The following is a 72,089-nucleotide window of genomic DNA, read 5'->3' on the forward strand; positions in this document are numbered from 1 at the left end:
AGTCCCCCGCTGTGTCCCGGGCGCTCGCTCCGCTCCCCCGCTGACTGTAGCGGCGCCGGGGGGGGGGGGTAGGAAAAAGCGCGGGAAAGCGAGAGACCCGGGGAGAGGAGGAGGTGCGCGCGGGTCCCGATGAGCGCCGCGGTGTGTGTGTGTGTGTCCGCCTCAGGCCAATGAGAGGTGTGCGGGGGCGGGCGGACCAAGGGAGCAATCTCATTGGCCTGGCCCAAGGTCCAATGAGATTGCCGCTAGGAACACGGGGAGGGACACAGGGAGACACATACCGACACGGACACATAGGACACTTTCAGAAATATATAGTAGATATGAATCGCATCATTTGAGCTTTTAAACTTCTCATACTTTGTGGGATATATTTGTTATCTGTTTAAATGATTTGTTTCATTATATTGTTTTCTCTAATGCTCACATCCGATGGTTACAGGATGTAGCGAGGCACCGGTGAGAGAGCAGTGAGGCAGCTGCACACAGTGTTTCCTTGAGCATCTTGTAAGGGTATTTATTGTGGGTTTACACTAGTACTTTTGCGAACTTGATGGAGGTCCAAAGCATTGATGTTATTCTAATAAATATATTCAATTTATTAAGTGTCCTGTGAGTGCCTGTTATCCACCGTGACTATATAGATATAGACACAAAAATCTGCGCACACACAAACAGGTATTCCTGCAAAAATAAAGTGCTTTAATGTAGAGTAAAGATCAACATTTCGGTCCACAGGACTGAAACATTGTGTGCCCAGATGTTTTTCCTGTATGCAGAGTTCAGCCGTGTACTTTGAGAACCAAGGCCAGTGTGTACACACACACATACACACACACAAGAGAATATGACAGTACTGCTGGATCCGAAAAATATCACATCTTGTAAGCGGCTTCATGTGCGCGCAGCGTCTGGATACGTTACAATATCCCGTCTGTCACAATGGGGGAATGTCTCTGTTCTTAGGTGTGTCCCAGTGATATGGATTTGGCGGGGGTCAATCTGCTTTTTGGGCAAAATTCCAGACCTCTACAGGGGCTGACTGCACAGAGACACATTGTGCAAGCAGATACGCATCTGTCACGTCTCTGCATCAGTTCCTCTCACTAGGACACTTATGTCCTCCGTGCGGGAAATACAAGGTCTGGTGGAGAAACTCACGCACAGCAGAGACATCTCCGACATCTGAGAAAGAGAGGTAAAGAGACAGCTGTGAAACAGACCGTTCTATTTAATGTGGGCCAGACTCCATGACACCGCTCACGACCTGGAGCTGTGCTGCACAAGACACTGATGTGCGACCGACACGTGGAGTCACACGCCCATGACTTCAGGCGGTAACCAAAAATAGCTAATAAAGAAAGAGCAGCTTCCGCTCAGTTTGTGTGTGTGTGTGCGTGTGCACGCACGGACGCACGGACGCACACACACACACACACAGTCCTTGTTTTACAACGAATAGCTTATCCAACGCTATGCAATGCATACCTATGTTCATTTTTACAACGCCAAAATGGCTTATCCAACGCTCTTGCGACGCTTTGCAAAGTTGTTTATGTGTATATAATATGTATATATATATTATACTATATAATATATTATATTATATATATAATACAGTATATACACTATATAATATGTGTGTGCTGCATATCTTATTGCCCGCGTAAAATAATTTTGTGTATTTTAGCATTAAAAATGCCTTCAGAAACGGAACCTTTAATTTAAATAGCGTTCCTATGGGAAAACGTGTTTCGCTTTACAACGTTTCGCTATCCAACGTCATTTTGAGTAACGCATCGTGTCGGATAACCGAGGACTGTATGTATGTATGTATGTATGTATGTATGTATGTATGCATATATTTTATTTATATATTTCACTGGAAAGAGATGGTTTCCCATCTCCACCAATACATCATATATTTTATTGGTCACAAAAGAAATACTGTTTAAAACCTAATCCAAAATAGCGCTACTTAACAAATATATGCATTTATTTCTTTGTAAAACTTGTTGCTGCTGCTGGAACCTGTTATGGTAGCTAACCCGCTGGAGGTGATATTAGTTCTAACCTAACTTACTCATAAACATAAGAAAATAGTTCCTTATTGCCATGTATGAAATAGTGCTTGTGTATTTACAAAAAAACTGTGGTTGAAAATCCCTAATGGGTGTGCTTACAGTGTGAGTAAAAAGCAGATAACCACTATAGCAAGGGATAACTGAGAAAACTGCAGAGTTAATTAAATAATGCAGGATCTGCAGTATGTGAAAAAAGTGTAGTTAGCAATGATGGAACAATTACTGTGTGTAGGAGGTTTGATAATTACCTCTATATCAAATGTTATGAGATATCTCCTGTGGGGATTACTGGCCTAAAGAAGGGGAGGGGAATACAATATATGTGTTTGTATTTCTAGCAAACTGCAAATGCCGATATATGATAGCGAAGTTGAGGCACATACACTCACAAAGCTAATGCCTCTTTAAATATATTGGATTTGAAGTGTATCCATCCTGAAGCCTATTAGTGACGATTAAGTTGCCATGTATTTTGTTGCAACTATAGTTTCAAGTGAGGCAGGTGTAACGGCGGGGAGCCACGTGTAACGGCGGGGAGCCACGTGAGCAGTTTCTCAATAGCATTTAGTAGATGTTTGAACCGCCCGTAGCATTCTGAATTTATAGTTTATACAAATTAATTATCACCTTGGTGTAATTACACACCTCTAATGGAGATATGATGTGAGTATACGTTGATACAGGTGCACCGACGAGTATTCTAAAACTTGCCTTGGAAAATCTGGGGCTATCACCAACAAGACCCAGGTACATGCTGGGTACATGCTGCAACATTTCAGTGACATTTCTGCAGACAGAATAATGGCCCATTGGATTAACACAGCAGGGGTCCCTGGCAGTCGCATTCAGTTTGAATGGGACTGCCAGGGACCCTCGCTGTTAATCCGATGGGCCATTAGTCTCTGCAGAAATGTCACTGAAATGTTGCAGCATGTACCCAGCATGTACCTGGGTCTTGTTGGTGATTGCCCCAGATTTGTTTTAGAATACTCGTCAGCGTTACAGTAGTATCTGTCTTGTAAGGACAGATCATAATTAGCGACTAGATTGTAGCTAAAAGTTCATACCTCAGGTATAATGAAAGTGGTTGTATACTGAGCTTTTAAGTGATCCAGTATATCCGCCGCTAGTCAGTGCGACGGGATCGCCATGGCTGTTTGGGAACGCCATGGCTGTTTAGACACAGCCTGGTCTCACCACAGCGCACCTAATTGTGCGATTTAGCTCCGAAGTATTAGCCGAATTATGCAAACACCCCAACTAAGAGCTAGTGGATGCTTGTTTAAGCCCACATCTTTGTTAGCAATCCTAATGTAATAAGCAGGAAGAGCAGCAGTATCATAATTATTATAAAAATAGCTGGTTGAGTGAGGTACCTACTCATCCACTCCCAGGTCACCTACTCCCCCCCATTCCCAAGCCACAAACTCACTCACACGCCATTGCAGGGCCCTCAACCATGCCCAGGCCACCTACTCACCCAGTACCAGGCCAGATACTCACCCACTCCCAGGCTACTTACCCACAGCAAGCTGGCTGAGCAGAGCGGGGAGCTCCTCATCCCCCTCCAGGACACGTAGCAGGTTGGAGGACTCCATTCTCTCCAGCGTCACCGCCCAGTACACGTATATCTTCTGGTTGAAGCCCACGTACACCAGGCAAGGGCTGTTCTGACTTCCCCTACAGGCGTAGAGCCCTGCAAGGCACAGCAAGGGGACAGTAGGACAGGTCATTGACGTGGAGTGACCCTTCCCCGGAAAAACACACCGATATATTGTGACACAGTTACTTGGAGAGTCACGATAAGAGTGACAGAGTGCCACTGACCGGCACAGAAGGCGCTGACGTTCTCGTCGACCTGGAAGCGCAGCACCGTTTGGTTGTGATCGATGATGTAAGTTTGTCCGTCCCAGGCGCAGGCAACAACTTCCTCCCGTCCATTACCCTGCAGGGGAGGAGCCATGAGATGGAGCCACGCCCCCTCTAAATTATGGAAGGCGCCATTAGGCTAGAGCCACACCCTCCATGTATACTAATTATTATGAGGAGACATGAGACAAGGAGCCACACCCTCTCTATATTTAGTATGTGTGGGAGGAGCCATACAATGGAGCTACACCCCTTCCTATATCTGTTATGTGGGGAACTATACATTGGGTACGAGAGGAGCCAATTGGGGGACACTCCCCCAGTGGGGTGGGGTTATGAGGTTAGATGATCACATGGTGACACACTAATGTGCATTTATAGAGCCCTTGTCAATATTCCAAGGTCTTTTTTCTCACCGTCACGTCCAGCTTCTCGAGAGCAAACAGCTGATGATCGACCTGAACTGACCACAGAAGCCGGTCTGAGCCCTGCATGAGCTTCAGGGTACCTGGGATAGAGAGAGACAGAAAGTCAGAGAGAGACAGAGAGAGAAACAGAGACTGCACGCACAAACACAGGCAGCAACGCAAGCATGCACACCAACGCAAGCACACAAGCCCACACACACCGACATGACTGCCAGATTCCTTGATTCCTTATGTAAAACAGCCAAATCCCCAATAAAAGGCTGACACTGCTTATTATATATATATATATATATATATATATATATATATATATATATATATATATATATAAACACCACCAGCACTTATTAAACATAACCTTGCCAGCTCACAACATATAAACCAACATATAACCAGAAGTGCCAGCCAATGACCCTAAAGCCAAGTGGGCAAGTAAACCGTGACCAACCAAAGGTTAGCACACCCCACGTCGCAATGCTGAAGGCTTTGCTGCTACCTTCCCATGCCCCATTTAGGGACAAAACATAAGTTTATCTCCCATCACCCCATGCCTACGCTGGCAAGGACACAGCCGCTACCAGTGATGCCATTTTAAATCTACAATGGGCTCCGCACCTCACACAACAGCACTCTCTTGATACCTCCCTACAGCCCAACATTAGAGAGATCCAAGTTAACCTAATTCAAATATACCCCATCACTCTGTAACAGATTCCTGTTGTCACCTTCCAACTTCCTGTGTCGTATTACCAGCTCAGACAGAGGGGCTTCCAGCCACCCTCCATGCAGCCCAGAGCCTCCTCCCTAACCCCATTCCCCTCGGTTTTGTTACTGTGTGTGCCCTGTGATTCATTCATTTTGCAGAGTGATTTCTGGGAGCCGTTGGCCCCTCTGAGCTGCGGAGGTCCCATTACCCCAGAGACCACCAAGTTATAGAGTTTAGACTAGAATGGTTACTGTGGCGGAACTAGCATTGTGTAACTTGTTGTGTGATTTCTGGGAGCCCTGGGACACCGACTTCACAGAGGTCCCTTTGTACCAGAAACCACCATGGTATAAGAGTACATTTGTGATTCTCAGTACGAGTCTGTAATCCCTGGGATTGGGTGGTAGGTACTGCAGGAATAAGAGTGTAACTCTTGAGGTGGGTTCCCCCTAGTGGTCCTTTGTGGGGACGCTACCATCCTAGCAAAGTAAGGCTAAGAATAGCAGTGTGTGTTTTGGGGTACCTTTTTGCCCAAGCCCAAGCAAAAATCCCCAGCGCTCAGAAGGACTGAGGCACTTCCCCGGCGACCCGCTGCTTTGGGTACCGGCGGTCTGGCGCACCGGCGTGATCAGACCTTTCTGTGACGGCCGTCCATCACACCAGCCCACCAACCTTCCTCAAAGAAACCACCAAATTCACCTTTCTACGGCATTTCTCGATCACCATCAAACTCTTAGGATCCCTCCAAAAACCCTCTGCACTATTTCCGACCACACCAATTGGATATCTGAAAATAAAAGCCAAGATCCTGGATAGATCACACCCAAATGCGCTATCGTTTTCAATTGCCCCAAATAATTTCCGCCTGCATGAATTATCAAAACAAAAATGCCCTTTAACTACTCTCCTGATCTCCATAACATCTGGCAGCAAGCGTCTATTCTAAACTAAACCACTTATCCCCCTCACCTAGATTGTCCTCATCCCGAGATTCCTAGCATACGCTCCCTTTTCCACTTACTTTACTGCCCAAAATATGTAAGAATGTCCAACAATCCAAACTGCCGAAACCAGAGCAACTCAGTGAGTAAAGATACCGAGTCTGTAAACAATGACACCGAGTTTGAGACAGGGGAGCCTGGTTCAATTCCCTGTGTCCTTGTGACCTTGGGCAAGTTACTTTATCTCCCTGTGCCTCAGCCACTGAAAAACAGATTGTAACCTCCTCTGGGCAGGGAATGTGTCTAACAATCCTGTGTGCTGCGTACCGTGCGCTGTACTGTAACTGTGACACGCTTTGAGTCCCATTGGGAGAAATGTGCTACATAAAATAAAATTATTTATTCTTGTTAAAAAAAAATAATAAATCAAATACATACCACATACTCATTGCAACAGATTAGGGTGGATATAGATCTGTAACCCTCCTTGCCCAGCTCCTAAGGAGTTTATATCAGTTGACTATATACCGGTACATGGCTCTGCTCAGTCTCTCGTAGCTTGTCAGTGTGCTGGATCCGCGCAGGCTGTCCGGAGATATACTGATGGAATAATGAAGGGCGCCAGGAACTTTTATAGCACAAACAAGAGCTTTATCGTTGAAAATGCTCTCCACATCAAGACAGTCTTTAATATACACACGTAAACTGGTGAACAACCGTCTTTGTACTCTCTAATTCTTCACTAGGTAATCCTTGGCCTCATCCTAGGGAGGTGCTAGTTTCTGTTACTATAATCTTAAGTGGCCATCTTCTGCGTAGCATCAGTAACGGTTTATATGAATTGGGCCGTATCTGAGGTTACCCTTACTATGCTGAACTATGGGATCCCAGTGAGAGGTACTTCCTGCCCCTCAGGCACTGTGTCAGAGACTGTGTGTGGAGTCTCTTCACCAAGAACACTCGCCACAAATCGCCAAACCTTGCAACCAGTTCCCGAACGTTTTGGACAACTGTTTCTATCCGAACCTTCCACTCTAACTTCACCTCTTATATCTAACCTAACATTTCCCCCATCCATAGGCAACGTCAAAATCTCTACAAAATCCCCTCTCCAGATCATTTCTTTCACCTCGCTAGTCAATTGCATTTCTAACAGACTGACACTGCATAAATATGGATCCCTGTGAGCGGACACCGATATCCTTGGCTCAGGAGCCTCCGTCACTACTACCGGGTCCTTCCTAACCCCCCGTACCTTAACTCTCTGTTCACACTCACAGTCTCTACAGCAGGACTCCAGCTCTCCCAGAAAAGCCTTTATTACCCCCACTTAATTCACCCATATTCATGTGTCTCTGTCCTGCAGCTCCCTACTGGGGAGATGCCGGGCGGCAAATAGAGGTCCAACCAGCGCCGGTCAGGGTACCCCCATAGAACAGTGAGAGAGAGGCAGCAGCTGGGGAGCAGCAACCTGGGAGAGCCACATGTAGGTGCAGGAAGAACCGCGTGCAGCTCGGTAGCCGCAGGTTGCCGACCTCTGCCCCATATACATCATACTCACAATCCAGGGCATCGACTCTTCTGTAAGGCGTCACCACCCTCCTGCTGCGTTGTCCTGCAGTTCCAGACATCCCTGGCTCTGCCTTTAACCTTCTGACTGCACTTCATCATCATGAGCATCCACTCCTCTAGTGCACCTCCATGCTTTTTTGTGGGTCCCAGCCACCATAGGCCACTCGCGCACCCACTTTCCCTCTCTACACTGCCACTCCTGTGGACTGCACGCCTCCTCGGCTGCAGCCTACTTCCGGTCTGGTCCCACACCCCTCACCTGCTCTCACACTGGCCTCCAATGTTGGAGCCAGCCCGTGCCAGGCTTGCTGCTCATCTTCGTTACAACGGCCGGCCCATGTGGCTGCGGACCACTTTGGATGCAGCCCGTCCCAGGCCTTCCACTCCCTGTAGGCCTAACCATCTGGCAGTGCTTCATTTCCAGAAGGCACGCTCGATGCTCTTCATCACTTTGCACTCCTCTGCTGCTCCCCTCAGGTACACCGCCGACGCCGCTCATTCTCTGCTCACTGTCGTCCGTGCAGATGCCCAGGAGCCGACCCGTGGAGGGCCTGTGGCTCTTCTCACTGAGTGATCTGGACAGGCCTCTTCTCCAACCCGTCTGCTGGCAGCCTCCGACGGGTCAGGATAGTGTCCACTCTAGGGCTTGTCCTAAACAGGTACCTCGAACTACAGGGCCTTTTAGGCCCTAATCCAGCATCCTCCTCCACAGCTCCCTGCTCCCGAACCTCTCCAGAATCCCCTTCCTCCTCCCTAACTTGCCCCCCAAGTGAAACCCCACCATCCCTGAAAGCACGCACCGACACCCGAAAGCACAAACACGTGGTGACAAGTACGCACACACCAACACATGTAGACAGTCATACACACACACGCCAACCGTACCCCTTAATCACCTATATCTCCAGAAACACTCAGATCTGCAGTGATACATGAATAAGGCACAAAATGTCATGATTACAGCTGTGTCTGTACTTACCGTCCAGCGTGCAGAGTGCAAACAGGCCGGCCTCACTGCTCCCACCGCCAGGCCCTGCAGAGAGGAGACAAGAGCAGACTGCTCAGAGGTGCGATACTCTGCAGATGTGCCAGGTTAGGGGTGTGATGATCTGCAGCATTTCTAATAAAAAAATGTGATACCCTGCAGGTCTCAGGTAAGAAATGGGATGTTCTGCAATCACAGAGGATGGAGGTGCAATGCTCTGAATGTGTCAGAATTCTGCCGGTCTCTGATTGCAGGAGCAATGCTCTGCCGGCCTCTGATTACAGCAGTATTTTCCAACAGGGGTTCCCATTTTAAAAGTGTATCAAATACAGAAGAATTTGCAACACATCTGATCTCAGACGCGCTATTAGAGAGGTTCGGGGTTCTTTACAATGCATGTGATCACAGACGCTATTAGAGGGGTTTGGGGTTCCTTACAATGCATCTGATCTCAGGCGCGCTATTAGAGAGGGTTGGGGTTCCTTACAATGCATCTGATCTCAGACGCGCTATTAGAGAGGGTTGGGGTTCCTTACAATGTATCTGATCTCAGGCGCGCTATTAGAGAGGGTTGGGGTTCCTTACAATGTATCTGATCTCAGAAGCGCTATTAGAGAGGGTCGGGGTTCCTTACAATGTATCTGATCTCAGACGCGCTATTAGAGAGGGTTGGGGTTCCTTACAATGTATCTGATCTCAGAAGCGCTATTAGAGAGGGTCGGAACTCCGCAGAATTTCACAATATTATTATTATATTGTGACAGGTCAGGGGTCATGTCTGGGAGTCCCCAGAGATGAGCAACAGATTCTCACAGAGCTGAATATATATATAATATTCCTGTCTCACGGGGACCAGCACAGTCACGTTCCAGCTCCCGTGTGTCACAGTCAGACTCCAGCTCCAGTATCCACGTGTGGGAGGGGGGAGGGAAATCTCCATGTTTGGTAGTTACTGCCAATCACCTCTAGGACCCTCCATCACACTCACCCTGCCCGATGCTGCCAATGAGGTGAGTAGAAACATTCTTATTGTGAATCCGACCAGACGTTTGGTGAAGGATCACATCCCGAGCAGGGAGGTCCCTGCGAAGCGAGAGAGAGGAAGAAACATCACAATTCAGATCTGTTAATCATTCTGTTACACAAGTTACATCGCCCAGCACATCACTTACTTCTCAATGTTTGCTGTATACGGCAGGTACGCGACGCCATCATGTGTGACACCATTATACTGCAATCGCGTGTGCAACGCCGTTATACCACATTTGTGATACCGTTATACTGCACTCGTGTGTGCGACACCATTACACCACACTCACGAATGCGTAAACAACGCCGTTACATCGCACACGCGTGTACGCAGGAACTATTTTTTAGATGGGGGTGCTGTACATGCAAATCGGTGTGAAGGAAGAGCATGCTGGCTCTGAGGGGTCCCGGGTAAAGCTTAAGCAAGAGAAGCAGCGGCCCTCTCCTGGACTTCCAGCAATAGAGGTTTATTCACATACCGACTTTTCGGTCCCAGCTTGTGGACCTGTCTCAAGAAAGCTGGGACCGAAACGTCTGTCTGTGAATAAACAACTATTATTGGAAGTCCGTGAGTGCCGCTTCTTTTCTTAGCAAATCAGTGACATACATAACAATGTCAAAATGTCTAAACACACGGGGGCTGCAGCACCCCCTGCACCTTTAGTTCCTGCAAAACAGCATCACCCACATGCGCAGTATAAGGCTACACTTATAGTGCCGGCGACGTCAAGCTGCGGTCGCTGGAAAAATCAAATTGAGATGACTTCCAGCGACCGCCACCAAGCCGTCACTTACTATAAGCGCACGCGACGGCGGCAATGCATTTGTTTTTGACGCAACGTCACTATGCTGCGCTTATACTGCCGGCAACGCGACCGATGACGTCACCCGTCGCCATTGCGATAGTTGTAATTTAAGTTTAGGCGACGTCGCTGGCTACAAGGCCAGTGATGTCAGAAAGGGGGAGGGCAGAGGGACGGAGAAGCTCTCTGATTGGCCACGAGGGGAGACCGTCGATGCAAAAATAAAATAACAGTGACTACCAGATTTTTGGTAGCGCTTTCGTTTGGTCGCGCCGTCGCGGGCACTATAAGACACGACAATGGCGACAATGCATTTGTTTTGACGCGACTTTGCGTCGCTGGCACTATAAGCACAGCCTTATAGTGATGTGCACGTGCAGTATAACAGCGTCGCCCAAATGCGAACGCTCAGAATAACCGCTTCATACGCGCAGTATAAGAGCGTCGCACACATGAAATATAACAGCGTCGTACAGAGACGCATGTGCAGTATAAGAGCGTCACACACATGAAATATAACAGCGTCGCACAGAGACGCATGTGCAGTATAAGAGCGTCGCACACACACGTGCAATAGCGTGTACAGGCTCAGCAAGACTGCAAATCACAAATGTATCAGCACCGCCTGGTGTCTGTCTGTGGAACTGCAGACTGAGCAATGCGAGTAGCACTGCTGAGAGGCAGAGAGGTGAGGTGGCATCACATCACCGAGAGGAGTTATACGGGACCCCTCCCCTGTTCCCCTCCAGAATGATTTACCTCTCCACAGGCCCACTAGCATCAACCTATAATGTTCTTTTTGGTAACCAGGCGGTTCATGCTCCTCCTCTCCATCCCTGGTCCCTGTAGCGTCTCGCCTCTCTCTCATCTGGACTCTGTAGCTCCCCCCGTTGCCTCTGTACCCCCCCCCACCTCACCTATCGGCAGCTCCTGCTCCCTCGGGCCCTGGGACGGGCTCCTCACCCCACGTGCAGCGTAGTACTGCGTATCCGCAGCCTGGCTGCGATACCATCAGCTCAGGGGAGCCGTCCGGACCGGGATTTACTGAGAGACTGTCCACCTGCGTGAAAGGGGCGAGCAGGCACATGACTGGTCAGTGGAGGGTAGGGGGGGGTGTCACACAGTAAGAAATGATGAGTATGATGTAGTGATAAGTAAAATACAGCCTTTTCCTTGGGTTCGTTGTGTGATGAGTTTGGGAGGGGGATGGGGGGTCTGGTTTGGCATGTCATGATCGCAGGGGTCCTCACTATGCAGAAACGTGGCATATCAAAGAAGATGGAGACCCATCACAGCCTTCAAAGAAAATACACCCTCCCACCCTACCTACACAAAGCAGAGACAAGACCTAGTGCCAGGTACAGAATAAGCGCCCATGGCCTGGAAATAGAAACAGGCAGACACAGACAGAACTGGAAGCCCCGGGAGAGGAGACGGTGCCAGCGATGTGAGCTAGGAGAGATGTGGAATCCCCGGGAGAGGAGACAGTGCCAGCGATGTGAGCTAGGAGGGGTGTGTGAGAGACACAGGCAGAACTGGAAACCCCGGGAGATGAGACTATGCCAGCGATGTGAGCTAGGAGAGGTGTGTGAGAGACACAGGCAGACACAGACAGAACTGGAAGCCCCGGGAGATGAGACTGTGCCAGCGATGTGAGCTAGGAGAGGTAGAAGATGAAACACACTTCCTGCTGCGTTGCACACAATAATCTGATGTGAGGAGTGCCCACCTGGAGAAACTCCCAGCTCTTACCCTGAACTTTAATATACATGTAGCCATGCCATCTGTGGCTACTATTGATGAACAAGAGACCACAAAGTCCCCACTAGTGCTCAAAAACCACTAACAGCATATACATTCATATAGTATCAGATGCTGTTTAAACCAGAGCAAGATAGTCATAAATTGCATGTGAGTACATAGGTGGCAGTGCAGATCTTGATGGTGATATCAATCCAATAGTAAATCTCAATTCATATGCTCAGCACACATTGATAATCAGTTTCAGTCCTGTTGGCAATATTAGCTCAATGATACAGTCCAAGAGATCAATTAATAAAGCAATGATGACAGTAGAAACATACTCACTGAGTGTGACCATCAGTATAGGCTCCAGGGCGCGTGCCTCTCCTGCAGCAGTGTAAGACACAAGAGGTTCCTAGCTGATCCAGCTGGATCAACTAGGAACCTCTTGGATCTGTGGCTACTAGTTTGCTTCCCTCCTGGCAGTAAGTCCTGGTAGAATCAGGCTGCCAGATATCGGGTTTTCCCTCTCCTTGGTGCTGCACTTGAGTGACAGCGGAAGGTGGTGACATCAGGCCTGGGCATGACTAATCATGAGACAGACCTGGTGCCCTCCTCCTGGTCATACTTAAGGGCAAGTACTGCACAAATTTAGCAGTGCCTTTCCCCACTTGAGGAAGGCAGGTCACACATTTGAGAGGCCGAGTATTGGGCCTTTTTCAGTCCTCTTCCCTCCGGGGGGAGAGTGAGTATAGACCATACCGCTGCCTCTGCTAGGTAGGCAGGGAAGAGCTAGGACGGCTGCGGGTGCCTTCGGCCTGTAGTGATGGTCCAGGGACCATCATTCAGTGGTAGCTGAGAAGTACTGCACCGGACAGAAGCCTGCTTGTTACTGTACTGTCCAAAAAGTAGTTTGTGTGGCGCACAGCAACGAAGAACAGGTCTTGTGGCAATAAAAAATATTTATTAAAGCTGCATTAAAAAAAAAAAAAAAAAAAACGGTGGAGGGTGCAACACTCCTACGCGTTTCGTTCTTCAACGCACTTTATCAAGGAGTTACCCGACACTACAAACTATTTAAACAGTAGCTGATGCCGATATTCGCGCCAAAACCGGTGACGTCATGTCCCACAATGCCTCGCACCCGGGGATGATCAATCGCGCAATGCACACGTGAGCAGAGAACAAGCCGTGCAGTGAACGCAGCCTGTCAGAACGTTCGGCGGCAGTCGGGCACCTACCAACAGGAGACCGACGCCACCGACATCATGCAGCCCGAGCCCCCGCGCATACTCCCCCCCACATACACACTGCGCATGCTAAAGAGATATGTGGGGTATGAACCCCAGAAGCCTGTTCCTGTGTCCCCACTACCATCGGCGGACGACTCAGCCCTCCTGTTACCAGCAGGTATCATACACCACACGATCCGTAATGGCCACAACTCCCACCGGGTGGGGGAAACACCGTTACATAGAAGAGAACCAAAAAATAGCGATCCTCCAAGGAGAAGACATCTACTTATAGCCCACATCCGTGTGTGTAACTGTTACCCATGTACTATGTAACAATTATACCCCCCCCCCCCCCTGTTATTTATGCTTTGGCAATACTGAAATGTTTTTTGTATCATACCAATAAAGCTTATTTGATTTGAATTACAATAGCCCAGCATCTCTGCCTGTGGGACCCTGGGAGTCCGTGGAGCTCTCCTGGGGCTCACTGGGAAGTATTGGGAACGGCGGATATATTGCTGATTTACTCTTCAAGATCCAAAACATTTGATTTCTTGCAACAGCAAAAGAAAGTATTCACCCAATAACTCGGGAATGTTATTAACGGATAAATTACAGAGAGTTGGTAGAATATTTAACGACACGTTCGTTATGGTGGGTAAAAAAGTGACAAAAAAAAACTCCACAGCACAGTATACATAGGGTTGCCAGGTGTCCCGTATTGAACCGGACTGGCATGTATTTGGACACTCTGTCCAGTAAAAATGAGGTAATTCTGGACATGTGTGTGTCCGGTATTATCTCTCTGGACATAGTGACCTGACCAGCTTCGGGAGCCCAGGATTTCCCTGGGCAGGGATGCTGTTAGGCATTTGGGCAGCTTCCTCCAACCTAATTTACTGCTGCTGGGTAATGCAGCCAATCAGGAGGAAGTGTCAGGAGCCTGGGGGTGGGGCTAAGGAGAGGAGGAAACAACATGGAGCGGAGAGAGGTGAAAGGGGTGTGTCTTGAGCGCGTCGCACCTTTCACCATTGTGTCCAGTATTTTTGGAGAAGCCGCCTGGCAACCCTAAGTATACAGCAAATAAAAATATCACTTGTGTTCACATTCAAGTCCCAGACACGACCTGCTTTAGAATATTTACAGAATATGAAGACCTCACAGGGCGGGTGTATTTTCCATGGGCCCAGGTCCCACAGAGTAACATTACATTCTGAGGTGGGTCCACAGTTCTGAAAAGGCCGAAATTCCCTGAACTATAGAAGCATCAGTGTACAATAGAAGTGGACATTCTGCCACGGCAGGTATTACATCGGATCAATCCACGTGTGACCGAGGACAGTCAACAGGGTATGAGGATAACAAGCAATATTAGCGAGTGTGCACAAGTACATAACTGTGTATGTCAGTCTCTCTGCCAAGGGTGCCACGGCCACAGGTAAAATCTCCACTGGCTGCTCAGAAGCCACCGCTTGTGTTGCCTGGAGGCTGTGATCCGCCTCCCTCCTCTGTGACTCTCAGCCTGGCGCAGAGGAGAAGCGTCTGCATCCCCAGACAGCGTGGAACGCGCACGCTGAGCAGCTGACGTGTGTGGTGTGTGGAAAGGTGGGAGGGGAGGAGTGAGGGCTTTCTGTGGGAGGGGGGGAAGGTTAGTACTTTGTGTGAGAGAAGGTATGTGGTGCAGGTAAGAGAAGGGGAACAATGTGGGGTTTATGAGGAGGAGAGAGGGTAAGTGTGCTGTGCTGTGCATGATGGGTGGGAGTGACGAGTGTGTATGAAGAAGGTGGGTGAGTGTGGAGGGTGTGCGCTTGTGAAAAAAAGGGAGTGTGTTGCGTGTAAGCGAGGAGAAGATGGGTGGGGGAGCGAGGTCTGAAGATCAAGGGTGCCCTGAGATTTTAAAGACCCTTCAGGGGCACCCCTCCTCCAAAAGAACCACTGCTGTATGCATTTATATATGTATATATGTTCATACACTCTCAGGTCGGTTTAAGTCCCTTTGATCTTTACCTGTCCCTCCAGCAGCCATTTCTTCAGTGGCACCAGCTGCCCACATGTCAGATCAGCATCCGGGGGGCACTCCCAGCGAAACGCCCGCACCACGCGGTCTGTGTACCCCAGAACCAACTCACAGCGGCCGTCCCCATCTGCGAGAGAGTGTTACCCCCAATGCCGGTCAGCGTAAAACCCTCACCTCAGGATCAGTTCCTCCTCCCAGGATAAGCCACTCCCCATTTCCAAGATAAGCCCCTCCTCCAACAAGAAGCCTCTCCCTTCAGCATAAACCTTGCCCCCCAATAATAGCCCCTTTATTGAGTATAACCTCCCACACTCTCAATATAAGCCCCTCCCCTAGAAGGACAAGATCTTTCTTTTCAATAGTTAGAAGCCCCCCCCTCCATATAGGCCCCTCCCATTAAGTAAATCCTCTCCCACCGATGTCGCTGATCAGTACAAGCTTGGTATTGGCTGGGAGATGTTGCGTGTAGGTGGCTCCTGGCTCCTCCCCCTGCGCAGGGTCCCAATGAGCGTCAGGTTTGGAACTCAGATCAAAGAGATGAAACCAGCCCTCAGCACTGACAGCAACCACGAAATTCTGTAAGGGAGAGGGGGATGGGTCTGGGGCACAGGGGGATGGGTCTGGGGCACAGGGGGATGGGTCTGGGGCACAGAGCAATAGTCAGAGGGGTTCACTAGTAAAACTGTGCTCCCTGTGGGTGCCCACATCACGAACAGGTCACCTACCTTCCCTTTATTGCACACATCTCCCACACCAACGCAGGTCAGCTGGGTAGATTAAAAAATGAAAAAAACACGGAGTCAGTACATACACCCCACACCTAGAGCAGGGTTGGGCCATACACACCCCAGACCGGGTTCAGGCCATACTCACACCCCACACCCAGAGCAGGCCATGCAGACACCCCACACCCAGAGGGGTTCAGGACATACAGACACCCCACACCCAGAGCAGAGTTAGGACATACAGACATTCACAGAGGGGTCTGGTCATACAGACACCCCACACCCAGAAAGTGGTCTGACAATACAGACACCCCACACCCAGAGCAGAGTTAGGACATACAGACACCCAGAGTGGGGGTAGGACATGCAGAGAGCCCACACCCAGAGCAGAGTGAGGCCATGCAGACAGCCCAGAGCAGAGGGAGGCCATGCAGAGAGCCCACACCCAGAGCAGAGTGAGGCCATGCAGACAGCCCAGAGCAGAGCGAGGCCATGCAGACAGCCCACGCCCAGAGCAGAGCGAGGCCATGCAGACAGCCCACGCCCAGAGCAGAGCGAGGCCATGCAGACAGCCCACGCCCAGAGCAGAGCGCGGCCATGCAGACAGCCCACGCCCAGAGCAGAGCGCGGCCATGCAGACAGCCCACGCCCAGAGCAGAGCGAGGCCATGCAGACAGCCCACGCCCAGAGCAGAGCGAGGCCATGCAGACAGCCCAGAGCAGAGCGAGGCCATGCAGACAGCCCACGCCCAGAGCAGAGCGAGGCCATGCAGACAGCCCACGCCCAGAGCAGAGCGAGGCCATGCAGACAGCCCACGCCCAGAGCAGAGCGAGGCCATGCAGACAGCCCACGCCCAGAGCAGAGCGAGGCCATGCAGACAGCCCACGCCCAGAGCAGAGCGAGGCCATGCAGACAGCCCACGCCCAGAGCAGAGCGAGGCCATGCAGACAGCCCACGCCCAGAGCAGAGCGAGGCCATGCAGACAGCCCACGCCCAGAGCAGAGCGAGGCCATGCAGACAGCCCACGCCCAGAGCAGAGCGAGGCTATGCAGACAGCCCACGCCCAGAGCAGAGTGAGGCCATGCAGACAGCCCAGAGCAGAGTGAGGCCATGCAGAAAGCCCAGAGCAGAGTGAGGCCATGCAGACAGCCCAGAGCAGAGTGAGGCCATGCAGACAGCCCAGAGCAGAGCGAGGCCATGCAGACAGTCCACGCCCAGAGCAGAGGGAGGCCATGCAGACAGCCCACGCTCAGAGCAGAGCGAGGCCATGCGGACAGCCCACGCCCAGAGCAGAGCGAGGCCATGCAGACAGCCCACGCCCAGAGCAGAGTGAGGCCATGCAGACAGCCCACGCCCAGAGCAGAGCAGAGCAGAGCGAGGCCATGCAGACAGCCCACGCCCAGAGCAGAGCGAGGCCATGCAGACAGCCCACGCCCAGAGCAGAGCAGAGCAGAGCGAGGCCATGCAGACAGCCCACGCCCAGAGCAGAGCGAGGCCATGCAGACAGCCCACGCCCAGAGCAGAGTGAGGCAATGCAGACAGCCCACGCATAGAGCAGAGTGAGGCCATGCAGACAGCCCACGCCCAGAGCAAAGTGAGGCCATGCAGACAGCCCACGCCCAGAGCAGAGTGAGGCCATGCAGACAGCCCACGCCCAGAGCAGAGTGAGGCCATGCAGACAGCCCACGCCCAGAACGGGGTTAGGTTAGGACATAGACACGCCACACCCAGAGTAGTCAGGCCATACAGACACCGCACACCCACAGCAGTCATGCCAAACACCCCACACCAGGGTCAGCCAATACAGACACCCCACCACTCAGGACGGGGTAAGACCAGGGCAGAACAGAACACACACAGACAGAAAGTGCAAGGTAAAGGAAAATGCCCTATGCTCCAATGTTCCAATGCTCTACGTTCCAATGCTCTACGTGTGGTGACACAACGTTGTGTGTTTATGTGGCTCTGCGTGTGGTGACGCAGTATCAAAGTGACTGTGTGCCCCTTCCTCCTGCGAGAGTGTGGGAGACCCCGTACTCACCATGCCGGAGCAGCAGCGGGTCAGCCAGGGCTTGCTCTGATCGTTCTTATAGATGTGCAGCTTCCCACTCGTGTCCCCCAGAACCAGCTCATTCAGCTGCGGGCAGAAGAGAAGGCCCAGACTCTCAGACACTGTATCCCTTGGCACAGCTCTCCAACTGGCAGATTCTGCAACCTTAGGCTGCGCCTATATTGCCCGCGACGTGTGACATCACCCGTCGCCGCTAGCGAAAGTTTTGCGGCGGCGCGGGTGACCAGGGCATTGATTGGTTCAGGGGCTGTCACATGAGGCGACACCCCCTTAAAAATCAAATATTCCCGGCTTCCGCAAATCGCTTTGCCACGTCGCTTTGTCGCCGTCGCGCTTACTATAAGCGCACACGGCAGCAACAATGCATTTCTTTTCGGGCGACGTGGCGTCGCCGGCACTATAAGCGCGCTCGTAGGCCGAGTTTATAGTGGCAGCGACGGCACGCGCGGCGCAAACAACAAACCTCTTCTCATAAAGGCCACCCATAGAGAACAAGGAATTTTGTCTTTGCCGCGCGACGGCCGGGTCACGTGCTCGGTTCAGCCAATGAGGGCGAATCGCTCACTTGACGTCACTGCCACGCTTTGGACCGCAGTGTAGGTTTCGCCCGAGCGGAAGGTGCGCGTGACCATTATAAACACGGCCTTACTGTCTGACGCTGCACTCTTGACATTGTACCAAGACTGTCTGACGCTGTTTCCCCCCACTGTCTGGTGCTGCACCCCAATATATAATTAGGCATAATATGAACCCCCAGTCACCGCCCCGGGTTACCGAGTCATTGTCAGCATCCCCCAGACACAGTGCGGGGGGGAAGAGGGAGCCGCTGAACTCTAGAACTGCACGCTGCACGTAACTGAGGGAGCGCATGGTGACTGCGCAGGAGGAGGAGCTACAGACTGCCTGTGCACAGGGGGTGGGGATACAGACTGACTATACTCAAGGGGAGGGGATACAGACTGACTGTGCACAGGGGGAAGGGATAGACTGACTATACACAGGGGGTGGGGATACAGACTGACTATACTCAAGGGGAGGGGATACAGACTGACTATACTCAAGGGGAGGGGATACAGACTGACTGGGGTGCAGGGGTTGGGATACAGACTGACTGTGCACAGGGGGAGGGGATAGACTGACTGTGCACAGGGGGTGGGGATACAGACTGACTATACTCAAGGGGAGGGGATACAGACTGACTGGGGTGCAGGGGTTGGGATACAGACTGACTGTGCACAGGGGGAGGGGATAGACTGACTGTGCACAGGGGGTGGGGATACAGACTGACTATACTCAAGGGGAGGGGATACAGACTGACTGGGGTGCAGGGGTTGGGATACAGACTGACTGTGCACAGGGGGTGGGGATACAGACTGACTATACTCAAGGGGAGGGGATACAGACTGACTGGGGTGCAGGGGTTGGGATACAGACTGACTGTGCACAGAGGGAGGGGATAGACTGACTGTGCACAGGGGGTGGGGATACAGACTGACTATACTCAAGGGGAGGGGATACAGACTGACTGGGTGCAGGGACTGACTGACGGCGCTGGAGGAGGGGCTACAGACTGACTTGGCGCTGGAGGAGGGGCTACAGACTGACTTGGCGCTGGAGGAGGGGCTACAGACAGACTGTGCACAGCCTCTCTGCACACAGCTCCTAGCTCCAGCAAAAACGTCAGGCTCACGTCCGTGACGTCATATTAAAGCGTCATATGGGCGTTGCCTCGAGATGGGCGCTTGTGAGAAAGCAGTAGAATCACGTGACCATGTCTGGTGGTGGCCATGTTGTGGTTGGCGTCCGGGGACAGGAGGGCGGAACGGAGATCGGAGCACGTGACTGAAATATATAAATGATATAAGATGGGTTGAGCCTGTATATGTTAGACCCAGTCCCTCTCATATAGTCTATATATAGGAGTCACATATACATAAGGGGTGCCACCTGTGTATATTAGGGTCAGATATATTCGGCAAACGCCTCAGATCCTTTCCCCAAAGAGTTGATAATCCAATTCTTTTGTTTTTGAATCATTCATTTTATTTGTTTAAATATAAATACTTACAGAACCCACAATTATTCCTCTGTCCTTGTAATACGGTTATCCTGGTCAAATAAACATGGATTTATTACAACAGGTGCAGCTGTGCAGGTTATTAAACAGGCAGTTGAATAAATTGGTGTCTTTTTCAGCCTAACCCTAATATGCCAGCCTAACCCTTACCTTAATATACCAATTTCCCAACCCTAACATACAACCCTAATATGTCAGCCTAACCCTAATATACCTGCCTAACCCTTACACTAAACCTGTCAGACTAACTAGGGTTGCCAGGAGGCTTCTTCAAAAATACCGGACACAATAGTGAAAGGTGCGACCAGCTCAAGACACACACACACACACACACACACACACACACACATATGCTTGAGACATACACACCTCTCTCTGCTCCATGCTGTTTCCTCCTCTCCTTGGCCCCATCCCCAGGTTCCTGACATCTCCTGATTGGCTGCAATACCCAGCAGCCAATCAGGATGGAGGAAGCTGCCAGGATGGAGGAACAACCTTCCTCTGTCCCTGCTCAGGGAAATCCCACGACCCCCCAAGCCGGTCAGATCACTATGTCCAGAGAGGTAATATCGGTATACACATAGATGTCCAGTATTACCTCTCATTTTTTACTGGACAGTGTCCAAATACAGGACATTCCGGTTCAATACTGGACACCTGGCAACACTAACACTAACCCTAATGTTACCCCCTTCCTAAAGGGTTACTAGCACTAGTCTATGCTGGGCCCCACCCTAGTTGCGATGGGGATCCATACGTCACGTAGGGGTATTTAAGGAGGAGGGACTATTCTGGAAGGTTAGGTTCCCCGGAGGTCTCGGGGAGTGTAGATAAGTAATGTTAGTAAAATAATAGCATAGACCAAGCCACCCACCCCCGTTTATTATGTTGTAGATATGGACAGTACCCCTTAAGTAAAGAGCCCCTAAAGACGTAATTGAGTCCTATACAGTTTAGTAAAAGGAATATGGCACGCCATAAAGTGCCTCAGGAAAGAGGAAGCGGGTGGTTGCTGAAAAGCTCTAACCGTGGATCAGCGTTAACGTTCCCCATCAGTCTGTGTGTAAGTGGCAGTTCCCAAAAACAGAGCAATGTACTGGTTTAAGCAACAGGAGACCCATCAGAATTTCCCGTAGGGGCCCCGAATAGTAAGATTGCTACTTAAAGGGTTCCAGAGAGACAAGGGGGACCGGGTCCTACAACTATCTAAGCAACTAAGGTAGTGGGTGAGGGATATTATCCCAATAATCAGGGCTCAGCAGTCCTGGGAGTATATATGCGTACTCAGAGTAATGATAGTATGTAACCAAGGTACTAGAGCATGTAGAAGTGCTATAGGAGACTCAATGTAATGATATAAATATAGGAGTGTACTAGTTACGCTGGACGGCTAACACAGATCTCTATATAAACCATAAAGGTCCTGTATAAACCCCCAGCAAACGAAGAGTACATACCATATCAAACAATAATGTGAGGAACTCCCTTGAAGCACAGCTCTGTCCTTGATGAGTGGGTGCGTCACGCCAAAGGGAGACTGATTATAGTGAAATTAAATAAGCCTTTTATTGCGCCTTTTCCTTAACATCAGGAAACCATCCAAACAAGAGGTAAACAAAGCTTCTATTCACTTGGAAGTATTTCTAGTGAAATACTATGCAGTTCACAACTCCCTTAGATAAGCATGTCTCCCAGCCCCAACCACATAGCATGAAATGAACAGATATAAAAAGTCTTGTAAATAAAAGTCTTATCTGTTCCTTGTGGTTTGGAGGGTAAATCTTCTCTGTCCCTGGTTGCTACCTTTTCTTCAGGGTTTGTCAGCATTCAGGTTTAGAAGTTTCCCCTGTGTCTTGAAAGCAGCTCTGCTGTTTCTTCTGGCAGGGCTCAAGACAAGTGTCTCAAAGTTCAGCTCAGGTGTGAGCTAAGGAGTCTCACTTCCTATCTCAAAAGACAGGCTTTTCTAAGCAATCTAATCAGGCAGGTGGTGTTTGTTAATTGACTACCAGCAGTTAACCACCACACTGCTGGATTAGAGGCACATTACCTGAACAGGGATAACTCCCCTCTTACAGTCCCAAATACCATTGTTACAGTCTTGTCAGTGTTTAAAAACAGTTTGGGAAATCCAATTTTCAAGTCTCAAAAAGTCAGGTTGAAGTACGTGTTCAAGGTCGGAGAGGCTAGGGCTGTGTGCATATAAGATTGTGTCATCTGCATACATGTATATTGAAGCTCCCTTACAAGCTGTGGGAAGATCATTGATGAACACTGAGAAGAGTAGGGGCCCCAGAACAGAGCCTTGCGGGACACCGCAGGTGATATCCAGGGGGTTGGAGTTAGTTCCTGAGATAGACACATGTTGGGATCTACCTAATAGGTAGGAATGAACCCAATTTAAAGCATGCTTCCCTATTCCAAAGCACTGGAGTTTGTTTAGCAAGATAACATGATCAACAGTATCAAAAGGCTTTGTAAAATCTAGGGATATTGCACCAGTAAGTTGTCCCAGTTCCATTCCACACTGGATCTCATTGCAAACTTTTAGCGGGGTAGTTACCATGGAGTGTTTGAGGTGAAAGCCAGATTGGAAATGGCCAGGGAAATTTGTCTTGTTATAGTAATCGCTTAATTGGTAGTGAACACATTTTTCCATGACTTTGGATAGTATTTGGAGAAGAGAGATTGGCCTGTAGTTTTAGACAGTATTTTTGTCCCCACTTTTGAAGATTGGGATAACTCTGGCAGTGTTCCAGGTCTTATGGATATTTCCTGCAGACAGAATAGACTTGATTAGGGAAGCAAAGCGGTTTGGCAATGGCTGGGGAACCAAGTCGTAGGATTGCTGTAGGTCAGGTCCACATTGGCTGCTTAGTTTTAATTTGAGGAGCACTTGTGTAATCTGTTCAGATACTGGGACAAATTGAAAATTGTGGGTAGTTGGGAGAGGCTGGGGCTGTAGGGGTACTCTCAGAATGAGGTTCATGTTTGTGGTTCAGGTTGCGTTTCGCTAATAAGTTAGTAACACACCCCACAAAGTATTCATTGAATGCATTTGCAATGTGAGTGGGATCTGTCAGAGTAATATCCTCCTTAATGATATTACATGGTGGTTGATGGCTAGAAGGCTGGAATATACTTTAGATAGCCTTCCAGATGTCAGCTGGATTTGATGTGTTCTGGTGTAGATTGTCAGAGTAATATTGTGCTTTTGCGTGCCTTGTTTGCCTTGTGCACATATTCTGCAGGCATCTGTTGTTATTAAGATCCTTGTTAGTGCCAGTTACTTTGTAGCTTTTCAACAACCCATCCCTAAGATGGTAGAGCGATATAATGTCAGATGTTACCCACGGAAGGTGGGCCCCCGTACTCTTATTCTGCGTAGTGGAGCCTGGGTATCACAGAGTTTTAAGAACTTGGATTGGAAATAGTCGAGTGCGTAATCGGGGTCGGGAATTAAGTCGATTCTGTTGGTTAGATCAGCCAGAAACAGTTGTGGGTTAAAGTTTCTAAATGTTCTAGTGAGTAGAACTCTAGGGCTTGATTGGGGTGATCTGATTTTCCTTACACAATACACTATTGCATGGTCACTGAAAATGTAAGGTAGGATGCCAGAGGATTGGATTCTGCTGGGACAACATGAGAGAATCCAGTCTAGCAAGGAATGGTAGTGAGATTTCATGTTTGTCCGTGTGGGTTGCGAAATGAGTTGTGTTACGTTAAGTGACTTGAATTGTATGTGGATTTTCTTGTTTTTAGGGTCGAGCCAATTGTAGTTTAAATCCCCAAAACTAGCAGTTCTCTCTTCTTATTCAAAGAGGAAATTGAGCCAGGAAACTGGGTGATGTCAGCCAGGGATTGCAGTGAGGGAAAAGAAAAAATGAAGGGCGCAAAAATCAAATGAAAAATACTTTAGAAATCACTTTGGATACTAAAATAACACAATACAACATTAAATGCTCACACCTCCCAGCAAGGTAATGGGAGTGTGACAGTAGTGGGATGAGAAATAGACAAATTGAAATGACATAAAAAATAGATGTGTCAATATAAATGTAAATAAAAAGGTAGTATAATTGCCTGACCAAAAAGTCTAAGAGACTTTCTCCTTCTGTGACTGCCGGTGGCAGGAACAGATGAGGGCAGTAGTTTCCCCAAGAGAGTCCACCGAGCTGCTGAATAGATCCAACAATGCTGGGCAAATGTCCATTTGAGGTCTGCAAAACCTCTGCTGCTTGGCAGTTGCTGCTGAGCCTCCCCACGGATGCCGTTTCTGTCGGTACCTTTTGCCTTCAGAGTCTTGGTAGACTGCTCTGCTTCGGGGTTACTTCCTGGTCTTGCGCGATTGGGTCAGAAGACGACACGCCCCCATCAGGTTTGTCGCCCTATGCGCCAGCCTTCTGAGCCTCTCCACTCAGTGCAAATGCAGGTACAGGTCAGGAGTTGATCTTCCAAAAAATCAGGGGAGCGTGTCTCGTAGCCATAAAATAAAGAAAACATTACATAGTGCAATAATGTTTTAAATCAGTGATTTGTGCAAAAAAGGTTCAAAATTGACTACTCACATTGAAGCAATCAAAATCAAGCAGTCATCCAACTTAAGGGGTGAATGCACCCTGTGTATATGCAGCAGCCACCAGCCCCCAACCTCCAAGGAAAAAAGAAGAGACCATATAGTGCAGATGGTATTATATTAAAACAGGGAATACAAGAATGAATGCTTACACTTCGTATGATCAGAGTAGGCAGTAATGAATTGCCGTAAGCAATAACAGCGAAACTCGTTGAGTGTTTCAGCCCACACCAGAGAGGAAGAACACTGAGGATCCACCCTTACCATTAGATCCGGTGGTTCCCACTGCACCGGAAGTGACGTGACGGGAGCCCTGGCGTGGACGCGAGTGTTTCCGGTTGAGGCGGAGGAGAGCGAGGAACTCAGGGGATCGCGACCAACTGAGCACCCGTTATCCGCAATTCATTACTGCCTACTCTGATCATACGAAGTGTAAGCATTCATTCTTGTATTCCCTGTTTTAATATAATACCATCTGCACTATATGGTCTATTCTTCTTTCCTTGGAGGTTGGGGGCTGGTGGCTGCTGCATATTCACAGGGTGCATTCACCCCTTAAGTTGGATGACTGCTTGATTTTGATTGCTTCAATGTGAGTAGTCAATTTTGAACCTTTTTTGCACAAATCATTGATTTAAAACATTATTGCACGATGTAATGTTTTCTTTATTTTATGGCTACGAGACACGCTCCCCTGATTTTTTGGAAGATCATCTGATGCAAGACGAGTGGAACAGTCTTTTTTCAAGGGTTGTAGTCTGTTTCTAAGTCCTTTATTCACTATATTGTTATTTATTCACTATATTGTTATTTAAGCACGAATATCACTATTATTATTGTTTATTATTCACATGTAAGTGGTTATATTTAACATTGTATATTTAGGGTGTGTTATTGTCACTTTTTTTCTTTAGCTAACAGGTCAGGAGTTAATCCCAAAGATCTGTACTAGCTCTTTGTGGCTCCTACGCGTTTCTTCACTTGATGTGAGTTCGTCAGGGATGGGTCTATACCTCTCCCTGCGCTGATATTTATACACGCCCTGCTAATTGGATAACCAGTACATGAATAAATGAATATATAAACAAACATTTTTCTTTTCTTTCACCCAATGTACTTTCATTAGCCGTATTCAAATTCCCCTTGGGGCGCATTAAACTAGAACGATCCCTCAGGGTTGCTTTTTCTATTCTTCTTGCGTCATAACCTTTTGCTTTAAATTTTGCCGTCAGAGACTCGGCTTGTGCTTGGAAATCGCATTCTTTAGTGCCTATAGAACAAAAATGTTCCCAGCACACCAAGAAAAAAGAACTAATAAAGGATCAGCCAAAAAGTCAAATTTAATTAAACATTAACGATGCATATAACGTCAAACAGCAACAGAGGGACAACGTATATATACGGGAACAGGGACAAAGACCGGGATGGGGAAGGAAAGAGAGGAAAGGAGAGGAAGAAAAAAACAGGAAATAAAAAGTGCAGGGCAAGGGGGGCAACGTAACGTTTCGGGATACAGACCCCTTCTTCTGGCCCGTCCCCAGGCAGACCGAAGTCACCCGGTACTTCCCTTACCCTGTGACTAGGTCCCTGAAATACACAGTGACACACTGACACTAAATTACAAAGGTAAATGAAACAATGGAATAACAAAGATATATAAAGAGCATATAAAGAGCTTCTTCAGTGCCGTTCCTTTTCATCCTTACAAATTGTCCGTATGGGATATTATTCTTCGACGCTTTAAGGTGATTGCTTTCAAAGTTCAAATAGCTGTTACAATCAACTTCTTTAATGAATGTTTTAGTGACGACCTTATCATTCTCATTAGAAAGTACAATATCGAGATAATTTATTTCTCTTACTAAAATGGTAAGTAAAATTCAGATTAAGATTGTTAGTGCTGAGATAATTAAAAAACTCTTTTAGCTTGTCTTCCCCTCCCTTCCATATAACAATTACGTCATCTATAAAACGTTTATAAAAAGTTATATCTTTTAAAAATGGATTATTGGACCAAATAAAATTCTCCCAGTATCCCATATAGAGGTTTGCGAAACTGGGAGCAAATTTCGTACCCATTGCGGTGCCGCATGTTTGTAGGTAAAATGTATTCTCAAACAAAAAATAATTATTTTTAAGAATAAAGTTGGTACAGTCCACTATAAAATCATTCTGTATCTCAACCTTAGTGGTATCCTTATTTAGGAAAAAGGCTGTTGCCTCCATTCTCTTTTCATGTGTGATACAAGTATAGAGCGACGACACGTCGCACGTCACCCATATAAGGTCCTCTTTCCATACTCGATCATTAACCAATTCCAGTTTGACCACAGAAGGTTGTAGGTGGAAATCTACAAATTCGGACACATTCGATGTTATTGAATCTATGCCTGGTATGATAGGCCTTCCTGGGGGGTTCACCAGACTCTTATGGATTTTTTTGACAGATGATAAAATATTGGAGTCCTCGGTTGCTCATTATTCAGGAATTTATATTCCATTTTATCAATAACACCTACTGTAAACCCTCTTTTTAATAACATTTTAAAATCACTTTGAATCTTCTGTAGGGGATCATTTCGTAATTTTATATATGACGTTCCATCGTCCAGCAATCTATTCGCCTCCTTGACATTGTCAGATCTGTTTTGGACCACCACTCCTCCTTTATCCGCTTGCCTAATTACTATATTAGTGTTACTCTCCAAGCTCTTTAAAGCTAGTCTGTCACCTTTATTTAGATTATGTTTATACTTTATCTTGTCTGCACATCATTTTTTTTAAAAATCGTCATAGAATAATTGTTGAAAGACCTCTATGTTGTAACCTTTTGAGTGGACCGGATAAACTGGAGATTTGGGTCTAAAATGACTGTGTTTTATTTGTGCTACTTGGTTTAAATCCCAAATTTGTAGTGATTCTATTTCCTCAATAGGCTCTTCATTCTCTCCCAAGAGCGAGATCAATGCTGTTATATACGCCTTCTCTTTGGTCTGTGTGTTAATATCGAATATGGGTTCGCGTGAACCTACCAGGCCTATTTTGAGGAAGTGGCGTTTTAAAGTCAATTTATGAGCAAACCGATGAAGATCTAGAAAGAGATCAAATAGGACTGGCCCACTTGTTGGAGCAAACGATAGGCCTTTTCTAAGAACTGAATTTTGATCTTCAGCAAGTACAATTGTAGCTACGTTAAAAATACCTCTATTGGGAGCCTCATTTCATTTCTGCTTTTGGTTTTTCTGTTGAGCCTTTTTCCCCCCCTCCTCAACCACTTTTTCTAATTGTTTTAGCTCCCTCTAGGTCTGAAGAATCAGCTTCAGACGATGTCCGTGTAGTTCCTTTTCTTTTTCCTCTCCTCCAGTTCTGTCTGTGTCTCCTTTTTCTCCATTCTCGTTTCACTCCTAGTTTTTGTCCCCTGTCTAAAAAAAAACTCCTGTGTATTTTCTTTAGGATTTACACTTTGTTTTCTCTTAGGTATAGCCCCAAGATTAGTGTTAATGGTGTCATTAGCTTGAGGTTCGGGTGTTTTATTTCTTCCACCCTCTGCGAATCTACCTCTAGTCCTGCTGTTCTCCCTGCTTGCTCTCCATTGAGTTGTAGAGGGTAATGGGGTGGAATGTTTGTAGTTTAAGTTGTTACTATCTCTAAACTCTCTCCCCCTTCTATCCCTTTCCAGCGTCCGAGCCATCGGGGAACCGGGTGGGGGGAACGGGGGGTGAGAGGACGACCCATCGGGGAACCGCCCGGGGGGGGGGAGCGGGCGAGACATCGGGGGAACAAGCCAAGGGGGGGGGGGGGCGGCCGGGCGCCGAGCCAACGGGGGAGCAAGGCCGGCATGACTCGGGCCTGGCCTCTGTATATGGAGCCAGGGGGCAGGGTGTGACCCCTGTATATGGAGCCGGGGGTCAGGGTGTGACCCCTGTATATGGAGCTGGGGGGGGGGCAGGGTGTGACCCCTATATATGGAGTCGGGGGGCAGGGTGGGACCCCTGTATATGGAGCCGGGGGGCAGGGTGTGATGCAGTGTCTGCATGGCCTACCTAGTCGATGTTGTTGTTGTTGTCTTTTGTATAACCCCATATAGTGTGAATGCATTTATGGGGGAAATATAAATCAGACAAAACTTATATATGTTCTAATTTCTTTCTTTGCTTTTGTTTTATTATAGCCGCCGGTGTAAAAAAAAAAATGGAAAAACCTGCGTGACGCTTTCAGAAGGGAGCTCAGGAAAGAAAAGCCTGCACGTTCGGGGGACCCAGGACCAAGCACCATGGAACCAAAGTCAACCTGGCCGTACTTCCAAAACATGCTCTTTTTAAGAGAGCAAATTATTCCTGCACAAACTGAGTGCAACCTGGGGTCCAAAGAGAACAGCCACGATTCAACAGCAGTAGAATTGTCGTTTGTTGAAGAGGATCCAGAACAGGAGTGTGTGGAGTGCCCAGAACCCTCTGCAAAAAAAAGACAACCAACAACCTGCGCAAACAAATGGTCGACATGGAAGCGCAAAAAATATCAATAATGGACAAAATGATAAACCAGGAGGAATATAATGAAGAGATGGAGTACTACCGTACGTTCGTCCAGTATCTAATGCCAATGGATACACTACGAAAAATGCGCTACAGGAAAAGACTGCAGGATCTCATCATTGAGACGATTGAGGAATACCAATCATCCCTGTAGTACATGTAGCATTATATGCTGCGTTTTTTCACATGTTTACAGTTATATTTATATGTTTATACTGTTCATTTTTTACATAGTGTTTGCGTTGCACTTTAAAATAAAATTTATATTCTGTTTAAGAACATTGTACTGTTTTGTTGTTCAATGTATATGTTCTTTTTATATAGAAACTTCAGGGACATAGGATGTGGCCACATGGCTGACACAGACACCAACACACACACACAAACAAGCAGAGTGACCGAATTGCACTCAGTCGTCACTAAGCCACAGCCACATAAAAACAGGACACACTATGTTTGTGATAAAGATGAGCATAGCCAGCGGTCACCTGCAAATAACCTCAAATTTTGGATGGCTGTAGAATGTGAACACCCTGTCAGATAACTACTGTGTGTTTCAAAGGGCAAACAAGTTTAAAAAATTCACACACAACTGGTAAACGTTCACCACACATTTATTTTAAAATTATTATACATATTCAACATTTTTACACATGTTTAAACATATCAACTATTGATGGATACTAGTTTAAACCAACTGTTGAGCCTTTTTCCCCCTCCTCAACCACTTTTTCTAATTGTTTTAGCTCCCTCTAGGTCTGAAGAATCAGCTTCAGACAATGTCCGTGTAGTTCCTTTTCTTTTTCCTCTCCTCCAGTTCTGTCTGTGTCTCCTCTTTTTCTCCATTCTCGTTTCACTCCTAGTTTTTGTCCCGTCTAAAAAAAGACTCCTGTGTATTTTCTTTAGGATTTACACTTTGTTTTCTCTTAGGTATAGCCCCAAGATTAGTGTTAATGGTGTCATTAGCTTGAGGTTCGGGTGTTTTATTTCTTCCACCCTCTGCGAATCTACCTCTAGTCCTGCTGTTTTCCCTGCTTGCTCTCCATTGAGTTGTAGAGGGTAATGGGGTGGAATGTTTGTAGTTTAAGTTGTTACTATCTCTAAACTCTCTCCCCCTTCTATCCCTTTCCAGCGTCCGAGCCATCGGGGAACCGGGTGGGGGGATCGGGGGGTGAGAGGACGACCCATCGGGGAACCGCCCGGGGGGGGGGAGCGGGCGAGACATCGGGGGAACAAGCCAAGGGGGGGGGGGGCGGCCGGGCGCCGAGCCAGCGGGGGAGCAAGGCCGGCATGACTCGGGCCTGGCCTCTGTATATGGAGCCGGGGGGCAGGGTGTGACCCCTGTATATGGATGGAGCCGGGGGTCAGGGTGTGACCCCTGTATATGGAGCCGGGGGGGGCAGGGTGTGACCCCTATATATGGAGTCGGGGGGCAGGGTGTGACCCCTGTATATGGAGCCGGGGGGCAGGGTGTGATGCAGTGTCTGCATGGCCTACCTAGTCGATGTTGTTGTTGTTGTTGTTGTCTTTTGTATAACCCCATATAGTGTGAATGTATTTATGGGGGAAATATAAATCAGACAAAACTTAGAAATTAGAACATATATTTCTTTGCTTTTGTTTTATTATAGCCGCCGGTGTAAAAAAAAAAATGGAAAAACCTGCGTGACGCTTTCAGAAGGGAGCTCAGGAAAGAAAAGCTTCCACGTTCGGGGGACCCAGGAGCAAGCACCATGAAACCAAAGTCAACCTGGCCGTACTTCCAAAACATGCTCTTTTTAAGAGAGCAAATTATTCCTGAGTGCAACCTGGGGTCCCAAGAGAACAGCCACGATTCAACAGCAGTAGAATTGTCGTTTGTTGAAGAGGATCCAGAACAGGAGTGTGTGGAGTGCCCAGAACCCTCTGCAAAAAAAAAGACAACCAACGACCTGCGCAAACAAATGGTCGACATGGAAGCGCAAAAAATATCAATAATGGACAAAATGATAAACCAGGAGGAATATAATGAAGAGATGGAGTACTACCGTACGTTCGTCCAGTATCTAATGCCAATGGATACACTGCGAAAAATGCGCTACAGGAAAAGACTGCAGGATCTCATCATTGAGACGATTGAGGAATACCATAGTAGCATTATATGCTGCGTTTTTTCACATGTTTACAGTTATATTTATATGTTTCTACTGTTCATTTTTTACATAGTGTTTGCGTTGCACTTTAAAATAAAATGTATATTCTGTTTAAGAACATTGTACTGTTTTGTTGTTCAATGTATATGTTCTTTTTATATAGAAACTTCAGGGACATAGGATGTGGCCACATAGCTGACACAGACACCAACACACACACACACACAAACAAGCAGAGTGACCGAATTGCACTCAGTCGTCACTAAGCCACAGCCACATAAAACAGGACACGCTATGTTTGTGATAAAGATGAGCATAGCCAGCGGTCACCTGCAAATATCCTCAAATTTTGGATGGCTGTAGAATGTGAACACCCTGTCAGATAACTACTGTGTGTTTCAAAGGGCAAACAAGTTAAAATAATTCACACACAACTGGTAAACGTTCACCACACATTTATTTTAAAATTATTATACACATATTCAACATTTTTACACATGTTTAAACATATCAACTATTGATGGATACTAGTTTAAACCAACTGCTGCTTGTTACTGATTGATATGTGATACAACAACAACGCTACATGTCATTTTGCCATGGCACTGCTCCCTCTTCATTGAAGTAGTCCCTAAAAGAATCCCTTACAAATGTGGCCATTCTGCCATGGACACTGTTGGCTTTATGCCTGGGTAGAGAAACACAACGTACATGTTCACGATCAGCCATGGGCATATCGTTTGACCCTTCCAAACCTATGATGACATTATGTAGGATGGTCACACATTTAACGATACGTTTGGCATGTGGCACCGATGTCTCTATTGCTTTAAGCAGTATCCGCCACTTTCCCGACATTATGCCAAATGCAAACTCCACACAGCGTCGTGCCCTGGAAAGTCTGTAATTAAATATTTCGGACTCTCTAGTTAGTGTTCTCCTTGCTTCATCAGGTACTCCAACAAAAGCTATGCCTCATCCGCCAAGAGCACATGTGGCAATTTTTCACGCACACTTAATGGCAAAGTTTTGGGGCCAGGGAAGACAAGATTTTGTTCCTCAATTAACTTGAAGAGAGACGATGGTCTGAACACCCCACCGTCACTTTGCTTGCCATATGCTCCCACATCGATTGCTATAAAGCGACATTTAGCGTCTGCAACAGCTTGAAGAACTATTGAGTGAAAATGTTTGTAATTGAAAAACATGCTGCCAGATTTTGTTTTGTTTTTGATCCGTATGTGCTTGCCATCAATACATCCAACACAATTTGGAAAGTTCCATTGATGTTCGAATTCACTTGCCACCTTTTCAACATTTTCCACAGTTGGGAAGAGCATATATTTTGCTTGCAAACAACTGAAGATAGCAGCACGTCTCATGAACTATTGCTGCAACAGTTGTTGTTCCCATCTTGAAGGAGAAAGCCAATGCATGAAAAGATGTTCCAGTAGAAAGAAATCTATATGGGAATAGACAAATAAAAATTACGTGTGTAAAAAATGTACTTTTAAATGAACATATGTACACAACACTTGATATACATATATATACACATACACACACACACACACACACACACGTGTGTATGTGTGTATATATATAAAATGTAGATTCCTTACCAGGCAGACCAGGAGTCCAAGACCACGCAGCAAGAACCGAGACAGCACTCAGATTGATATCAAATATAAATGTATTGAAAAAAAAAAGGCACATACAACCATATATATATATATATATATATATATATATATATATATATATATATATATATATATATATATATATATATATATATATATGTGTAACGGGTTTCCCCCCCCCCAATCTCACATTGGCCCGGGTACTTTAATAACCAACCCCCATTACGTGTGTGTTTGGTGGTGCACCTGCAGGCAACAGGGCTCCTGAGTCTCCCGCTTGATGGTATTAGGGGATATCCAACAGGGTAGGTAGCTTAGGTAGTGGGTGCGAGTTCAACTTACATCATGTGCAGCGCCTCCACCTCATCAGGGTCTATGCTTCCGCAGGGAGATTGTCCTGGTGAGGAATTCCTTCTTGGTGGAGCCATCCACTGCGGAGTAACTTCACACTCACACAGTGGGGGTATCGTTAACAAGGTCATCTTTATTGTAGACGGTGATGTAGCAGACTGCCCCATGCAGCTGCCGGCTCTAGCCACACATCTCTCCGTGCTGTCCCTTTGCCAGGTACGCCCTCCCAAATTGAAGTGGGATTCCCTCTTCTCCTAGGGAGATCCTTTCTGTGCCAGGTCCCTGGACACAGAGTGGCTTAGACAGGCTGATTGGTCAACCTGGACCTCTAGTTACGTCACTAGGGTCACAAAGTGTTCCTACAATCCCTTATGCAGGACAATACAACTTCCCAACAGCTTTCCACAGCTGCTGGAACACACTGAAACTAACTGTGTTGTGCCTTATATACTTCAGGAGGCAGGCGCATCCCTGATGTCACTATCCAGAGACTCAGAGCATACAGCCACTCCCCTCCGTACATAGGGCACCTCACCATGGGGTGAGGCAAAACCTCCATAACTACTGCTGGCATACCTGTATTTACCAGGACTTATTGCCAACAGAGAGGAAAGTAATATACCATTATTATGCATGGCTATATATGTTTACTCACTGAGCCACTTCTTCTCTCTCTATATATATATATATATAATAAATATATATATATATGTAAAGACACTGACTGGCACTGAGTTTGAAGAAGAGGAACCTGGTTCAATTCCCAGTGTCAGCTCCTTGTGACCTTGGGCAAGTCACTTTATCTCCACCAAAAACATAGATGGTAAGCTCCATGGGGCAGGGACCGGTGGCCGCAAAATGTCTCTGTAAAGCGCTACGTAAAACTAGCAGCGCTATACAAGAACATATGTTTATATATATACACACACACACACACACACACACACACACACACACACACACACACACACACACATATAGAGAGTGAGAGATAACAATTAAAAACCGTGCGTCTAATCAATAATACGGTTAGAGACGCACTTTAAAATAAATTATGCACGAATAAATAGGTACATACACACAATCATGCAAATATATGAGTACACACGTGCATATATATATTTGTGGGTGCAAACATACTTCAAAGTAACCATCAGTCTCTGTTCGTCACGAATGATGTCGCAAAAGTTTGTCTGGACAGGGGTAATCTTGTGCTCTATATTTCTCAAAATATAGTCAAATGTTGAAATGGACATTCTCATGTATTCACGGAATTTATCCTCATGCAAACAAAGCAGGGGATATAAGCTGGCAAATTCTCCAAGAAGTAAGTAACTAACACACACAACACACAACACACAACACACAACACACAACACACAACACACAACACACAACACACACAATGAATATTAATGCCACTACTAGTCAGAGACTCGGCTTGTGCTTGGAAATCGCATGCTTCAGTGCCGTTCCTTTTCATCCTTACAAATTGTCCGTATGGGATATTATTCTTCCACGCTTTAAGGTGATTGCTTTCAAAGTTCAAATAACTGTTACAATCAACTTCTTTAATGAATGTTTTAGTGACGACCTTATCATTCTCATTAGAAAGTACAAGATCGAGATAATTTATTTCTGTCTTACTAAAATGGTAAGTAAAATTCTGATTAAGATTGTTAGTGTTGGCCCACTTATATGGGACCTTATATGGGTGACGTGCGACGTGTCGTCGCTATATACTTCTATCACACATGAAAAGGGAATGGAGGCAACAGCCTTTTTCCTAAATAAGGATACCACTAAGGTTAAGATACAGAATAATTTTATAGTGGACTGTATCAACTTTATTCTAAAAAATAATTATTTTTTGTTTGAGAATACATTTTACCTACAAACATGTGGCACCGCAATGGGTACGAAATTTGCTCCCAGTTTCCCAAACCTCTATATGGGATACTGGGAGGAGAATTTTATTTGGTCCAATAATCCATTTTTAAAAGATATAACTTTTTATAGATGACTTAATTTTTATATGGACGGGAGGGGAAGACAAGCTAAAAGAGTTTTTTTAATTATCTCAACACTAACAATCTTAATCTGAATTTTACTTACCATTATAGTAAAGACAGAAATAAATTATCTCGATATCGTACTTTCTAATGAGAATGATAAGGTCGTCACTAAAACATTCTTTAAAGAAGTTGATTGCAACAGCTATTTGAACTTTGAAAGCAATCACCTTAAAGCGTGGAAGAATAATATCCCATACGGACAATTTGTAAGGATGAAAAGGAACGGCACTGAAGAATGCGATTTCCAAGCACAAGCCGAGTCTCTGACGGCAAAATGTAAAGCATAAAAGGTTATGACGCAAGAAGAATAGAAAAAGCTTCAGAAAAAGCAACCCCGAGGGATCGTTCTAGTTTAATACGTCCCAAGGGGAATTTGAATACGGCTAATGAAAGTACATTGGGTGAAAGAAAAGAAAAAATGTTTGATTATTACCAAGCACAATAGGGCCGCACATAGTATAAGACAAATAAGGGAAAAGCATTGGAAGGTTTTAGCGAATGACCCTATCCTAAAAGAAAATGTGCCAGAGACCAGACATTGTATTTAGAAGAGCAAGGAATGTCAAAAACATTGTTGCACCAAGTGCCCCGAGTTGCACACCGTGCGGTCATGAACAGACACAGATTGTTAGACATGAGAACAGCTGCCTCTCGGGTGCACCCCCAGGGGGGTTTAAGTGCGGACACACTAGATGCGTGACATGCCCACATGTTACCAACAAAGCGACAGTTTTCAAATCAAAAACCACAAATGAAAATTTTAATATCAAACAGTATATTAACTGCAGCAGGTGTGTACCTACTTTTGGTGGGCCCTAATTATATTATAATCCCAAGCGCATTGTTGGGGTTTCTTCTCTTCTTTTTTTTTAAGTTATTGTGTGAAATGTGAGGAAGATCTTTGTGTAAAGGGTGGTTGATGGATGAAACGGTCTCCCAGCAAAGGTGGTAGAGGCTAATACACACAGTAAGGGAATTTAACAATGCTTACATCAAGTATGTGGAGGTCTGCATTAGACAATTTATTCTTTTACGCAAGACACAGAATACAGCCCAACGACTCGGAGGATATTCCCCTTAGTCAGGTGCAAAACAGCGTGGGACAGGTAAATACACCTGCTCAGGTGAATGTGTGCACCAAAATTCCACAAGTGACATCATGTCAATAATAACAACATATCATTAACCTCCGTGGGGACAAAAAAATTAAGCCAATAGCAAAGATAACATGAAGACGGATGAGACCGATGTGAAAGTTGTGAGGGTGGGCCATGCTGAGCCTTACTCATTGAGGCAGCTTGCTCACCTCCAGCCTGGACGCTCTGGCTGAGCGCTTCACTAATTCGTTTCCCGTAGATGACGCGGCTTAGCCTTGCTGCCAGATTCAGTGCATTGACTGTACAAGATCTTACTGCATGAATAGGATTTCCTGGAATCGTTTGCAACTGTTACGGATTGGAGGGGTCTCGTTGCGGCTTTAACACAGGTAGTAGATTGCTCCCAGATGTGTTACATACATGGAATTGTACTTATTGTATCTTCCGTGCTTCTCTTTCTTATGAATGGCCATGTTTGACTATTCTAAGTTAGTTCAGTACAGTGTATGTATATTTTTTTTTTGGTGCACAAAACGGGACGCTCGGGTACATTTACCTGTCCCACGCTTTCAGTCACTGTATTTCACCTGAGGAAGGGGGATATCCTCCCGAAACGTTGGGCAGTATTCACGGTCTCGCGTAACAGAATAAGTGGTCTAATAAAGACCTTCGTGGTGAGAGAGATCATCTGGACTTGTAGATATTCTCATTCATTTAGAAGTGGGGATATTAAAGACAGGACATTTCACATGAACCCCTCAAACAGGGGTGCTCAACGCCAGTCCTCAAGACCCCCCTACAGGTTAGGTTTTAACGATATCCCAGCTTCAGCACAGGTGGCACAATCAGTCCCTGCTTCAGCACAGGTGGCTCAGTCTTCAACTGAGCCACCTGTGGTGAAGCTGGGATATCCTTAAAACCTGACCTGTTGAGGGGTCTTGACTGGAGTTGAGCACCCCTGTTCTAGAGGATCTATAATATATATATATATAAAAAATTATTATTATTAATTAATATATAAATATTTTTTTTTTTTTTCATTTTCCATGCAACCTTTTGTTTTCATAGAATTATGAGCTGCCCCTTAACCGGAGACCCTCAAAGGGTGCCCAATGCCCAGGCAGCTCAGTCACGGACTAATATCACAGCTTAGAAATATTTACTTTAGATGCTTCCTTTAAAGTGCACACGTCACACTTAGCAATACCTGGGAAATGTAACCCGCTCCCTCAACATCTGAAACTTTCATTTCAGGAGCTTCCCGAGTTAGACCCAGAAGCTCCATTTGATGGAAGCTCAGAGGGGTGATGCTGCAGCGACCTCAAAGTAAGGCCCCAAACTATATACCATATTTACAGCTTTCCTGTTATTTTAAGAAACGGTTGTGCATTTATTGTGACTGTATATTCTTGTAATCCTTTTTCTGTAATCTAAAGCACTGTATTTTTATTTATACATTAAACAATTCTTTAATAAGTAATGCTTTGGGGCTCTGCATGAACTGTGGCACGCTTTGTAGAGTATTTACATTTTCGGACACATTTTTGCTACAACAGATTTTTGTGTGATAAGTGCATAATTTTTTCTATAATAAACAGGGACCTGAGACCCTGGCAGATATTAATTATACATTTTGCATATTTCTCGGGTGGTGGCTACGCATAGATATGAAGTACCTTGCGGGGTGGAAAGGTAATTTCGCCAGCGTTGCCATGTGTATTAAGCCTGGTTACATATCTAAGTCACGTGCTCACTTGTGTGCTGTTCATGACAGATGGTACTGTATATGGGGACTGATTGAGGGGAGATATTGTTAATTTGAGGGACCTTTGCAAAGGTGAAAAGTGGGGGCCAGCTAAAGAGTTGTGTATTAACCCTTGTCCTTTATGCAGGTCACGTGATCATAGGTGTGCCTTACGTGACATCAGTCTAAATTCTTTCAAAAATAAAGCAGTCTCACACTTTAATCTGGTCTGTAACTGTTACATACGCCTATAAACATATTATCTTTAACTTTTCATGCAATGTCTTTATATATAATGTATACCCATATAATGTATATGTTCATTTAATGTAACCATGTATTTGTCATCATAAGGACATACATGAAAACGAGAGGTAACTCTCAATGTATTACTTCCTGGTAAAACATTTTATAAATAAATAATCAATATAATATATGTCTATGGCTGGGGATTGGTGCCTTGTAGGATAGCGTACGACCTACGTGAGGTCTGTGATTTTGTGAAATGAGAATGATGTAATATGTACTGTGTCTTATGTTCCGGGCCTATTGTAAATCGGATGTGCCGCGAGATGACACCCAAACTGCCAGAAGCCTATACTGTGAGATGCACTGTGTCAGGGGCATGACAAAAGGGCCATGTAGGCCCGAAACGTTGACCATTTTTTTCTTTATTATGTGGGATGAAATTAGAGGGTGAACGATAGTTTGACATTTACTGTGTGTATATATATGTCTCATGGTTTGGTGCCTTACTTGGTTATATATAGCCCCTCTCATAGGCAGACCTCTCGTCAGACACCACCGGAGCAGAGGGAAGATCTCAGGGACACTCCGGTTGCAGACGTGAAAATCACTTGCTTGTTTATTTTAAATTTACAGGAAATTAACACAAAAGGAACAATAATACAAGGGGGAGAGGAAGGGCACGAGAGGTCAGAGCAGAGAACAAACATAAAAACACATGGACACCCCATCTCATTAACCCCTGCAAGATTCCTGCTGGAGGATGAGCCAAGTTTTAAGCTTCCCCATGATCCACGTCAAGCTGGGAATCTCAGCTGAGCCGGATGCTAAAATACAGTGGGAGATTACGGGAGCAACCAGGGTAAGACCGCATCTCCGCCCCTGGCCAGAGGGGGCAGGAGAGGTCTCCAGGAGGGAGGGGCACCGCCACAATCCACAAGGACGTATCCCGGTGCGTGCCAGATCCGTTCTGGCTCAGGGGGTGGGTGGGGAAGAGCAGGACATGGGGGAGGGAGGGCAGAGAATCCTGAGACAGAATAAGTGAAGAGGCCGGAATGAAGAGAAACCCCTCGATAAGAAAAAGATGCCACCGAAGCCCGAGAGAAAGAGGATGGGGTCTGTACCGTGTCCACACCCGCCCTGCCACACGCCCCCAACCTCCCGTCAAGTAGAGAAATCCGTGTCCTGATCAGAGTTGGATTCTTAAATATAAAAGTGGAGGGTGTGGCCGGTTCTATGCATCGTCCGTCCCGCGCTCTGCGGCCCCCTCCTCGCCTCCTGCTGCTTCGCTGATCTGTGTGTCACTCTGAGGGGACGGCTCCTGAGAGATCTTCACAGACTCCTCCTGACAGGAGAGAGAGAGTGTTAGACTGGGGGGCGGGGGGGGAGAGGCTGGGGAAAGTGTTAGACTGGGGGGGCAAAGAGTGTTAGACCTGGGGGGGCGGTGGAAGAGTGTTAGACTAGGGGGGGCTCTGTCAGTGTTAAAGCCAGTAAAGGCAAGGAGGGAGGGGAAAGGAGAGGGGGCTGTGTCTGTGCAAACTCTTGTTGAGAACACAGTGATATCACACATAAGGGATCAGCCAGAGACAATCTAAATAAGTGTGAATTACTCAAAGTTTATTCATGTTAAACATGTTGCTGCCATTGGATCATTTTGGTCCGGGGAGGGCCTGACCCCTCCACGCAAAGCTCTGTCTGCCTGGAAGCCCCCCTTACCGTGTCTCCCTTTTCCGCCAGCTTCTGGAACATGTTGGCGTATATCTTTCTCTCCTTCTGCTGTTGTTGGCGGAGGCGGACTTGGCACTGTCCGAGCTGGGCGCGCGCTGCTTTGTTGCCAGGGTATAGCTGCAGAATTTTCTGGAAGTCGTCCCGCCCGAGCTCCAGCTCGTTCACCCCCATGTAGGCCTCACCCCGGCGGAACAGACCCTTCTCGTTGAGGGCGTCCTGCTCCAGAGCCTGATGGAGTATAGGGGGGGGAGGAAGAGGAGGAGGAGAGTTTGAGAGACAAGGAGGGGAATGCTCCCCCAACCCCCGTGCTCCATTCTTTCTTTGAACTCTTTGGCAGTGCCCCCCCTACCTTTACCTTTTGGCAGTGCTCCAGTGCCCCCCGGGGCTCCCCCAGCTTGAGGCAACACATGGCCAGGTTAAGTGCAGCCGCCAGGAGCAGAGACTTGGCCCTGAGGTCCTCATCCTGTGACAGACCCGACTCATGTTCCAACCACAGCACAATCTTCTTGTACTGGATAATAGCCTGACGGTACCGACCCGTCTGGGGGAGAAAAGACAGAGTGAGTGAGTGAGAGGGAGGGAGAGAGGGAGGGAGAACTTATAGAAACAAGGAGGGTGTTCTAGTAAGTGCGTATGCAAAGGGCCAAGGTCAGTGCATATGAGATGTATAGTATCAGCCAGCGGAGCTACCCAGGGCTGCCAAGAGGGAGGCGGAGAGCCGTGACAATTGTCCAGGGCCCGGCGACTGCAGGGGGGCCAGGCCAGCGCTGGAAGTTGGGCCCAACATCCGCGTCCGGCTACCGTGCCCCAGCTCTCCCTTCCTGCAGCGGGCCCATCTCCCCCTGCTTGCGGCCCGGCCTGCAGCATAAGTCCTACCCCTGCACGGGACAGAGGTTGGGTCGCCCGAAAGTCGGGCCCAACTTCCGTATCTGCCCGGATGAGGCCACCCACGTAAGAGGGGTGTGCATGTTATTGTATTGGGGGGGGGGGGGGTATTATGTGTACATTGGGTGGGAGTTATTATGTGTATTGGACTGAGGGGAGGGGGTTATGTGTATTGGGGCAGGAGGGGTTAGTGTGTGCATTGGGGGGTGGGAGGGGTTATGTGTATGAGAAAGAGACAGAGATGGTGAAGGGGTTTGAGTGGGCATGGTCACCCAGATAAGACAGAGGGTCAGAGTGGCTCTTCCCTTGTTGTACCTTGAAAAATTGCGTCCCGCGCTCCTTCACCAGCGCTCCCTGCTCCAACTTCTCCTCCGAGCTCATCTCCCACGGCTCCTTCGCCTGCCCGGGACATGCCAACATTACACTCAGAGCAACACAAACACGGCTCCTTCACCTGCCTGGCACACGCCAACATTACATCCAGAGCAACATACACACACGGCTCCTTCGCCTGCCCGGGACACGCCAACATTACATCCAGAGCAACATACACACACGGCTCCTTCGCCTGCCCGGGACACGCCAACATTACATCCAGAGCAACATACACACACGGCTCCTTCGCCTGCCCGGGACACGCCAACATTATACCCAGAGCAACACATCCCACAGCAACACGCACCTCTCCGTCATTTCGCTCTCATCTCCGTCATTTCTCTCTCACCCCCCCATTCTCACAACATTGCTCCCCACCAGGCCGTTGTCATTTATAGTCGGTGTCAGTATCTCGCCCCCTCACCTTCTCAAAGCTCTTGAGTTTGAGGTCATATTGCAGTTCAGCTCCGGGGGGAATCTGAAATCTCTCGTATCCTGAACTGCCAAACCCGTACCTAGGGGGGGGGGAATGGGGGACAGAGAGAGGAGAGGGAGAGAGACAGGGGGGAGATGGATGGAGAGAGTAAGAAGGAAAGGAGGAGAGAGTCACACGGTCACTAGGCGTCCCACGCCACGCGCACGCTGGGCGTCCCAAGCCACGCGCAATGCTCCCTCTGCGCACTCACTTTGGCTTCAGATAGAGTACCGCCTCCTCTCCCTTCTCCATCTGCTGCACGGCCGTCTCCACCCCGGGGGGGATCCCGTGACCCTCCCCCTCCCCCACATCAAACTGCAAGTCCCTCTCATCGAAGACACGCCCGGCGTGCGTTCCCCGCAAGTGCACTGCAAAGAGAGACGGGGCTGTGAGAGGAGGGGCACTGTCTTTGAAGTGGGAAAACACAGTGCTGTGTGCGACTTTGGACAGATCACTCTTCAGGTAATAATCCTGTTCTGGGGGGGGGGGGGGTTATTACTATTACAGGCAAAATAACAGTCCATGTGCCAAACCAGCAGACCACCCTGACCCCTGACCCTCCCCTATACACAGCTCGGCCGGTCTGGCAGCTAAGCCACCTCACCGCCTAGAATACCAATTATTACGTGGCAGCTGTAATAATTGGAGGGCCCCATGTTATATACTTAGAGCCGTTACGAAGACATACTCTGTGCTGATTTTTATTGCACGTCATGCCGCCGGAGCCGAGGTAAGGGACGTGGGGGGGGTGGGGGTTTGGGGGTGGGGGGCGCGGAGAGAGGCGAACCGCCGGCAGGGGGGCGCAGGGGAAAAAAAGTTTCCACCCCCCCTGGTTTACAGCATATCCCTCCAAAACATTTTCTTTGTACTTTTACCCCCACTGATAATGTTTAGTGTCCCTGGAGGTTTACACACGGAGCATAAAGAGATCCCCCTGTGATCCCGCCCCGGGATACTTACGCTCCACCACAGCCCCCTCGTTGGGCTTGGAATACCCCTCCCCCTTCACCCGAATCCTGCGGATAATTCCTCCATCCTCCTCTCCTGAGAGGTCCTCACCATGGAACTCGAAGAGCTCCACCTGGGGGGGACACGATGGAGGGGGGGCGTCACTGTCTGAGAGGGACACGGGGGCGTGGGGGGGCGTCACTGTATGAGGGGGACACGGGGGGCGTCACTATATGAGGGAGACACGGGGGGCTTCACTATATGAGGGGGACACAGGGTGTCTGCATGGGAGGGACACGGGAGGGGGGTCTGTATGAGAGGGGCACGAGTGGGGGCGTCTGTATGGGAGGGGCACAGAGGGCGGTCTCTGTATTGGAGTGACACGGGGAGGGGGAAGGTTTCTGTACGAGAGGGGCAGGGGGTATCATGTACAGGGCCCTAATCGCTGATGCTGCCCCCCCCATGTACAACATCTCACCTCAAAGACCAGCACGGTATTGGGTGGGATTTTCGGGGGGCTCCCCGACGCTCCGTACGCATACTCCGGTTTGCAGATAATTTGGCAAACCTCCCCTACGGTCATGGTTGCTACGGCGACGTCCCATGCTCTAATCACCTGTCCTGTGACGGAGGACAGGGGCACAAGGTGCAGAATGAGGGCGGTGGAGGGGGGAAAGCAAACCCAGGAAGGACCAGCCTCAGACACCCTAAACATGCATCACACGAGAGAAGCCATTTACACACTCCCCCCCAAATAGGCCAAGTGTGCAGGTACCAGAATCCCAGGAGATAAAAGGTAACGCAACCTTCGCACTGCGAAATCGGGAAATCCTCAGACCGATATCAAATGTATCAGAAGGTTCTCAAGATTTCACATATCGCAGATCCCTTCCTGACGGTTTGTTGGGTTGTACACGATATATTTACTGTATATGCATGTAAAACATATTAAAAAAAAGTAAAAATAATAAATAAATCTTGCCCTGTATATACGAATCAGGACAGCGGCTGGAAGTGAATCTTTTTTTATTTATTTATATATAAACGCAACTTTTATTAAAGTTTTTCGTCATTAAGCAATACAGTTTTACACATTCATTTACGTCACAGCAATTATTCCAATAATAAACACACTAGGTACCGGTATATAAAAGAAAACGTGAACCTAGGTTTTGGGGCCTTCACTTTAAGCAGCAATGGGAGATATTTGGATGTAGGGGTCCCTCGGCGCTGACCTGCATTACTTCCCGCACCAGGGACCCCCAAATAATTAACCACTTCCGGTGCACACGCGCCTCACGAGAATTCCAACATGGCCGCTGGCGTTGACCAATAGTAAATCGCCAAAAACGTCATATTGGCCTGTAGATCACGTGACATTTGGCTGTGATACTTTGTATCCACATATTTTCGGGGGGTAGGGAGACCGTGTGATACCGAGGGTCAGGTGAGCTATATAAAAGCATTTTTATTGTAAAACTGGTGCACAGCAAAAACATTTATGCGTCTTTCTGCGGAAATTTATAAAATCGATGTGCTGTGCAACACCGGTCACAACTTCCCCCCCCCCCCCACGGAGGGAAAAATGGCGCTGGGGGTGGAGTTAGAGGCGGGGCATACATGCGAATTGCAAATATCCACCACTCATTTTTCTTGGCGTAAAAAAGACAGATGCAGACAATTCCTACTGCTTCATATGTATAAACGTGATGCACACGGTACAAAAGAACATGAATAATGGCACCTACATATACCGCTAGGGATTCGGATATTGCGACGCGCCCTTTCATTAAACAATTCCTTATACATTGTCCCCAGTACAGGGGGAGAACTCACCTTTCCCCAGGTCGAAGGTGAATCTGTCCTTCCGGTCCCTGCTGGAATCAAACTTGGTCCCGTTCAGCAGCCAGCCTGTGTAATGCACACTCACTTTATCCCCAATCATTGGGGTCTCGCCCCCTGAGCCCTCCTTCTTGATCAGCTGCAGAGAGAGAGAGGAACGCAGTGTTACTGGTCTCCTATGGCCCGTGTCACCCTGAAGTGCTGGGGACGGGACAGACTTTAATGGCCTTTGCTCTGTCTTTTTGTGACTGTTACAGCTGCAGTTCAAGAAATAACCTACATGTGGTTTTTTTTCAATAAATCCGTTCTGTACTATGAGAAAATACTTGTATCTAGTGCCTGCCTGGTCACATGATCTTCCACACAGAACTTTGCATTGTGGGTACGGTTTTGCAGCAATAACTGAATTTAATAACCCTGAGCTATGAGGTGAGAAGAGCCAGATGTGACAGGGAGGTGAGCACCATGATAAAGGTTAGACCATCTGTACACATCATTACATGGAAGTATTTAGGTGACAGTAACACTCACTTTGCGCATGCTCGGCCGGCGCTAACCTTTCACACATGCGTACCGGTTTTTCCCGGGAAGAATATGATCAACCTAATTAAACCTACAAGTAGCTTCCTCACTACTGAGGCTAGGCTTACAGGTCTGTAATTGCCCGGTTGTGATCTAGTTCCCTTTTTAAATATAGGCCCCATTTACGCCAATCTTGTGGCACTGAGCCTGTGGAAATGGGAGTCCTTGAATATTAAATGTAATGGTTTGGCTATTACTGAACTTAGCTCCTTTAAGCAGCCATTCAGGTTGCATTGCTTGCTTTTAATTTTTTTTTATAGGCTTGGAGCAGGATGTCTCCCGAGCTGAACCCCATTAATTTCAGCTCTGGGGACCCCCTGCTGCCAGAGATACTTACTTCTGTAGGGGTGCCGGTATCGCTGCAGCCAGGTTAGTGTGCCTAACATAATGGCGGGCCAATAGGATGCCGTGACGCAATCCTTTGCCGCTTCCTATTGGCCAGCGTGACCTGGACATTTAAGCTTCACAGAGATCCCTGCAGCACCTACAAAAGGTACGTATCTCTGGAAGCAGGGGGTCCCAGAGCTGAAATGAATGGGTTTCAGCTCTGGAGACCCCCTGTTTAAAACCAATAACAAAAAAGAAAGAAATGCAACCTGTATCCTGGAGTGCTGCTTTAAGAACCCTTGGGTGCACGCCATCGGGGGAAAGTGCTTTATTTACTCTAATTGTATCTGGCCGACTTATGCACTTCTTCCTCAGTTAACCGATTGTTCATTAATATAGGAGGTTGTGGCTTCCTCCTGTTTCAATATTTTTGCAATTGACTCCTTCCTGTTACAAATTATTTGCATTTATTTTATACCGCTGCCTTTTCCTTATATTCAAAAAATGTGCCTGCCCATCTCACACTGAAAGGGTCCTATATTCTCTTTTCTAATCTTTTTGTTGTTAAGGTTCTAGTGCAATCCTGCTTTCTCTTTTCAATTTTGGCTAATCTGATTGCCCTTTTGCAACTATTGGTACATTCCTTATAATTCTGATACGATGCCTCCGTCCCTTCTGACTTAAAAAACCCAAATGCGTCTCTTCCTTTCCGTTTCCTCCCCTACTTGTTTATTTAGCCACATTGGTTTAGACTTGTTTCTTTTATACTTATTACTCAAGGGTATACACTGATAAGTGTGCTTTAAAGACAGAATGTTTATCTTACATTCTTTTTTCTAGCGTCATCCCACTGTATTCCTTGCAGATTATTCCTCAATTTATTAAAATCTGCCTTTCTAAAATGTTAAATATCTTTGTTGAAGCTGTATAATATGGTTTTTGATAATTTATTTCAAATGAGATCACGATATGATCAGTTTCCCAAATGTTCTGACCTGAATATTTGTTGTTATTACTTCTATATAATGTGATATTACCAAATCCAGTATTGCCCCCCTCTTGGTTGGTTCCTCAATTATGTGGGCCATGTAATTGTCTTTAACCACCCCCAAAAACCTGTTTCCTTTAGTTGTAATGCTAATCTTTTTGCTACAGTCTATGCCCGGATAATTAAAATCACCCATTATGCAAACATGACCTACTTTTGATGCCTTCTCCATTTGCAAAAGTATTTTGGCTTCCTCAGTCTCACAGATATTTGGTGGTTTATAGCATATCCCTACAAACATTTTCTTTGTACTTTTACCTCCACTGCTAATTTCTATCCAGAAAGTCTCTACATTTTCATCATTCCCTTCATAAACATCTTCCCTTATAATAGGATTTAAATCTGGTTTAACATATAAACATACTCCCCCTCCTCTTCTATTTGCTTCATCGCTCGAAAAAAGGGAATAACCCTCTAAATTAACTGCCCAGTCATGCGTTTCATCCCACCATGTTTCAGTAATGCCTATGATATCATATTTCTCCCTTATAGCTATTAATTCATGCTCCCCCATTTTATATGTCTCGCTTCCTGCATGAGGCTGCGGCACCGCTAGCGCTGAGCGGGCGGTGCTCGGCAAGATGATATATAGGTAAATATTATCCCGCTCGCTCAATATTCGGCAATGTCGCCCCCCCCCCCCTCCCGAGCAGACGCAGGACACTGCCATACATGCTTTGAGCGCCAGCGCGCTCAGCGCTAGCGGGGCCGCAGCCTAAGGCTGAGTCCCCGCTGGCGCTCAAAGCATGCGAGCCGGGTGTCGGGCATCTGCTCGCGCGCTCGCGGGGTCTGTGCTATTGTTATCTTATCTGCTCCTGCCTTTCTACCCCAATTGGATTTAGTCTTTAGAAGTTTACTAGTATTATCTGTATTTAATATGGGTGCCTCCCTGCTTGCCAAACTCCCACTTCCCTTCACGCCACCCCCATTACCAAAAACTATTTCCCCATTTCTATCTATTATGCCTAGTGCAGGGGTCTGCATCCTTTCAAGGCAGAAGAGACATTTTCTAAAAAAAAAATAAAAAAAAAATAATATTAATTTTTATAAAATATTCAGAGAGCCGCAACACATGCATGAATATTACACCCCCACAAACACACACATATACTGTGCACACACTAATAGGTATATACAATACTGTATAAGCATTAACATACGACAAACTTATTTTTTCCTTTCCCTAATTCTGATTAAAGTATGTGGGGGAATAAAATGCATCTCACAATAAGTCCCTTTTAAAAAAAAAAAAAAAAAAAACCCAATTGTTTTTCTGTTCAAATGTTTGTACAAATTACACGCACACACGCGCACACGCCTGCCTGGGGCGAGTGCATTTTACCTGCTGGCGAGGTGTTACGGCGGGGTGCAGCGTATACCGCCATTTCCCTCCTTCTCAGCCCTCAAATACATGCATTCTCCTCCAACTGCATTGAAAATGGCCGCGCCGCCATGCCAACTGGGCGCTACGTGACATCACAACGTCACGCGGTGTCAAGGAGATGAGGAGCAGACGCGGCACGGTGTAGCGCAAGGAGGCAGCTGAGGGCGAGCGGGCAGACCTATTCAGTTGGGCGCGCGCCGCAGCGGGACTCCCTGAACTCCAGGACACACAGCGCACATTCCGGAGCTCCGTCTGCCTCACTCCACGGGATGCGGTGGAAGGGGGGAGCATCGTCCCGCTGCCACTCTGCAGATCCGACGTGGGAGGCCTGGCAACCTCCCACGGGCCCCCCGCAGCCCCGCAGGATGAGACGCTTGGAGCGCGAAGGTCCCGCGCCGCGAAGGACGGAAGGTCCTGCGCCGTGGAGGACGGGAGCTCACGCGACCGGAGCCAGCTCTCCTGTACAGGTGGGCCCACTCCCTTCCCAATGAATGGTCCCTTCCCAGTGAATACAGTCATCCACACACCCAGTCAGTCAGCCACCAACCCAGTCAGTCAGTCAGTCATCCAAATGACTAGTCACACACAGTCCCTCACACACACACACGAGGAATTCACACTTAGTATAAATATAGGAGTGCAAATAGTTAAAATGGGTGTGTGACGCGCACGCGCGTTCTAAGTGAAACTTCTTTACGTTTTGTCACTGAAATTGTGTTTTGATTTTTAATTAAAAACAGCATAATCACAAATACAATTTATGTGACAAAAGACAAATAAGTTTCACTTAAAATGCACGTGCATTAAAGATTCTAGGATGCAATATTTACTTCAAAGCTACAAAGGACAGTGCCCTGAATATTCTATGGCACTTAGTAAAAGTATGAATTGCATTCAAATAAGAAGGAATGGTCATCTGTAGAAACACCAGGGGGGTGAGAGAGAATCACACCGGGCACAGCATCGGCCGCAGATCCGCTGCTCTCTCTGGATGGAGAGAAATGAGAGGCCGGGAAGGGAGGGAGAAGCGTGACAGCCAAACCCTGCCAGCTGGATATCATATTTACCCTATATATCTCTCCTGCGCCAAACCCACACCGAAATAACCTATACTGCCTTCTTCCAGATCTCGCAAGCTTCACACGGGAGACATCGGAATCCCCCCTAACCCAGAAGACAGGTAGGGAACACCTCCCCTCCAACATATAGATTGCGGGAATGAGGTACCTGGACATTGAGGGACTGCGGATCAGGTAAGATCCCAGGCGGGATTGCTGCTTTAGATATTGTGAAGCGGGGGCATCCAGACGCTGGTTAAGGGATTCAGGAAACCAGTCATTCACATCTGGCTTTTTTTTCTAGATTAGTGAGGTCATCCCACATTTTCTCACACGCACACACGTAACTATATAACAAGGAGTAATTGTAAAGTATAAATGTAATACAATAAATAAACTGTTATATCAAAAACGAATGTTATTAGTTCTTATTAGGAATTTATTCCATTTTTTTTAAAAGTGGGGGCGAGTAGCTTTTTGGGTAATATGTCAAGGTGTGTGTGTGTGTGAGAGAGATGTGTGTGTGTTTATCTCTCTCTCACTCACACTCACCTGGCTCTCCCCTGCACGCACTGTCCTGGGTTGCTGCTTCTTTCCCTCAATGTGCTGCCGGTGGCTGTGAGGGGGAGGGGGGAGAGGATGAGGTGCTGCCGGTGGCTGGGGCTGCTGGTGGCTGGCTTTGCTGCCGGTGGCTGTAACAGGGGGGGGGGGGGGGGGGAGCTGGTGCTGCCAGTGGCTGGGTTTGCCTCTCTCGATCACAGTGTGCTGCGTGGGGGCCCAGCCGGCACTGCTTAGGCCTCTATTTGCCGCCCGGCATCTCCCCAGCTGCTGACATGCCTCCTCATTGTCCCCAGCTCTGTGACATCATCGCACGCCGGAAGTTGCACTGGGAGTTCCGGTTCGCATCGGCATCAGAGAGACCCGGCGTTGGGCAGTGCAGGAGGTAGCCCAGCAGCTGGAGAGATGCCAGGTGGCAAGTAGTGGTCTAACCAGCACCGGCCGGGCACTCCCACAGCACAGTGACCGAGGCAGGCAGTTGGCGAGCGGCAAGCTGCGAGAGCCGCATGTAGGTGCGGGAAGAGCCGCATGCGGCTCGGGAGACGCAGTTTGCCGACCCCTGGTCTAGGCCATTACCTCTTGCTTGTTCCTCCAATTTAAGATGTCCTATAAAAGACTCTTCTCAGAGAAGGACTCCCAGTGCTCTAAAAAACCCAAAACCCTCCTCTCCTTCCTACACCACTTTCTTAGCCATGGATTAACCTCCCTAAACTCTAACTGCCTCTCAGGGGTAGCCCATGGCACTGGTAGTATTTCTGAAAATACTACCTTCGAGGTCCTTGTCTTAAGCATGGAGCCTAGATCCCTGAAATCATTCTTTAGGACCCCCCCATCTTTCTCTAACTTTGCAATTGGTGCCAACGTGTACCAAGACCGCCGTGTCAGTCCCAGACCCTCCCAACAATCTGTCTACCCGACCGGCAATGTGCCGAAACCCGAGCACCCAGAAGACAACAAATTATTCATGCGATCATGGCAACATATTGCCCGCTCTACCCTCATAATAATCGGTCGCGTCGCCAGCACTATAAGCGCGGCCTATGGAGTATAAAGTGCTAACAACTAACTGTACTTCTATAGAGCTTGTTTAACACCTTCTGGTTAGAACTCCACACTTAATCCAACTGCACTTGACCACACTGCAATTCACTCCCACGGTTCAGTGCTCACGACACAGGGAGAACCGGTGCTTAAAGGTTAGTATGTGAGTACTCCCAAAGCAGGTGAGGTCAGCACCGCCCCGTACACACCCAGCACCTGCAGAGCACCATCCTGTACACACCCTGCAGAGCACTGTCTGGCATGACCAGCGCCCGCAGAGCACCGTCTTGTAGAACAGGGGTGTGCAAACTTTTGGAGCTGCGCCCCCCTGCCTGCTCCCCCTCCAGTGCTCGCGCCCCCCTTACCTTTTTTTACCGGCGTCAAATTACGCCGCGCAGCCATGTCAACGCGTCACACAAAGCGTCTGAATCTTTGTAAGTACAGGTGCAGAGGCCTCGAACGGTCCCCCGGCATTTAATTTAAATGCCTTGGGGAAGAGCGCGGGGCCACTGCAACCGCCTGCACGAACCCCCCCCACCCCCCCGGAAAATCGCGTTTTGCTGCGCACCCTTGCTGTATGCCAGATACCGCAGAGCAGCATGCCATGCACATCCAGCGCCTGCAGAGCACTGTCCCGTACACATCCAGCGCCTGCAGAGCACTGTCCCGTACATAGCCAGCACCTGCAGAGCACCATCCTGTACAGGTCAAGCACCTGCAGAGCACTGTCCTGTACACAGCCTGCACCTGGAGAGCACCGCCTCATACACGGCATGCAGAGCACTGTCCCGTACAAGGTGGGCTCCTGCAGAGCACTGCGCCCTATATGGCCAGCATCTGCAGAACACTGTCCCATACGTGGCCAACACCTGCAGAGCACCGTCCTGTACACGTCAAGCACCTGCAGAACACTGTCCCATACACGCCCAGCGCTTTACCATACACTGCCAGCAGAGCAGCGCCCTGTACACTGCCAGCAGAGCTACATGTAATAAACGTGGGTCCCTACCCTGGATGCAGTGATGGCTTCTCCAACAAGGAAGGAGTTAACCTGTGCTTTAATATTGGATCAGGGTTACAGCCCAGAGCCAGACACGAGCACACGTGTGATGAGCTCTGACACGCACCAACTAATCCAAAACACACGAGGAAACAAAAGGGAGCAGCACCACGACACACAGACACAGCCAGTCGGACCAGAAACAGACAGACACAGCCACCAGACACAAACAGCCAGGGGATCCAGACGCAAAACCCCCGGAGTGTTCCAAATGTCAAACTCACTGTCCCACTGAGCAACACACACTGAGCTGTGACAGTAACACTTTGTACACCTGCAGCCACTCATAAGTGCACAAATGGTAGTGTACTGTATATTTAAGGGGTCACATCAATAAAATCCCAAACCTAGAAGTATTTCTTTAATGTCATTTTGTAAACACGGTGAGCGGAGACTTGGGAAGGTATCTGATGTCGAAATGAAGAAAGAAAGAAAGAAAGAAAAAAGGGGGTGTGTGGCGAGCACGCACTGTTGTGTCACTGAAATTTTAGCTATACTCTCAGAAGTCTGATGCCCCTTGTTGCCAGCCCCGGGACTGGACAGGAGAAGTTTGTTCGATAAACCCATTTTGAAAGTTAGACTTTGTTGTCGTTCCTGGGCCGCTCAACTCAGAGAGATTCAGGTGGTCTGGCCAGGACCCACACTCAGGGGCTACATATACACATAGGGGTGTGACCCGCACTCAGGGGCTACATATACATAGGGGTGTGACCCGCACTGAGGGGCTACATATACATAGGGGTGTGACCCGCACTCAGGGGCTACATATACATAGGGGTGTGACCCGCACTCAGGGGCTACATATACATAGGGGTGTGACCCGCACTCAGGGGCTACATATACATAGGGGTGTGACCCGCACTCAGGGGCTACATATACATAGGGGTGTGACCCGCACTCAGGGGCTACATATACATAGGGGTGTGACCCGCACTCAGGGGCTACATATACATAGGGGTGTGACCCGCACTCAGGGGCTACATATACATAGGGGTGTGACCCGCACTCAGGGGCTACATATACATAGGGGTGTGACCCGCACTCAGGGGCTACATATACATAGGGGTGTGACCCGCACTCAGGGGCTACATATACATAGGGGTGTGACCCGCACTCAGGGGCTACATATACATAGGGGTGTGACCCGCACTCAGGGGCTACATATACATAGGGGTGTGACCCGCACTCAGGACCCCCGGGGTGCACGAGGAAACTCTGGCACGGGACCCCCCGGGGGGGCACGTGGAACTCTGGCACGGGACCCCTCGGGGGGGCACGTGGAACTCTGGCACAAGACCCCCCCGGGGGGCACGTGGAACTCTGGCACGGGACCCCCCAGGGGGCACGTGGAACTCTTACCTTCAGGACCCCCTGGTCCCCTTTGGGGCTGATGTCTGTCCCCTCCATATTGATGTTCTGGGGTCTCTCGGCCTTGAGCTCCTCGGCTGTCATTGTGCAGCTGTCTCTCCTTCTACCTGCAGTCTCACAGTGAGAGGGTGTCAGTCAGTGAGAGGGTGTCAGTCAGTGAGAGGGTGTCAGTCAGTGAGAGGGTGTCAGTCAGTGAGAGGGTGTCAGTCAGTGAGAAGGTGTCAGTCAGTGAGAGGGTGTCAGTCAGTGAGAGGGTGTCAGTCAGTGAGGGGGTGTCAGTCAGTGAGAGGGAGTCAGTCAGTGAGAGGGTGTCAGTCAGTGAGAGGGTGTCAGTCAGTGAGGGGGTGTCAGTCAGTGAGGGGGTGTCAGTCAGTGAGAGGTTGTCAGTGTGCGCCCCTCTCCCCCGCACACGCACCTTGCTCCTGCACTGGGCTGTATGTAGCGGTATATAGAGGAGTGTAGGTATATTGAAATGAGTGCAGTGTGTGTGTGTGTATATATAAATATATATGAGTACACACCCCCCTGCACACAGGCCGCCGCTGCAGGCCCCGGATGGAGCTGTGCGCACAGGCCGCCGCCCCCTGCACTTGTCAGCACTGGGAGGAGATCACTTCCAGCAGGAACTAGAAGTTTCTACCAAGGAGGAGATGAGTGAACGTGTCACTGCCAGGGAGACCCGGGGCACTGCCAGGGGTACCCCCTCTGCTCTAAATATCACTGGCACTGCAAGGGTACCCACCCCCCTTTCCCCTAAATATCACTGCAAGGGTACCCCCCTCTGCCTTAAATATCACTGGCACTGCAAGAGTACCCCCCCCCCCATCTCCCCTAAATAGCACTGCAAGGGCAGCCCTCTCTCCCCTATATATTACTGGCACTGCAAGGGTACCCCCTCTCCCCTATATATTACTGGCATTGTAAGGGTACCCCCCCTCCCCTACATATTACTGGCACTGTAAGGGTACCCCCTCCCCTATATATTACTGGTACTGCAAGGAAACCCGCCTCTGCCCTAAATATTACTGGCACTGCAAGGAAACCCCCCTCTGCCCTAAATATTACTGGCACTGCAAGGGCACCCCCTCTGCCCTACATATTACAAGCACTGCAAGGGCACCCCCTCTGCCCTACATATTACTAGCACTGCAAGGGTGCCCCCTCTCCCCTAAATATTACTGGCACTGCAAGGGCACCCCCCTCTCCCCTATATATTAATGGCACTGCAAGGGCACCCCCTCTCCCCAATATATTACTGGCACTGCAAGGGTACCCCCCCACCCCCCTCTGCCCTAAATATCACTGGCACTGCAAGGGCAGCCCCCCCACCCCCCATGGGACTGGCACTTCAGAACACTCTGTCCCCCACGTGTGACTGGCAGTGCAGGATCCCACGTGTGACTGGCAGTGCAGGCTCCCCACGTGTGACTGGCAGTGCAGGCTCCCCACGTGTGACTGGCAGTGCAGGATCCCACGTGTGACTGGCAGTGCAGGCTCCCCACGTGTGACTGGCAGTGCAGGATCCCACGTGTGACTGGCAGTGCAGGATCCCACGTGTGACTGGCAGTGCAGGATCCCACGTGTGACTGGCAGTGCAGGCTCCCCACGTGTGACTGGCAGTGCAGGCTCCCCACGTGTGACTGGCAGTGCAGGATTCCCACGTGTGACTGGCAGTGCAGGATTCCCACGTGTGACTGGCAGTGCAGGCTCCCCACGTGTGACTGGACGTGCAGGCTCCCCACGTGTGACTGGCAGTGCAGGCTCCCCACGTGTGACTGGACGTGCAGGCTCCCCACGTGTGACTGGCAGTGCAGGCTCCCCACGTGTGACTGGCAGTGCAGGCTCCCCACGTGTGACTGGCAGTGCAGGCTCCCCACGTGTGACTGGCAGTGCAGGCTCCCCACGTGTGACTGGCAGTGCAGGCTCCCCACGTGTGACTGGCAGTGCAGGCTCCCCACGTGTGACTGGCAGTGCAGGCTCCCCACGTGTGACTGGCAGTGCAGCATCCCACGTGTGACTGGCAGTGCAGGCTCCCCACGTGTGACTGGCAGTGCAGACTCCCCACGTGTGACTGGCAGTGCAAGCTCCCCACGTGTAACTGGCAGTGCAGGCTCACCACGTGTGGCTGGCAGTGCAGGCTCCCCACGTGTGACAGGCAGTGCAGGCTCCCCACGTGTGACTGGACGTGCAGGCTCCCCACGTGTGACTGGACGTGCAGGCTCCCCACGTGTGACTGGACGTGCAGGCTCCCCACGTGTGACTGGCAGTGCAGGCTCCCCACGTGTGACTGGCAGTGCAGGATCCCACGTGTGACTGTCAGTGCAGGCTCCCCACGTGTGACTGGCAGTGCAGGATCCCCACGTGTGATTAGCAGTGCAGGATCCCACGTGTGACTCGCAGTGCAGGCTCCCACGTGTGACTGGCAGTGCAGGATCCCCACGTGTGACTGGCAGTGCAGGATCCCCACGTGTGACTGGCAGTGCAGGCTCCCCACGTGTGACTCGCAGTGCAGGATCCCACGTGTGACTGGCAGTGCAGGCTCCCCACGTGTGACTGGCAGTGCAGGCTTCCCACGTGTGACTTTGCAGTGCAGGATCCCCACGTGTGACTAGCAGTGCAGGATCCCACGTGTGACTGGCAGTGCAGGATCCCACGTGTGACTGGCAGTGCAGGATCCCCACGTGTGACTGGCAGTGCAGGATCCCACGTGTGACTCGCAGTGCAGGATCCCACGTGTCACTGGCAGTGCAGGATCCCACGTGTCACTGGCAGTGCAGGCTCCCCATGTGTCACTGGCAGTGCAGGCTCCCCACGTGTCACTGGCAGTGCAGGCTCCCCACGTGTGACTGGCAGTGCAGGCTCCCCACGTGTGACTGGCAGTGCAGGCTCCCCACGTGTGACCGGCAGTGCAGGATACCACGTGTGACCGGCAGTGCAGGCTCCCCACGTGTGACCGGCAGTGCAGGCGCCCCACGTGTGACTGGCAGTGCATGCGCCCCACGTGTGACTGGCAGTGCAGGCTCCCCACGTGTGACTGGCAGTGCAGGATCCCACGTGTGACTGGCAGTGCAGGCTCCCCACGTGTGACTGGCAGTGCAGGCTCCCCACGTGTGACTGGCAGTGCAGGCTCCCCACGTGTGACTGGCAGTGCAGGATCCCACGTGTGACTGGACGTGCAGGCTCCCCACGTGTGACTGGCAGTGCAGGATCCCACGTGTGACTAGCAGTGCAGGATCCCATGTGTGACTGGCAGTGCAGGCTCCCCACGTGTGACTGGACGTGCAGGATCCCACATGTGACTGGCAGTGCAGGCTCCCCACGTGTGACTGGACGTGCAGGATCCCATATGTGACTGGCAGTGCAGGATCCCACATGTGACTGACAGTGCAGGCTCCCCACGTGTGACTGGCAGTGCAGACGTCCCACATGTGACTGACAGTGCAGGCTCCCCACGTGTGACTGGCAGTGCAGACGCCCCACGTGTGACTGGACGTGCAGGCTCCCCACGTGTGACTGGCAGTGCAGGCTCCCCACGTGTGACTGGCAGTGCAGGATCCCACGTGTGACTGGACGTGCAGGATCCCACGTGTGACTGGCAGTGCAGGCTCCCCACGTGTGACTGGCAGTGCAGGATCCCACGTGTGACTGGCAGTGCAGGCTCCCCACGTGTGACTGACAGTGCAGGCTCCCCACGTGCGACTGGACGTGCAGGCTCCCCACGTGTGACTGGCAGTGCAGGCTCCCCACGTGTGACTGGCAGTGCAGGATCCCACGTGTGACTGGCAGTGCAGGATCCCACGTGTGACTGGACGTGCAGGCTCCCCACGTGTGACTGGACGTGCAGGCTCCCCACGTGTGACTGGACGTGCAGACTCCCCACGTGTGACTGGCAGTGCAGGCTCCCCACGTGTGACTGGACGTGCAGGATCCCACGTGTGACTGGCAGTGCAGGCTCCTCACGTGTGACTGGCAGTGCAGGCTCCTCACGTGTGACTGGCAGTGCAGGCTCCCCACGTGTGACTGGCAGTGTAGGATCCCACGTGTGACTGACAGTGCAGGCTCCCCACGTGTGACTGGCAGTGCAGGCTCCCCACGTGTGACTGGACGTGCAGGCTCCCCACGTGTGACTGGCAGTGCAGGCTCCCCACGTGTGACTGGCAGTGCAGGCTCCCCACGTGTGACTGGCAGTGCAGGATCCCACGTGTGACTGGCAGTGCAGGCTCCCCACGTGTGACTGACAGTGCAGGCTCCACACGTGTGACTGGCAGTGCAGGCTCCACACGTGTGACTGGCAGTGCAGGCTCCCCACGTGTGACTGGCAGTGCAGGCTCCCCACGTGTGACTGGCAGTGCAGGATCCCACGTGTGACTGGCAGTGCAGGCTCCCCACGTGTGACTGCCACTGTAGGGACACTGTAACTGGATTTGTGGGAAATCTGCATCTTGGTATACGTGAACCCGGTTTCCCTGGCAAGGGAAAGGTGATTAACCCATTCAAGCCTCTGATAATATTTCTCAGTAAAAAAGTGCTTCTGTACGGGCGAGTTTTCCACGAAATCGTAAACCTCGTGCATTGCTGTGACCGGTCAAATCCCAAACCCAAGATGCAGAGAATCATATAAGTCCAACACACCCCAGCATGTCCAGGGCCTGGTCATAATTCACAAACTTCATAACCCAGAGCATTATTACCCTCCTCTCCTGGAGTTATTCATATTCTAGGTTACATTTCTTTTTAAACAAAAAGGGAAACGGCAGCGCACAGCCAAGGGAAACCAGGTTTGAAAAAGTAAAAAAAAAATCTTTATTTAATAATTAACACCATCACCCAAAGGAGGTGTAAGAGCATTTCTTTTAATGCTAACATTCGAGTCCAAAAAAGAGGGGGGAAAAAACTGCGACGCATCCCCAATACAAATAACGAGGAAGAGGGTAACTCCAAGAGTAAAAAAGTTTATTGGGCCAACCGCAAGAAGACCATCATGTTTCGCGCAGGCAGCGCTTCCTCAAGGTCCCCAGTGCTCTGTCGTGGGACCTCTTCTCTTTTCTCTTTTGAGGGACCTTGAGAAAGCGCTGCCTGCTCGAAACATGTTGGTCTTCTTGCGGTTGGCCCAATAAACTTTTTCTGCTCTTGGAGTTACCCTCTTCCTCGTTATTTGGATTGGGGGTGTGTCGCAGTTTCCCCCCCCCCCCCCTCTTTCTATTAAAGCGGCAACATCGCAGACGGCACACCAGGGAAACCTGTTCCTGTCCGGATTGATTTAAGAGGACAAGGATTAATTTCTCGCAGAGCAACCGTGAGTCACTTGGTGCAGTCAATTTGGGGAATTTATGTTAGAATAAGAATGCTGGGCGTCATTTATTTAAAGTTCCTGGACGTTGCTAGCTCAGAGACAGTGAGCCGAGGTAGGCGCCATCTTATTAGTTCCAATCATTATTAGATCCCCTCAGACTGACACCTTCCCACATCTGTGATATATGATATTTCATTGGACTGAATCAGGTTTCTATCCTATATATACATATAGAGTGGAGATTTTTAGGCTCTCCTCTTGGATTACTTTTTGGAGCCCCAGTTTCCCATGGACTCTATACCTATAACATTTTAGTCAGCAGCTGTTCCTAGAATATTAATGCCCAGAATCTGGACCAGTGGAAAGCTTGGCTTTTTATTCTAACATTTTGGCTTATAATATAAATTATTGTTCATTGAGCCAGTCCTCTCCCATAGTTCCTCTCCAGACTCTAGGATGACTCGTCATCTCATACTGACACTATATACCTCAATTACTATATACACTCAATACCTGGTCATGAACTACAACTCTGCCCTAGCCTCCTCTCTTGATCTACTTGCCCCTCTTTTTCTCTGCCGTTCTCCCCCTAATAACCCCAGACCCTGGCTAACACATGCTCTGCTCTTGTACTCGCTCCTCTGAACGCCTCTGGAGAAAATCTCACACACTCGCAGACTTCCTTCAGTACAAATTTATTCTATTCAGTTTCAACTCTGACCTTTCCAAGGCTAAACAAACCTACTTTTCTTTGCTAATCAACACTCACAAGTCTAATGCTTGCAATATACTAAGCGCGTGCGCACGGCAATGAAAAATATCTGTCTTCCTACGACAGTGTATTCACTGCCGATGCGCGTGTACAAAAGACATTTGTATTTTTGAGCGGCTGTCGTGTCGTGACACTGTGAGCCAATCACAGTGCGGCCTGCTGTTGTGATGTCATGGCCACGCCTCCTAACCGCGTACTTTACTGTTTGGCCTATAGGCACTAAACGCACGCGCAACGTCGGGCGCACGCACGTCTCGCTTAGTGTCATACATGCCTTACACACGCTGACTCGTCTCTGTCTTTGACTCTCTAATCAGACCACCGTCTGTTACCTGTTTTTGTTCCTCTATTTCACCTCAGGACTTTGCAGATTATTTAAAGACAGAGGTGGATTGACATTAGTCAAGGCATCCCCTCTGTATCCTCATATTGTACACCTCCTCTTCCTAACTCTCCTGCCATCATTGACTTTTTTCCTCTGTCTCTACACACACACACACACACACACACACACACACTTTCAACTCCTCCCTCCGCTCTGGTACCTTTCCCTCCTTCAAGCAGGTAACAGTTATACTCATACTCATAAACAGCATGCTTGACCCTACTTGTCTATCTAACTATCGTCCTGTCTCGCTCCTACATTTTGCCTCTAAACTCGTCCAACGCCTTGTATTGTCTCGATTGCTCCATGTTCTTACCTCCTATTCTCTCCTAGTTCCTCTACAATCTGGTTTCCACACTGCTCAATCCACCGACACAGCCCTCATCAAAATAACTAAGGACCTCCATCCTACCAAAGACAAAGGTCACTACACTCTGCTGATATTACTCAACCTCTTTGCATTCTTTGACACCGTGGACCACCCTCTTCTCCATCACATTCTTTATACTCTTGGTATGGTGACAGAGCTCTATCCTGGATTTCCTCTTACCTCTCCCATCGTACTTTCAGTGTCTTGTTTGCTAACGCCTTCTCCTCCTCTGTCGGTCTCTCTGTGGGCATAGCCAGGGGTCTGTCGTGGGACCTCTTCTCTTTTCTCTTTACACACTCTCTCTAGGTAACCTTATCAATCTTTTGTGTTCAAATATCTGATGCTGATGCCACACACATTTACCTTTCAACCATTGAACTTACACCTGCTGTACAGACCAAAGTCTCTGAATGTCTCTCCGCTATATTATCCTGAATGGCCCTCTACCGACTCTAACTTAACATGTCAAAGACAGAGCTCCTCATACTTCCTCCCAATCCTGGCCCTCAGGGATGCCGCCAGGAGGGGACAGCTGGGAAAAGTGTCCCGGGCCCGGTGGCTGCAGGAGGCCCGGCAGCTGGACAAAGCAGTTGGACCTGACCTCTAGTTGCCACCAGGGCCCGGCTCTCCCCCAGCTTCAGGACTCTCACTCACTCTGTCCCACGCCGAGCTTCCAACGCTGGTGCGCGATGGGCCTCTCTGATATCGGCGTGCTGGAAGCAAGCTTGGCTCACTTCTGGTGCGCGCCAGCATGAGGGAGGGCCGTCGCACGCTGACGTCCGAAGCTCGGTGTGGGACAGACAGGGAGCCCTGCAGCTGGGGAGAGCCGGCCTGAGACCATCCCCAAGGTAAGTCTGTTTTTTTTTTTTTTTTTAATATGTATGGGGGGGGGGGGAAGTATTTGTATTTGAATTGGGGGGGTGTATTTTTTATTATGTATTGGGATTATATGTATATAGTATGTGTATGTATTTGGGGTGTGGGGGGGGTTATATGTATTTAGGGGGGATTGAGTGGGGTAATTGAAGGAGGGTGGGGCGAGTGAGAGGAGGGAGTGAGAGGAGGGAGTGAATGAGTAAGAGAGACGCAGGGGAGAGAAATACATGCGTGGGGGATTGAGTGAGAGTTGGGTAATTGATGGAGTGGGGGTGAGTGAGGAAGAGGGAGTGAGACGGAGAGAAATACATGGGAATACGGGGAGAAATAGAGGGGGCGCAATATCCGACTAGCACCCTCTCTCTCCACCTTTAGGGCCCATCTTAAAACACACCTCTTTAATTAAGCATTTGGGTAGCTCCGCTGCCTGATACTATACATCTGATATGCATTTACCATGCCCTGCCCTCTTGCAGACAGACTTACCATAAAACCCACCTACAGCCTGTAAAAGTTCTTCCTACTTACCACTTGGACTGTAAACTCGCAGGGACTCATTTTCCTAATGTTACTTTTATGTTTGACGTGCTGATTCCTATTATGTCACGTGTATTACTGCTGTAAAGTGATCTGTACATGGATGGCGCTAGATAAATAAAGATATACATACAATAAGGCTAACAGCCACTCCCTCATTGGTATAGTCCTTTCCGTAATGAGTGCCTCTTCTCAGGGCAGCCACAGCTGCTCGTAATGTTTGTATTCCTGTTTGTTTTACCGGGCTCAGGCCTGCAGGGGCTCCCCACGGGACAGCCAGTAACAACAGAAGTTTAGTGACTATGCTGATGAGAGATTTTACCGTTCATGCTTATTTTTAATTCACAAGTGTCCATCCGTCATGCTGTCTCCAATAACCTTTTTTTTCTCGTCTTTCCTACAACCTTTTTGGTGCTTAGTCATTTCTTAGTGTAACACCCCTCCCCCCTCAATGGGATTACCAGGTTGCTGTGAGGAGTTAATAGCAGGATAGTGTGTGTTGAGCCCCACACTGTGTTACAATGGGGATACTGATGCCAGAAGGGATATAAAAGATAGGGGGAAGGGTCTTCAAGTAAGGTTCAAGGAGGACAAGAGGAGAGGAGCCTTGGGTATGACAAAGTAATAGCACAGACCAGGCACTCCTGCCTTACTATGTTGCAAAGAGGGACAGGGCCCTCTAAGTTAGGATCCCAGAAGAGGGCTAATGGAGTCCAACATATTTACAAAATAGGAAAACAGCACGCCACAGAGAGCCACAGGAAAGATGGCTCCCGGCTGTCAGCAGATAGGCTCTAACCACGGATCCAAATGAATAATCGTCTTAGTTTGTATGGAAGTGGCAGTTCCCAAACAGGCCAAAGGTATGCATGGTCACTTGCAAAGAACCCACCAGGATTCCTGTGTAACCGGGGTAATACCGATGATCCCAAAGCAACAAAGGGGGGCTGGGTCCCACACCAGTAGAGCAACCTCCTCAAAGCACCTCCATTTGAGTGTTGAGTGGGCACTGATGGAAGCACAGTATTTATGTACGTCTGTTATAAAGCCGGTACACTGTCATGGCCGTGTGAGCGGTCTCCATGCCTCGGGACACAAATGAAATACTTTTTGTACTACAAAAGTTCCTGGCGCCCATTATTTTCCATCCTTGCCACCTCATCGCTCAGCCGCCTGGATCCAGCACCCTCAGTCAAGGTTACCCATGCTTTGGAGCCAAACACAATACACCAATGTAATCTCCCTAAAAGCTGGACACGGAGGGTTACATTTATTTCTAAAAAAAATTACCGGGAAGTAATACATTGAGAAATTACCTCTCGTTTTCAAGTATGTCCTGCCTGGGCACAGAGTTATGATAATACATGGATGCATTAAATTAACAGAGTATACATAAAATTGACAGATATTTCATGAACAGTTAGAGATAATATATGATTATGGGCTTATGTAACAGTCATGTGTTGCCTAATGGTCATAGGTGTGGTACCGGAACCTAAAAGACGCACAGGATGCTAGGACACGGTCACTGCTACCCAGTTGGAGTTTAGGTTGGGATGCGTGACGAAGACTCCATGAATAAGGACACCAGAAGCTTCTATATCAAGGCAAACAGTCTTTATTGAACTTTAGCAGCAAACCGCAACTTCAACCGACAGCTGGGTTCCCACTGACGGGAACAAGCTTGTGTAGGGATGGGTTCCCCAGAGGGGAAAGAAGACTGACCTTTGGTGCTGGTGTGATGAGACATGTTGGATCAAACTCAAATATGTGAGAAGTCTGGAAATGTGGCATTCAAAAACGAAAGTATAAACTGCTGTCGAGTACTTTACCATATGGCAACAAGGCATATCACAAACCGAGAATCTGGTAAATAGGATCTATTACCTGTAGAACAAAAGAGCCCCCAAAAAATAAATTCACAGTCAAAATGTGTCTTTCACAAGTTATACCCCAAATATCTGACCCAATACCACCAAGGTAAAACCCAGAGTGTCACTAACAAGCAGTTCTGTTTAGTTTGAGTCTGTTTAATTTGATGATGGGGTTTATAAAATGTCACCTCCAATCTCAATGATAGTTGGGAGTTCTGAATTGTGATAGAAAATTATTGATTTTGTGGGATCAGTGAGACCCTATAGAAGACTACTAAGAAGCGCTATGTACATTAATGGCGCTATATAAATAAAGACATACAATGCTCTTAATCAGAAATGCTTTTAAGTAGAAATCTTTAAAGTAGTATGGAAGTTTAAAAAAGGAAGTTCAAAAAGAAGTGGAAAAAGTGGACACAATCTACTGCTTCTGATTCCTGCATTTGATCTACGCTGGAAAGGAGGATATCATCCCAGACTGCACATCTCAACACATTACTATTGCTGTGATGCCGCCTTTTCTTTTTATATTTGCTGTAACCTCCCTTATTTTCAAATTATGCACTTCCTTCCACCAGTCTCCTTATGTCTCTAACTCTATTCATATTTCGCCATCTCCTTACTTCACCACTTCTCAGTTCACATGAACTCCTTTCTTACCTGCGCCCTCTGACACCACACAGCTATACACCTTGCACTAAATCACACCCCTACAAATCCTCCTCACACATTCTCTTTCTATCCATGCTTCTCCTCCTTGCTTCTGGGGATATCTCTCCCAATCCTGGTCCCTGCCTTATTTCTACATGCTCTCGTCCTCGCCTGCCAAATTCAACTTCTACTCCTGGTGTCAACCCCTCCAACCTCATACCCATCCCCTGCCACCGTCCCTCCTCTCTGCCTTTCTCCTGTGCCCTTTGGAATGCTCGCTCCCTCTCTAACAAGTTCCTCTCTGTGCATGACTTCTTTCTCTCTCACTCCCTGCTCCTTTTTGCCATAACTGAGACCTGGCTCACTCAAACTGACTCTGCTCTGGAAGCTGCCCTCTCCTATGGTGGCCTTTCCTTCTCCCACACTCCGTGCCCTGGTGGCAGGGGTGGAGGCGTGGGGCTCCTGCTCTCCTCTCTCTGCCGCTACCGAACAGTTCCTATTCCTCCCTCTCTTGCTTTTCCCTCCTTTGAGGTTCACACAGTCCAGATCTTCTCTCCTCTCCCGGTCCATGTGGCGGTCATCTATCGCCCACCTTCCTCTACTCATCCCCCTTCTGCCTTTCTCTGTCACTTTGAATCCTGGCTCTCCTTCTTTCTCTCCTCAGACTCCCCTGTTCTTCTCCTTGGGGACTTCAATTGCCACATTGATGACCCCTCTCTCCCTTGGGCTTCCCACTTTCTTTCTCTAACCTCTTCTTTTGGCCTTCAACAATGGACTGAAGCCAGCACCCACAAGGATGGACACTACCTAGACCTGGTTTTCACTAAAAACTTCTCTCCGATTTCTCCATTTCCCCTCTCTGACCATCACCTCATCTCATTTTCTCTCTCTCGCTTCTCTCCATCTCCATCTCGCCCTCGTTTTTGCAGAAACCTGCGCTCTATTAACCTACCAGCTCTTGATTCCACTTTACGCTCCTCCCTCTCCTCTCTCAGTTCTGCTTCAGACCCTGACAACCTGGTCAGGAACTACAACTCTGTCTTATCTTCCTCTCTTGATCTTCATGCCCCGCTTTCTCTTTGCAGTCCTCGCCCTTCTAACCCCAGACCCTGGAAAAACTCCCACACACGCATGCTGCGTTCCTCCACTCGTTCCTCTGAATGCCTCTGGAGGAAATCTCATACGCTCGCAGACTTCATTCACTACAAATTTATGCTATCCTGTTTCAACTCTGCCCTCTCTCAGGCTAAATAAACCTACTTTTCATCACTAATCAACACACACAAGTCTAACCCACGCCGTCTCTTTTCTGTCTTTGACTCTCTACTCAGACCACCCTCAGCTGCCTCCTCTTCTTCCTCCATCTCACCTCAGGACTTTGCTGACTTTTTTAAGGAAAAGGTGGAGTCCATACGGCAGAACATCCCATCTGTTGCCTCCTCCCATCCCACAATGCTTCCCAACTCTCCTCCTGCCTTTCTTGACTCTTTTTCCGCTATCTCGGAGGAGGATGTGTCACTGCTGATCTCCTCTTCTCCCTCTACCACTTGCCCTCTTGATCCCATTCCCTCCCATCTCCTAAAACTTCTTGCTCCTTCCATAATCCCTATGCTCACATAGATCTTTAACTCTTCCCTCTATTCTGGTACCTTTCCATCATCCTTCAAGCATGCAACTGTTATACCATTACTCAAAAACAGCAAGCTTGACCCTACCTGTCCTTCTAACTATCGACCTGTCTCCCTCCTGCCTTTTGCCTCCAAACTCCTTGAACGTCTTGTATTCTCTCGATTGCTACACTTTCTCAACACCTATTCTGTCCTAGACCCTGTACAATCTGGCTTCTGCACTGCTCACTCTACTGAAACAGCCCTCACTAAAATAACTGACGACCTCCACGCTGCCAAAGACAGAGGTCATTACACTCTGCTCATATTACTCAACCTCTCTGCAGCATTCGACACCGTGGACCACCCTCTTCTCCTTCACATTCTCCATACTCTTGGTATTCAGAACAAAGCTTTATCCTGGATCTCCTCTTACCTCTCCCATCGTACTTTCAGTGTCTCTTTTGCTAACACCTCCTCCTCCTCTATTGATCTCTCTGTGGGGGTACCCCAGGGCTCTGTCCTAGGACCCCTTCTCTTTTCTCTTTACACACTCTCTCTAGGTGACCTAATCACATCTTTTGGGTTTAAATATCACCTCTATGCTGACGACACACAAATTTACCTTTCCACCCCTGACCTTACACCTGCTATACAGACCAAAGTTTCTGAATGCCTCTCTGGAATATCATCCTGGATGGCCATCCGCCGACTGAAATTTAACATGGCAAAAACAGAGCTCCTTATACTTCCTCCCAAACTCCTTCCACATTGCTATTGGAAATACGATCATTCACCCAGTAGCCCACGCACGCTGCCTAGGGGTTACACTTGATGCCTCTCTCTCATTCTCATCTCATATTCAAAACGTTTCTAAAACTTGTCGCTATTTCCTCCGCAATATCACAAAGATACGCCCTTTCCTCTGTTACTCAACTGCTAAAACTCTGACTCAGGCCCTCATTCTCTCACGTCTCGATTACTGCAACCTCCTGCTGTCTGGCCTTCCTACCTCTCACCTGTCTCCCCTACAATCTATCCTAAACGCTGCTGCCAGAATCACTCTACTCTTTCCTAAATCTGTCTCCGCATCTCCCCTCCTGAAATCCCTCTCCTGGCTTCCGATTAAATCACGTATCTCACACTCAATTCTCCTGCTCACTTTTAAAGCTTTACATTCTTCTGCCCCTCCTTACATCTCAGCCCTAATTTCTCGCTATGCACCATCCCGACTCTTGCGTTCTTCTCAAGGATGTCTTCTTTCTACCCCCTTTGTATCTAAAGCTCTCTCCCGCCTTAAATCTTTCTCACTTTCTGCCCCACACCTCTGGAATGCCCTTCCCCTCAATACCCGACTAGCCGCCTCGCTATCCACCTTTAAGACTCACCTTAAGACACATCTGCTTAAAGAAGCATATGAGTAGCACTGGATAATCATGGACACATGACACATAAAGCTTGGCCCCCTGCAGACACACTTACTAGTATTCCCTCCTACTGTCTCTGTACGTTCTCCCTACCTACCATTTAGATTGTAAGCTCCTCAGAGCAGGGACTCCTTCCTTAATGTTACTTTTACAGTATGTCTGAAGCACTTATTCCCATGATCTGTTATTTATATTATTTGTTATTTATATGATATGTATTACTACTGTGAAGCGCTATGTACATTTATGGCGCTATATAAATAAAGACATACAATACAAAGTCTGAGATGCTAAATATCATTAAGACTGACTTAAAATCTGTGAGACTCATGTCTGAGGAAATAAATCCTTGCTGTGGTGCAGTAAATAAGCCAGCCAATCAGGTAATACGACATCTGGTTGGCCGAGAGACCAACCAGAAAAAGGTAAGGGCTCAAACTAAAATAAACATAGGCCAGAAACTAGTGCAACTGTAAAATGAGAAAAACTGTGCACTAAATAAGGAGGTTAAGTTTAAAGGAAAAACCATGGGGGGATACAGAGCAGCTACCTGCCCAGTGGCCAAAGTGTGGGTGTACTCTGCTCAGATACGGGAGCACACTAGCACTCGGAATAAGGCCTGGCAGGGGAGGGATACCTCCCCTGCCAAACGCTGCTTCCTGGACTTATAAATAGCCAATTTGGCTAATGCCAGGAGCAAGTTGACGAGGAGGTCCCTGGCCCTAGTGTTCCGGGATACTGGGCGCCCAAAAATAAAAAGGTGCAGGGAGAAATGCAACCAGAACTGAAGAAGGAGGCCCCTCAAGAATGACAAGAGGGGCTGCAGTTTGGCGCAACTGAAATAAATATGGAACACGGACTCCCTTGTGCCACAAAATGGGCATGTGGCTAGGGAGTCCGTGAAGTGGGCAAGGTACTCTCCCATGCTCAGTGCACCATGGGCAGCGGTGCGCAAACTGGGGGCGCGAGATTTTTTTGGGGGGGCGCGGGCAGCTGCACAGGTCCCGCGCTCTCCCCCTAGGCATTTAAATTAAATGCCGGGGAACCGTGCAAGGCCTCTGCAACCTCAACATACCGAGGTTCCGACGGCTCCAGGACGCGTTACCATGGCAATGTGGCGTCCAGGTCATGTGATGGCACGGTTGCCACGGTAACGTGACGTCAAAAGTCCCCGCGGCGTCATTTCCACGCCGTGCGAGGTAAGGGGGGGGAGGCGCACCAAGGAGGAGAGCAGGCACGAGGGAGGGGGGGAGGTGGGGGCAGCAAAAAAAGTTTGCACGCCCATGCCATGGAGGATTAACTTTGTTGGTAGTACTCGCCTCCAGATGGTATCGGGGAAGGCGACGAGGGCGGGGCAGGCGACGAGGGCGAGGTAGTGCACTGTATGGAGCACGAGAGTACAGCCACCTCCTCATGCCGAGGGTATGGTTCCAAGCCTGCTTAGGCTGGGGACAGAAGGAGCCTTAGGGGGTTGGCGGGTTAAGCAGAAGTATGTATGACCTTTGCTCCTGCTGTAGGACCAAATTGGAAAACGGATTATTGGTTTAGGGTGAGGTTAGCTAGAAGGGCAATATAACCCATGTGAAACTTAAAATAGTGATGTTTGCAAAAACTCCGCTTTCCGGCGATTTTCACTATACGTTGGGCCCCTGGAACGAAACCCGCCGTATACCCAGGGCCCTCCTGTATTACAAATAAAAACTAAGCGATATACAATCGTGTTTATCCAATCCATGCCGTTTTTTCCTATGTTTCTGCAGCTTGAAGATCTTTCTGGACAACATTGTCTAATACACAGGATTGCCACTACCGGTTTCAATTAGGTATTTCCGGACTACAGGTTTAGATTGAAAATCTCTGGGCAAAACAGGGCCGGCTGGGATGTTTGTGGGGCTTGGTGCAGACACAGGTGCAGGGCAGAGCCATTTGATGTTGCGTACCCATGTTGACGGGCAGTGGCGAATTTCCCATTAGGCCCGAGCCATATACCCATATACAGATGCCGCGCACTCAGGCCTGATGAGGCACTTATATGCAGCGGCCGCCTCCTTGCTACCACCCTCCTTCTCCTAAATCGCAGTGTCAAATGATGCCACGGACATCACCGTCATGTCACATGGCGTCTCGTTGCCATGTTACCATTGGTGACGAAATGACTCCGCGATTCGGAAGGAGGCGGCCACCATATGTAAGTGCCAGCCAAGGGGCCCGCCGATGTTGAAGGGACCATGCAGCAGAAGATGCTGCTGCTGCCGGGGATGGTATGAGAGTTAAATGTATACATAAAAAATTCATTGTAACATCGCCGGAAGAGATCAGTGTATCTCGAAAGCTCGCACAAATAAAAGCATTTCGTTAGCCACAGAACGGTATCATCTATTTATTTATTTTTTGATTAAAAAATAAAATAAATACAAACATTTTTATTGAATTGCCAAATTTGTCCGGGTTTTAGCCGTCAGCGGATGGTGGCAACCCTGCTCACACCAAGCAACAGTGTTAGCTCCGCAGGACACTGCCTGTAATAATAATAATAATATTATTATTATTAACTATCATTCTCTGTAAATCTCCTGACAGCCCTACATAATGTCTGACAGTCATACTGTGTTCGACATGCGTGCCCCATATAAAGGGAATATCTGTCTCCCCCTGAGGACGAGTCGCCATAACTCTTTGGGCGGGAAAAAATAACTGCCGCCTCGGCTTCCTCCACCTAGGAACAGTGTTGGTGTGACGTCACCCAGTGCAACCCCGCGCAGCTATTGGCTACTCTCTGATGCTGATAAAGTGATTGGGTACTTTCTCCGGCGTCTATATCGAGCACCTCCATTCCCCAGGCCTCCTGGGGAGAGAGGCGCGGGGCGGAACGGTCTCTGTATCTTGCTGCTGTGATTGGCTGGTGGCAGCTGTCCCCGCCCGTTGCTGCTGTGATTGGCTGGTGACAGCTGTTCCCGCCCCTTGCTGCTCGGAGCGCGGGAGTTGAAGCGGATACAGTATTTAATACCTGGGAGTACTGCGGTGTTTCAATACTACCGAGGTAATAATGCGGGGTAATAAAGAAACCCGGTTAGTTATTGTATTCAGGCATTATGGAGTAATAATGCTGCCATGTCTTGAGATGATACACAAGTATTTATGAGTAATGCAGAGTAACACCGGGAAAGGGTGGTGTGTTATGTGAGGTACTTCAGCTGTAGTAGTACTGGCGTATTAGCGAGGCAACAGGAACATGATACTAACACAGCGTCATAAATTAAAGTACTCTGGAGAAATACAGTGCATCTCTTTATGTGAGTAGTTAGAGGCACCCACAGTAATGTTACCCGCATCCTAGAGTATTCCCCCCCACCCCACCTAGATGGAGCGGTTTATAAAACTAAAATACTTACTCCAGTACTACAAATACTGTGACTTGTACAGGAAAGAAATCCCATGTATGAAGTCTTCCTCTGGAGCAAAATACTTTATCCTATATCTGTATTTACTGTATCTGTTGCCTAAGGCTGAGCGCATGGTGGCGGCGTTGCTACGTGCGCGCTTGCGTCTGCACGCGCTTCTGGGACTCTTACCTAGTTGGCTATTGGAGTTCTTCAAGTGCCCGCGGCGCTGTGCGTGTGTCGACGTGGCTATATTTGTGCCGCCACAACTCCAAAATGAGATTTGGGGCTGCAGTAGCGTGACGGCGTCACGTGAGCTGGTTCAGCCAATGAGGGCGAACCAGCTCCGTGACGCGCCTGACTCGTTTGACACGCCCCCGATCGCCGCGATCTATCTCATGCAGCTAGCGCACACATCGCTTGGGCTGCAGGAGGGCGCGCAGGGCAGCGTGCGCCCGCGCCACAAGCGTGAGCTCGGCCTAAGGTTAGCATAGGTGGAACTTGATGGACGCGTGTCTTTTTTTCAACCTCCATCGGCTGTGTAACTAATTATATAAGTAATTATGCTTACACTTATTTCCATTTATATATATTTAAATACTTTTTCAGTGTAAACAATTCTATATTCTACAAACTGAACAATGGGAGAATTATTGCTACAGTGTATTGAGAGCAGCGTATAATGTGGTATAATGCTGTATAAAATGTGTTTTCAGCTGATTTTGCCTTACTGTAAATGGAAAATTCCCATGTACAGACACGTTACAGAGGTCCACGGATACATTATATCTGCATACTGATACGTTACAGGGGACCACAGATACATTATATCTGCATACTGATACGTTACAGGGGACCACAGATACATTATATCTGCATACTGATACGTTACAGGGGACCACGGATACATTATATCTGCATACTGATACGTTACAGAGGTCCACAGATACATTATATCTGCATACTGATACGTTACAGGGGACCACGGATACATTATATCTGCATACTGATACGTTACAGGGGACCACGGATACATTATATCTGCATACTGATACGTTACAGAGGTCCACAGATACATTATATCTGCATACTGATACGTTACAGGGGACCACGGATACATTATATCTGCATACTGATACGTTACAGAGGTCCACAGATACATTATATCTGCATACTGATACGTTACAGGGGACCACGGATACATTATATCTGCATACTGATACGTTACAGGGGACCACGGATACATTATATCTGCATACTGATACGTTACAGGCGACCACGGATACATTATATCTGCATACTTATACGTTACAGGGGACCACGGATACATTACATCTGCATACTGATACGTTACAGAGGTCCACAGATACATTATATCTGCATACTGATACATGTTACAGGGGCCCACGGATACATTATATCTGCATACTGATACGTTACAGGGGACCACGGATACATTATATCTGCATACTGATACATGTTACAGGGGACCACGGATACATTATATCTGCATACTGATACGTGTTACAGGGGACCACGGATACATTATATCTGCAT

The 72,089-nt window shown here is 48.5% G+C and overlaps 3 protein-coding genes across 8 annotated transcripts in view; 1 reads left to right on the plus strand and 2 right to left on the minus strand.

The window, feature by feature from the left end:
- Positions 1–681: 681 nt before the first annotated feature.
- ITFG2 (integrin alpha FG-GAP repeat containing 2) lies at positions 682–19,908 on the minus strand. 3 transcript variants are annotated; one of them, XM_075602310.1, is made up of 12 exons: positions 19,814–19,908; positions 18,179–18,274; positions 16,138–16,179; positions 15,829–15,988; positions 15,403–15,539; positions 11,335–11,477; positions 9,574–9,668; positions 8,580–8,633; positions 4,370–4,461; positions 3,912–4,029; positions 3,607–3,780; positions 682–1,185 (listed from the first exon to the last, which is right to left on the minus strand). In XM_075602310.1, exons 2-12 carry the CDS (start codon positions 18,179–18,181, stop codon positions 1,094–1,096), a joined length of 1,110 nt encoding a protein of 369 aa, XP_075458425.1. In that variant the 5' UTR covers positions 18,182–18,274; positions 19,814–19,908; the 3' UTR covers positions 682–1,093. The 3 variants fall into 3 exon arrangements, with proteins under 3 accessions (XP_075458425.1, XP_075458423.1, XP_075458424.1); XM_075602308.1 differs by having other exon boundaries at positions 18,983–19,908; XM_075602309.1 differs by lacking the exon at positions 19,814–19,908 and adding an exon at positions 18,858–18,961.
- Positions 19,909–39,273: 19,365 nt separating this feature from the next.
- Positions 39,274–54,009, minus strand: FKBP4 (FKBP prolyl isomerase 4). 3 transcript variants are annotated; one of them, XM_075602313.1, is made up of 11 exons: positions 53,882–54,009; positions 53,352–53,467; positions 44,929–45,073; positions 43,571–43,713; positions 43,105–43,225; positions 42,356–42,512; positions 42,094–42,184; positions 41,610–41,693; positions 40,765–40,950; positions 40,398–40,637; positions 39,274–40,026 (listed from the first exon to the last, which is right to left on the minus strand). In XM_075602313.1, exons 2-11 carry the CDS (start codon positions 53,442–53,444, stop codon positions 39,916–39,918), a joined length of 1,371 nt encoding a protein of 456 aa, XP_075458428.1. In that variant the 5' UTR covers positions 53,445–53,467; positions 53,882–54,009; the 3' UTR covers positions 39,274–39,915. The 3 variants fall into 3 exon arrangements, with proteins under 3 accessions (XP_075458428.1, XP_075458426.1, XP_075458427.1); XM_075602311.1 differs by having other exon boundaries at positions 53,776–53,926; XM_075602312.1 differs by lacking the exon at positions 53,882–54,009 and having other exon boundaries at positions 53,352–53,756.
- A 15,996-nt stretch (positions 54,010–70,005) lies between these two features.
- DDX11 (DEAD/H-box helicase 11) overlaps positions 70,006–72,089 on the plus strand; it is a 72,385-nt gene continuing 70,301 nt past the window's right edge. The window contains exon 1 of one of the 2 annotated variants that reach the window (XR_012801887.1): positions 70,006–70,192. The gene's annotated coding sequence lies outside the window, so the exon portion shown is untranslated. The remainder of the gene's footprint in view (positions 70,193–72,089) is intronic. The other variant, XM_075602322.1, reaches the window with a different exon arrangement.

This window comes from Ascaphus truei, chromosome 5, assembly GCF_040206685.1.
Source record: "Ascaphus truei isolate aAscTru1 chromosome 5, aAscTru1.hap1, whole genome shotgun sequence".
Lineage (NCBI taxonomy): Eukaryota > Metazoa > Chordata > Amphibia > Anura > Ascaphidae > Ascaphus > Ascaphus truei.

Coding starts and splice junctions, on each gene's coding strand:
- FKBP4 (XM_075602313.1), bottom strand. CDS start 53,444: ATGACAGCCGAGGAGCTCAAGGCCGAGAGACCCCAGAACATCAATATG. Junction 41,694..42,093: donor AACTCAAGAGCTTTGAGAAG/GTGAGGGGGCGA, acceptor TGTCCCGGGCAG/GCGAAGGAGCCGTGGGAGAT. Junction 40,027..40,397: donor TGGCGGAAAAGGGAGACACG/GTAAGGGGGGCT, acceptor CTCTCCTGTCAG/GAGGAGTCTGTGAAGATCTC.
- ITFG2 (XM_075602308.1), bottom strand. CDS start 19,078: ATGCGCTCCCTCAGTTACGTGCAGCGTGCAGTTCTAGAGTTCAGCGGC. Junction 18,275..18,982: donor GGGATGCTGACAATGACTCG/GTAACCCGGGGC, acceptor TTCTGCCCGCAG/CTGAATGAGCTGGTTCTGGG. Junction 15,989..16,137: donor ATGTGTGCAATAAAGGGAAG/GTAGGTGACCTG, acceptor TCTCCCTTACAG/AATTTCGTGGTTGCTGTCAG.